The sequence below is a fragment of the Harpia harpyja genome, chromosome W (genome assembly GCF_026419915.1).
Source record: "Harpia harpyja isolate bHarHar1 chromosome W, bHarHar1 primary haplotype, whole genome shotgun sequence".
NCBI classification, from domain to species: Eukaryota; Metazoa; Chordata; class Aves; order Accipitriformes; family Accipitridae; genus Harpia; species Harpia harpyja.
The window spans coordinates 6,368,174-6,440,262 of record NC_068968.1 but is presented as its reverse complement, the minus strand read 5'-3'; the positions used below and the strand labels follow the sequence as shown (position 1 = coordinate 6,440,262).

At 42.7% G+C, this 72,089-nt stretch overlaps 2 protein-coding genes across 12 annotated transcripts; one reads left to right on the top strand and one right to left on the bottom strand.

Moving 5' to 3' along the window:
- Positions 1-36,797: 36,797 nt before the first annotated feature.
- Positions 36,798-38,016, bottom strand: LOC128136109 (recQ-mediated genome instability protein 1-like). Its single transcript, XM_052775252.1, is given in 4 exon segments — positions 36,798-37,339; positions 37,342-37,743; positions 37,745-37,810; positions 37,812-38,016. Coding segments are annotated over 4 exon segments (882 nt in total). The 5' UTR covers positions 37,923-38,016; the 3' UTR covers positions 36,798-37,036.
- Positions 38,017-40,987: 2,971 nt separating this feature from the next.
- Positions 40,988-60,580, top strand: LOC128136107 (heterogeneous nuclear ribonucleoprotein K). 11 transcript variants are annotated; one of them, XM_052775240.1, is made up of 16 exons: positions 40,988-41,355; positions 43,698-43,776; positions 43,894-43,973; positions 44,854-44,963; positions 46,358-46,414; positions 47,870-47,913; positions 48,846-48,918; positions 49,498-49,611; positions 50,815-50,943; positions 51,459-51,766; positions 52,111-52,165; positions 55,931-55,981; positions 57,876-57,897; positions 57,972-58,054; positions 59,084-59,253; positions 60,040-60,580. In XM_052775240.1, the coding sequence occupies exons 3-16, from the start codon at positions 43,925-43,927 to the stop codon at positions 60,071-60,073; spliced, it is 1,299 nt and encodes a 432-aa protein (XP_052631200.1). In that variant the 5' UTR covers positions 40,988-41,355; positions 43,698-43,776; positions 43,894-43,924; the 3' UTR covers positions 60,074-60,580. The 11 variants fall into 11 exon arrangements, with proteins under 11 accessions (XP_052631200.1, XP_052631209.1, XP_052631204.1 ...); XM_052775249.1 differs by having other exon boundaries at positions 40,988-41,372; positions 44,866-44,963; positions 60,101-60,580; XM_052775244.1 differs by having other exon boundaries at positions 40,988-41,372; positions 60,101-60,580.
- The last annotated feature ends 11,509 nt before the right edge of the window (positions 60,581-72,089 follow it).

The following is a 72,089-nucleotide window of genomic DNA, read 5'->3' as shown; positions in this document are numbered from 1 at the left end:
TTATGATAAGCAACAGACCCTGTAGGTAAGACATTTGCTTTTCTCCTGTTTTGGCTTTGCCTGTGCTACCAAATGTGACCACATTATAGTATTTAAAAACTTGATACCTATCTGTTGAACTTCATATCTGACCACATGTGTGTTCTTAGTAACTTGTGAAATAAAAGGTAAAATATCTTTCAGTGGTTTTGTGTATTTTAACATACATTTTAAAGAGATATAACATTTATTTTATTTAGGCACTTGCTGCACATATACTTTATGCAGTATGCCATTTTAGGTATGTCAGCTCAAAGGTATTTCTCATCAATTTTTGTACTCAAGAGGAAATCCTCAATCTGTAAGTAAAAGGATCCAGACAATAACACGTGTTTTCATGAAATGTATCTATTGAATGATTTTTTTTTTAATGTTTTAAATTACAAGTGGATCTTTAATTACACTTTCTATTTAATAGCACTGTATTTTCTAATTTGTAGAAACTGTATGAGGGCAACTACACTAATAGGTGATACCAGGGGGTAAATTATCTAAGCATGTGTTTAGGAAGCCAGCAGTCCTGGGGCTGCTAAGTATGTTTTTCTTTACAATAAATGCCAGATTTGTGGTTTAATAGTAACCTTTCTGGCCCCCCATTTCCCCAAGCCTACTAATAGAGTCTGTGGAAATATAGTACTACCTACTGTGGGGAAAGATACAGTTAGGGAGTATTTAACCCAACAGACATATACAGCTCCATGGGACCAGACAGGATCAGCTGTGGGTGCTGAAGGAAGCTGGCTTGATGTCATTGCAGGGCCACTCTATCATATTGGAAAAGTCATGGCAATCAGGGAGGTGTTCCTGATGACTGGAAAAAGGCAAATGTCACACCCATCTTCAAGGAGGACAAGGAGGAGGATCCAGGGAACTACAGATTGGGCAGCCTGACCTCAGTCCCTGTGAAGGTTAGAGCAAATCCTCTTTGAAGCCCTATCCAGGCACATGAAGGAGGTGGTGGTGATTGGGAAGAACAGCCAGTATGGGTTTACCAAGGGCAAGTCATGCCTGACCAATCTGATTACCTTCTGCGAAGAGATTACTGTCTGTGTGGATAAGAGGAAAGCAGGGGAGAAGCTACCAAACTAGGGTGAGGGGAAGAAAATAGTCAATATACTAGAGAGCCAGGACCTCAGCAGGCTGGAGAAATAGTCTGATAGAAACCTCATTAAGTTCAGCAAAGGCAAATGCAAAGTTCTTCATCTGGGCACAAATAACCCCATGCAACAATGTAGGCTGGGGACCGACTAGTTAGAAGGCAACTTTACAGAATAAAACCTGTGTGCCCTGGTGGACAAGTTAAACATGAGTCAGCAGTGTGCTCTTGCAATGAAGATGACCAACCACATACCAGGCTCTATTAGAGAGTATCAGGCAGGTCCAGGAAAGTGATCCTTCTTCTGCATTCAGCACTTGTGAGACTGCATGTGCAGTACTGTGTCCGATTTTGGGCTCCCTACTACAAGAAAGCCACTGACATAGTGGAGCAGGTCCAGCGGATGGCTGCCAAGGTGATCATGGGACTGGAGCATATGCCACTCCGTGGAGAGGATGAAAGAACTGGGTTTGTTCAGCCATAAGAGAAGGCTAAGCAGAAACAGGTCAGATTCTGACAGGAACACATTGCAATTTGCCCTGTTAGAAAACACGATGTGAACAGGGAAAAATTCCTCAAGGACAAGAGATTAAAAAGTGACACACTGGTACAAAAGTCTGCTACACATACATTTATATGAGAAGCAGAGTTGTAGGAAACTTCTACCTCTTATGTTGGATTAAAAGAGTTGCAATGTCAGGCTGCCCTTAATCTTCAGTTTGCTGTCATTATTCCTAGCAGTCTGTTCCTTCTAGGACGACAATGAATAGAATTGGATTAGAAATGAGAAGTAGTATTTACTTTTTAAAGTCTTTTTTGCCCTCTCCTCCCAGGTAAATACATTTAAGTTTGCTTGACACTAGATAACTCAAAAACACTGTACTGTAAATCACTCTACCTACAAAGAAAAGCTTAAAATTATTAAGATTTCATTCTAAACAGAAATGCTTGAGATTATTATAGCAAGTGAAGGGGAAATTCAAATGTAACTGCTCAGCAGTGGCAATTTGTGACCAAGGTATGATCTGGCATGGAGGGCAAGAAGGCCGAACTGCAGAAGGGGTTGAACTGGCTGGAAGCAGGAATGCCAGAGACAGAATGACTCCCTGTAAAGGAGTGAAGTTTCCCCTGGTGATGAGATAAGAAACAGCCACAGCATTGTCTTGTAGCCATCCTGGAATGCAAGCACTCAGGGGGCCACCTTTGGGCAGCAGAGCTGGGCCGGGGGATGGACCCAAGGCTGAGCTGAGACACCTCATGCAACCACTCATGGGATTGGTGCTGGTGCAAGTGTATATAAGGAATCAGCTCTTGATGCATCTTTGCAGACTCCTTGTAGAACCACTTATGGCAGTAGGACTCTGTCCAATGCAGTGTTCATTAATTTTGTTCTTTATATTTAAGCACAAATGTGTTTTTAATTCACCTCAAGGGGTACAATAAAAATTCCACCACAAAAGATATTAAAAAATAGGGTTTAATATTTCATTCCAAATGTTATATTTAATGTTCTATCTAATAGTGCTCCATACTCAACTTCTGTGAAAAGTCTCCTTCTGATATGACCTGAAATATTTTATTTTTTTTTAGTGTGAAATTACAGTAATGGTCCTAGACTGGACCAATACAGCACAACCTTTAGGAAATGCTTTATCCTTTAATATTCCTAACTGGTATTTTAAGATGATATTATTACAACTAGCTGTTGCTTCCTTAGGACGCTACCTTCATTCAACAAGAAAGAAGTTGCTGGGTTATAAACACATGTATCACTGGCCAAATTGGTATCTGGACAGATTAGGCTAATCCTCAAGCTGGTTTGGCCAGCCTAGTTTATTTGGAATCCTACCACATATTTGGTCTAGCCACTGCCTTATTCTACAATTTGAGAGTGACTACATTTAATAATAAGTCTTTAATAATACTCATAGACATTGGGCTGCCCAGTCCTTTGAGTTGGAGGACCACAACTGCGGTAACAGTGACTTTCCGTTTGAAATTGTAAAGGACCAGCTATATCAGCTGAATGTTCATAAGTCCGTGGGGCCTGATGGGATTCATCGCCGACTACTGAAGGAGCTAGCGGATGTTACAGCAGGACCCCTCTCGATCAGCAGGACCCCCACCAAAGGTCTTGGGAGTCTGGGGAAGTACCCGCTAACTGGAAGCTAGCCAACGTTACTCCAATTTACAAGAAGGCTGTGAGGGAAGACTCAGGAAACTACAGACCGGTTTGTCTAACCTCAGTGCCTGGGAAAATTATGGAGAAGATCATACTGGGTGCTATTGAAAGACATTTAAAGGACAATGCAATAATCGGGCACAGTCAACATGGGTTCACAAAGGGAAAGTCCTGTTTAACTAATTTAATATCCTTCTATGATAAGATCACCTGCCTAGTGAAAGAAGGGAAGGCAGTGGATGTAGTTTTTCCTGGATTTTAGGAAGGCTTTTGATACTGTTCCTCAGAGCATTTTTCTTAAGTTGTCCAACTGTGAGATGAGCAGGTACATGCTGCACTGGGTGAAAACCTGGCTGAAGGGCGGGGCTCAAAGGGTTGTAGTGAATGGGGCTACATCCAGCTGGCGACCAGTCACCAGCGGTGTTCCTCAGGGTTCAATTCTAGGGCCAGTTCTGTTCAATATTCTTATCAACGATCAGGATGCAGGAGTTGAATGCACCATTAGGAAGTTTGCTGATGATACTAAACTGGGAGGAGCTGTTGACTCTCCTGAGGGACAAGAGGCCTTGCAGAGGGATTGAGATAGATTGGAGCATTGGGCAACCATCAATGGCATGAAATTTAAAAAGAGCACATGCTGGGTTCTGCACCTGGGACGGAGTAATGCCAGGCACAAGTATAGATTGGGAGAGGAGTGGCTGGAGAGCAGCCCTGCAGAAAGGGATCTGGGGGTGCTGGTTGACAGCAGGCTCAGTAGGAGTCAGCAGTGTGCCCTGGCAGCCAAGAGGGCAAACTACATTCTGGGGTGCATTAAACACAGTATAACCAGCCGGTCAAAAGAGGTGATTATCCCCTCTGTATTTAGCATAGGTGCGGTGTGGGAGATTTCATGGAAAATGGGGGACATTTCTTTGAGCCTGATTATTTAGAGTTAGCATAAGTAGGCCGCAGTTAGCATGAGTGGGCCAGAGTACGTGACAGCTGCAGTATGAACGGACTTTGAACCACCAGAAAAACAATGGACATGAGGAACTTGGACAGTGGAGCAATTAATAAACAAGATAACAGAACTGCAGAGGCAAGAAGGAGCTGCAAGAGCTTTAACGCAATTAAGAAAGCTGTCATTTCGGCTTAGAGCATTTAGCTGCGGGATGGGGACTTAGGAGTTGGTTTGTATCTTTGTTAAAAATCGGGGTTTCTTTTATTCTTGTGTATTTTATTAGGTATAATGTTGCTTTTACCGTGTTTAATTAATTGTGTTCATAGATCTTTGCAAAGGGCAATAGAGCAGGTGTTAATTGACGAAAAACAAAAAAAGGGGGAATTGTGGACACATATTTAGCTAATGGTCTATGATGGGTTAACCCTGGCTGGACGCCAGGTGCCCACCAGAGCCGTTCTATCACTCCCCCTCCTTCTCAGCTGGACGGGGAGAGAAAATATAACAAAGAGCTTGTGGGTGGAGATAAGGATAGGAGAGATCACTCACCAATTACCGTCACGGGCAAAACAGACTCAGTTTGGGGAAAAATTAACTTGATTTATTACAAATCAACCGGAGTAGGGTAATGAGAAATAAAACCAAATCTCAGAACACCTTCCCTCCACCCCTCCCTTCTTCCCGGGCACAACTTCACTCCCGGATTCTCTACCTACCCCCCAGCGGCACAGGGGGACGGGGATGGGGTTTACGGTCAGTTCATCACATGTTATTTTCTGCCGCTTCATCCTCCTCAGGGGGAGGACTCATCACACTCTTCCCCTGCTCCAGCGTGGGGTCCCACCCACAGGAGACAGTCCTCCACGAACTTCTCCAACGTGGGTCCTTCCCACGGGCTGCAGTTCTTCACGAACTGCTCCAGCATGGGTCCTTTCCACGGTGTGCAGTCCTTCAGGCACAGACTGCTCCAGCGTGGGTCCCCCACAGGGTCACAAGTCCTGCCAGAAAACCTGCTCCGTGGGCTCCTCTCTCCACAGATCCGCAGGTCCTGCCAGGAGCCTGCTCCAGCGCGGGGTTCCCACGGGGTCACAGCCTCCTTCGGGAACCCACCTGCTCCGGCGTGGGGTCCTCCACGGGCTGCAGGTGGATATCTGCTCCACCGTGGACCTCCATGGACTGCAGGGGGACAGCCTGCCTCACCATGGTCTTCCCCACGGGCTGCAGGGGAATCTCTGCTCCAGCGCCTGGAGCATCTCCTCCCCTTCCTTCTTCACTGACCTTGGTGTCCGCAGGGTTGTTTCTCTCACATGTTCTCACTCCTCTCTCCGGCTGCCGTTTTTCGTCTGTCCCAACTTTTTTTTCTTCTTAAAAATGTTATCACAGAGGCGTTACCACTATCGCTGATTGGCTCGGCCTTGGCCGGCGGCGGGTCCGTCTTAGAGCCGGCTGGTATGGGCTCTCTCGAACACAGGGGAAGCTTCCAGCAGCTTCTTACAGAAGCCACCCCTGTAACCCCCCCCGCTTCCAAAACCTTGCCACACAAAGCCAATACACAGTTGCAAGAGCATTCCAGATGCCTTTAGAAGACCTTGAACAGAATAAACAAGACGACAAAAAAAGAAAGATGCCAATTAGAAGAACACAGGTGCGCATTCCATGATAAAGGGAACTTGGCACAAATAACCTCAATTCGGCAGTTTATCTTGACCGATTAGACTGAGACAAGTTTCGCATGTTTTAGTTGGTATAACCAATTATGTCTTATGTTTATGAGCGTGTACAGAGTTGATATAACCAATCATATTTTATGCTTGTGCACGTGTACAGTGACTTTGCAGAATATGTGATTATAAGTATGTGTGTGTTTTAGCAATAAACGTCGTCTGCTTTCAACTTTACAAGCATCCGTTTATTTCTACCTCCTGCAGTGCGGCCTCACCTTGAGTACTGTGTGCAGTTCTGGGCCCCACAATTTAAGAAGGATGTTAAGGTACTTGAATGTGTTCAGAGGAGGGCAACAAGGCTGATGAAAGGGCTGGAAGGCATGTCATAGGATCATAGAATCATTTAGGTTGGAAAAGACCTTTAAGATCATCGAGTCCAACCATCAACCATGCCCACTAAACCATGTCCTGAAGTGCCTTGTCTACATGCTTTTTGAACACCTCCAGGGATGGTGACTCAACCACTTCCCTGGGCAGCCTGTTCCAATGTGTGACAACCCTTTCAGTAAAGAAATTCTTCCTAATATTCAATCTAAACCTCCCCTGGCGGAACTTGAGGTTATTTCCTCTCGTCCTATCTCCAGCCACCTGACAGAAGAGACCAGCACCCACCTCACTACAACCTCCTTTCAGGTAGTTGTAGAGAGCGATAAGGTCTCCCCTCGGCCTCCTTTTCTCCAGACTAAACAGCCCCAGCTCCCTCAGCCGCTCCTCATAAGACTTGTGCTCCAGGCCCCTCACCAACTTGGTTGCCCTTCTCTGGACACGCTCCAGCACCTCAATGTCTGTCTTGTAGTGAGGGGCCCAAAACTGAACACAGGACTCAAGGTGCGGCCTCACCAGTGCCGAGTAGAGGAACAATCACTTCCCTGCTCCTGCTGGCCACACTATTTCTGATACAGGCCAGGATGCCATTGGCCTTCTTGGCTGCCTGGGCACACTGCTGGCTCATATTCAGCCAGCTGTCAACCAGCACCCCCAGGTCTTTTTCTGCCAGGCAGCTTTCCAGCCACTCTTCCCCAAGCCTGTAGCATTGCATGGGGTTGTTGTGACCCAAGTGCAGGACCCGGCACTTTGCCTTGTTGAAACTCATACAATTGGCCTCGGCCCATCGATCCAGCCTGCCCAGATCCCTCTGTAGAGCCTTCCTACCCTTAAGCAGATCAACACTCCCTCCCAACTTGGTGTCATCTGCAAACTTGCTGAGGGTGCACTCGATCCCCTCGTCCAGATCATTGATAAAGATATTAAACAGAACTGGCCCCAGTACTGAGCCCTGGGGAACACCATTTGTGACCCGCCACCAACTGGATTTAACTCCATTCACCACAACCCTCTGGGCTTGTCCATCAAGCCAGTTTTTTTACCCAGTGAAGAGTACACTTGTCTAAGCCATGAGCCGCCAGCTTCTCAAGGAGTATGCCACGAGAGACAGTGTCACAGGCCTTACTGAAGTCCAGGTAGACAACATCCACAGCCTTTCCCTCATCCACCAGGTGGGTCACCTGGTCATAGAACGAGATCAGGTTGGTCAAGCAGGACCTGCCTTTCATGAACCCATGCTGACTGGGGCGTCGTGGTTTCAGCCCAGCCGGTAACAAAGGACCACGCAGCCGCTCGCTCACTCCTCCCGCCCCCCTCCGGTGGGATAGGGAGGAGACGAAGGAGAGAAAAGAAAAAAAAACAAACGGAACCTCGAGGGTTGAGATAAGGGCAGTTTACTGGGACAACACACAAAAAAAAGAGAAGTTACAATAACAACAACGGTACTAATGAAAGAATATACAAAAAGAGTGATGCACAGTGCAACTGCTCACCACCCGGAACCCGACGCTCCACCACTTCCCCCACCGAAAGTTGAGAGACCTCCCCCCAGCCCGCTCCCCATTTATATACTGAGCATGATGGCACATGGTATGGAATAGCTCCTTGGCTAGTTCAGGTCAGCTGCCCCGGCTATGCCCCCCCACCTCCCAGGTTCCTGTAAAAATTAACTCTATCCCAGCTGAACCCAGGATATTATCCACCCCTTATTCTATACCATCTACATCATGCCCAGATCTTACATTTTCCAATCAACCACTACCACTTTCCTTGTCTTATATATATGTATATGGACACCCCCCCCACACACACACACATATAAATAGTATTCCCTGCGTCAATGGGCTATCCCTCTAATGTGTCCATCAATTTTATTTAGTCCATGACTTTGGGGCTCCATCTGTTGTAACAGTCCTTCAGGATAAGAGAGATGGTGTGAGGTGTTGGGTTGTTGTATGCTGCCTCTGGAACTTGTGGCTGGTACATTTGGTGCAACGCACACCCTTGGTCTGCAGGTCGAAGATGTTGATCTTGAGGAAATTGCTGGGCGCCAGTTCAAGGTCCATCACTGTTGTGCTTGGCTCAGTTTCAAAAGTCCATCCTTCAGTCATTTGGGTAATTCTTACAGTAATACCCTTGATATGGCATATAGACACTATAGATACAATGACATACATTGGCAGGTTATTTAGCAGATAACATCATACAGCCTAATTCACTGGCTATTCTCTCCCAAAACCAAATCTCCCTGAGGTACACATCGAACTTCCCCATCCTTCTGCATCACCCACCAGGTGTACCCAGGTCCTTGAGCAAAAACAATTCCTTGGATGGGTTTGTCTCTGCTTGAGGCAGGACTAACCCAGACTGTCTTCCCTAACATACTCCTCATGCACACTACAGGGACTCTATCTCCTTCTACAGTATGTGGAAGTCTTGGTTGGGCGGGGCCAGCCCGATTGGCGGATCCTCTAGTATTAACTAACCAGGTGGCTTTTGTTAAATGTGTATCCCAATGTTTGAAAGTTCCACCCCCCCCATTGCTCTCAATGTAGTTTTCAGCAGTCCATTGTATTGTTTGATTTTTCCAGAGGCCGGTGCGTGATAGGGGATGTGATATACCCACTCAATGCCATGTTCTTTGGCCCAGGTGTCTATGAGGTTGTTTCGGAAGTGAGTCCCGTTGTCCGACTCGATTCTTTCTGGGGTGCTGTGTCGCCATAAAACTTTCTCTTCAAGGCCCAGGATAGTGTTCTGGGCAGTGGTGTGGGACACAGGATATGTTTCCAGCCATCCAGTGGTTGCTTCCAGCATTGTAAGCACATGGCACTTGCCTTGGCGGGTTCGTGGGACTGTGATATAGTCAATCTGCCAGGCCTCCCACTGTTTATATTTCAGCCATTGCCCTCCATACCACAGGGGGTTTAGCCGCTTGGCTTGCTTAATTGCAGCACATGTTTCACATTCATGGATAACCTGTGCGATAGTGTCCATGGTCAAGTCCACCCCTCGATCACGAGCCCATCTATATGTTGCATCTCTTCCCTGATGGCCTGAGGTGTCATGGGCCCACAGAGCCATAAATAGCTCACCCCTATGTTGCCAGTCCAGGTCCACCTGAGACACTTCAATCTTGGCAGCCTGATCTGCCTGCTGGTTATTTTGATGTTCTTCAGTGGCCCGACTCTGGGGTACATGAGCATCTACGTGACGTACTTTTACCACTAGCTTCTCCATCCGAACAGCAATATCTTGCCACAGTGCGGCAGCCCAGATGGGTTTACCTCTGCGCTGCCAGTTGCTCTGCTTCCATTGCTGTAACCACCCCCATAGGGCATTTGCCACCATCTATGAGTCAGTATAGAGATAGAGCACTGTAGACACATATTTAGCTAACGGTCGCAAGAGCATTCCAGACGCCTTTAGAAGGCCTTGAACAGAATAAACAAGAAGACAAAAAAAGAAAGATGCCAATTAGAAGAACACAGGTGCGCATTCCACGATAAAGGGAACTTGGCGCAAAGAACCTCAATTTGGCAGTTTATCTTGACCAATTAGACTGAGACAAGTTTCGCATGTTTTAGTTAGTATAACCAATTGTGTCCTATGTTTATGCGCGTGTACAGCGTTAGTATAACCAATTATATCTTATGTTTATGCGCGTGTACAGAGTTGATATAACCAATCATATTTTATGCTTGTGCGCGTGTACAGTGACTTTGCAGAATATGTGACTATAAGTATGTGTGTGTTTTGGCAATAAAGGGTCGTCTGTTGTCTGCTCTCAAGATTACAGGAGTCCGTCTACTTCAATCTCCTCAGAGCACTGGCCACTTCTCTCTTTCAGCAATGTCTAACACTACCTGGATGGCTTTCACCTCTGCAAACTAGCTCGATTCACCTTCTCCTTCAGCACTTTCTGCGACTTGTCGTGTAGGACTCCATACAGCAGCCTTCCACCTCCGATGTTTTCCCACAATGCGACAGGACCCATCAGTGAACAGGGCATATTGCCTCTCATTTTCTGGCAGTTTATTATACAGTGGGGCCTCTTCAGCACGCGTCACCTCCTCCGGCGACATTCCAAAATCTTTGCCTTCTGGCCAGTCCGTGATCACTTCCACAATTCCTGGGTGACTGGGGTTTCCTATGCAAGCTCATTGTGTGATCAGTGCGGCCCACTTACTCCACGTGGCATCAGTTGCATGATGTGTAGAGGAGACTTTTCCTTTGAACATCCAGCCCAGCACTGGCAGTCGGGGTGCTAAGAGGAGCTGTGTTTCAGTACCAACCACTTCTGAGGCAGCTCGAACTCCTTCATATGCTGCCAATATCTCTTTTTCAGTTGGAGTATAGCGAGCCTCGGATCCTCTGTATCCCCAACTCCAAAACCCCAGGGGTCGGCCTCAGGTCTCCCCAGGTGCTTTCTGCCAGAGGCTCCAGGTAGGGCCATTCTCCCCAGCTGCAGTATAGAGCACATTTTTAACATCTTGTCCTGCCCAGACTGGCCCAACGGTTACTGCATGAACAATCTCCTGCTTAATTTGTTCAAAGGCTTGTCGTTGCTCAGGCCCCCATTTCAAATCATTCTTCTTCCGGGTCACTTGATAGAGAGGACTTACAATCAGACTGTAATTTGGAATATGCATTCTCCAAAAGCCCACAACACCTAAGAAGGCCTGTGTTTCCTTTTTATTAGTCGGTGGGGACATAGCTGCTATTTTGTTGGTCACATCCATAGGGATCTGACGACGCCCATCTTGCCATTTTACTCCTAATATCTGGATCTCCTGTGCAGGTCCCCTGACCTTACTTTCTTTTATGGCAAAACCAGCCTTCAAAAGGATTTGGATTATTTTCTTCCCTTTCTCAAAAACTTCTTCTGCTGTGTTGCCCCATACAATGATGTCATCAATGTACTGCAGGTGCTCTGGAGCTTCACCTTTTTCCAGTGCAGCCTGGATCAGTCCATGGCAAGTGGTGGGGCTGTGTTTCCACCCCTGGGGCAATCGATTCCAGGTGTACTGGATGCCCCTCCAAGTGAAAGCAAACTGTGGCCTGCACTCCGCTGCCAAAGGAATGGAGAAAAATGCATTAGCAATGTCAATTGTGGCATACCACTTAGCTGCCTTTGATTCCAGTTCATATTGAAGCTCTAACATATCTGGCACAGCAGCGCTCAGCGGTGGCATGACTTCATTCAGCCCACGATAATCTACTGTTAGTCTCCATTCCCCATTAGATTTCCGCACGGGCCATATGGGACTATTAATTGGTGAGTGAGTCTTGCTGATCACTCCTCAGCTCTCCAATTGGCAAATCAGCTTATGGATGCGGATCAGGGAGTCTCGGCTGGTGCGATATTGCTGCCGGTGCACTGTCGTGGTAGCAATTGGCACCTGTTGTTCTTCAACCTTCAGCAACCCCACAACCAAAGGGTCTTGAGAGAGACCAGGCAGGGTAGACAGCTGTTCAATCTCCTCCGTCTCCAATGCAGCTATACCAAAGGCCCAACGGTACCCTTTTGGGTCCTTGAAATACCCCCCTCCTGAGATAATCTATACCAAGGATGCACGGGGCCTCTGGGCCAGTCACAATGGGGTGTTTATGCCACTCATTCCCGGTTAGACTCATTTCAGCTTCCAATACGGTTAGCTCTTGGGATCCCCCTGTCACACCAGAGATACAGATGGGTTCTGCCCCTTTAGAACTTGATGGCATTAGGGTGCATTGTGCACCAGTGTCTACTAGAGCCTTATATTCCTGTGGGTCTGATGTGCCAGGCCATCGAATCCACACTGTCCAGTAGACTCGGTTGTCCCTTTCCTCCACCTGGCTGGAGGCAGGGCCCCTCTAATCCTGGTTAGATTATCCATTACTCACTTTTCTCACACGTGAATCAGAAGTCCCTTCAAGAGGATCAAAAATGAGATCAGCCCTTCTACTGCGTCTGGGGGACTGCTCACAGGAAACTGGAGCAGCAGTTTTCCAAGAAGAATCCTCTTTTCTGGTTGCTTTTTCTCGCAACTCCCGTACCCGTGCATCCAGGACTGAGGTAGGTTCTCCATCCCACTTCCTCATGTCCTCTCCGTGGTCACGCAGGTAAAACCACAGGTTAGCCCGTCGTGTGTACTTTCTCTCTCCTCTCTCTTGGGCAGAGGAGTGCTTACTCCCAATAGCTGCGATGCGGGCCTGTACAGGTGGGGAGGAGGACATATCCACTTTGAATTGCTGGAACTCTCAGGACAATTCCTCTACAGCCGAGACACAGGCCCGTAGGGAGGAAGAGAGACTTCCTTTGTATTGCTGGAGTTGGACAGCCAATTCATCCACTGTTTGTCCATAGCCTTCTTTCCAGGACATTACTGCCAATGAGTTGGCATAGGTTGGTGGTGCACTTCGTAGAAACTTCCGCCACATCGGTTGTGTGCATTGGACTTCATCTGGATCTGTGGGTGACTGCGCATTTTCTGGATCATTATAAATCACCTCCAGCACGGCTAATTCCCTCAGGTACTGGATACCTCTCTCCATGGTGGTCCACTTGCCTTGGTGACATGTAACTTCATCCTTGAAGGGGTATCTTTCCTTTATACCTAACAGAAGTCGCCTCCAGAGGCTGAGGACTTGTGTTTTTCTCACAATCGCCTTGTCAATGCCCCCTTCCTTAGAGATCCCAACTGCTTGGCTTCCTTACCCTCTAATTCCAAACTACTGGCCCCATTATCCCAGCATCGGAGCAGCCAGGTAACAATGTGCTCGCCTGGGTGGCAGCTAAAATCTTTTCGCATGTCACACAACTCACTCAGGGATAGAGATCGGGTAATTATTTCAGGTTCTGCCTCTTCCTCCTGTTCTCGCGATGACCCTGGTTCATCTTCATCTCTCACTAAGCGAACTGATTTCTTTGTGTGTTTCTTTTTCTGTACAGGGGTGACTGATACTGGCACAGGTTGGTTCTCTGGTTTAGCTGCAGTACCTGTCACCAGGGTTGGGGTAGCCACACTGCCTGTTGTCGGGGTTGGGGTAGCCACGGTGCCTGTTGCCCTGTTTTCCCTCTTTTCCCCCTGAGGGTGCTGCCTAGTATCAAGCAGTGTTTGGTAGATACTGGCCAGGGCCCAGCACAGTGCAGTGAGTTGTGTGTCTCTGGAATAGCCACAGCATTTTCCTTTCAAATATTCTACCACTTCATGAGGGTTCTGTAGTTGTTCGGGAGTGAACTTCCAAGCCACTGGAGGTGAGAAGTTCTCTAGATACCTGCCCATATCCTCCCACATGCCGTGCCACCCATGAATATCCAGCTTTGGGGCAGATCTCTGGGTGGTACTCTTAAAGAGCCTTTTTGTAGCCCTAAACAAGACCTGAAACATATTCAGGAGGCATAGCACTAACAGCACACTGGCTTGCGCATCCCAAGGATATTCAAAATTCTCAAAAGCTGTTGTAATTAGTCGGAAGGAGAGAAGGGAGGCAAATGGACGGGGGGAAGTATCCCCCCCTGACTTGCCCATGTGCCGCACTTTCTCTGCTGCGACAATCTAGGGAAAACGACGCATCGCCAGGGACTCGCCCCGGGGAGAAAACAGACCAACACAGATACTGTGGATCAAACGGTTTCTCCATTTATCAACTGCGCAACACTCGGTTATATATGTTTCTAATATCTACTCACGCATAAGCCATTTGTTGATTGGTTAACATGTGCCGTTCACGCGCTTAAACAATAGTCTAATTGGATAAAGTCTTCTGATCACGCGAATAGTTCCTCCACCTGCATGCTGTCTTGCACCCTGTCTTCGTTCACGTTGCCCTCTTGTTATCAGTCACGTAGGCCCGACCTTGTTCTACTTTTGTGCTTACTTCAACAAACTTATAACAAAGAACAGTAGTGTCTTGTTCTAGCAAACAGAGAATAACAGTTGTGCCTTACGCAGTTTCCCTCATTCTCCCACAAGTTCTCCCACAAATTCTCCCACAATTCCCCCTCCCTAAGCTCATCTAAACAGTTTTGCTTGCAATAGGTGAGTACAATACATAAGCGTGCATAGTTTGTTTAACTATTCTATCTAACATACTTTTCAAAAGCGCCAAAGCACAGGGAATGATCATACAGACAATGGCCAAAACACACAGACCTCCAATGATGGAGAAACCCCATTTTTTTCAACCAGCCAAACCAATCCTCAGGAATACCTGAAATCCCTACCACTTTTACGGCATCTTGGAGTTGTCAAATGATCTCGGCTTGTTGCCTGATGGTTTTCAGCGTCTCGGTGTTGTTTGTAAAGTCTAATCAACAAAATTCTGGAAAAAGGGTGTTGTTTCTTTTGCATCCTACCTCAAATTGAGCCAGTAGAAAATCTATGGGTGGAAGTAGTGCTTGTAATTGATTTGTTGTCGTTTCCTGAAGCGCTGTTAATGCGTCGATGGCTCGAGCAGTGGCATTTCCTTGTTTTAAAACCAAAACAGGCTAAAGCTTGAATATTCATTCTGTTTATCCAAGGTCCTACTAGAGTAACCAATGAGAGTGTCAAGTATAAAAAATCAGTGGGTAAACGGACGTTGGGGTCACAAGAGCTGTCCAATTTCGTTACCTGTACAGTTGTTTTTTCTCGACGTGTCACGTTGATTAATTGTGCTTCTGTAGGTGCCCAGGCTCTCAATCGTCCTATGGAACAGAGTCCTCCTCGCAGTTTTGGGGGTATCACTTTGTAGGCTGTTAATCCTTATTGGTTCCTTGTACATCTGGTCAGATCCATTTGGCTGGTACCCATCTGGGTCCTGAGTCTGTTTGGACACAGGTGTATCCTCGCCCCCATTGTAAAATGGGTACCAGCCCTTGCCATTCCATCGTGATTGGATCTCGATACCGAACTGGTGCTCCCAGCGTACGGTCAGATAGCAATGCGGTAGAAAATGTCGCTGTGCCACGGTGTGATGCTGAGATGGATCTGAGTTGCCTCGTGGCATATGATTTATTACCACACAGGCCTTGGCTAACAGTTCATTTTGATAGCTTACAGGTACCTTCTCCCCCTCCCTAAGACGGTCTAACTGCGTCTTTAGGGTTTGATGGGCCCGCTCAATGATTGCTTGTCCTGTAGAATTGTAGGGTATTCCAGTTATATGTGAGATGCCCCGCTTATTTAAAAATTCGCGAACTCGAGAACTAATATAATTGGGGCCATTATCGGTTTTTATTTCTTGTGGAACCCCTAATATACTGATGGCGTGACAAAAATGTCGTATGGTGGCGGTGGCGTTACTTTTAGTTTTGGCAGTAGGGCAGATATAGCCGCTGCAAGTATCTATAGTAACATGTAAATACTTCCGGGGTTTGAAAGGTTCATAGACTGTGATGTCTGTTTGCCAAATTTGATTCGGTCGTAGACCGCGGGGGTTAATTCCCCATGTCCAAGAGTTAGTTTGATGACAGTGTGGGCAAGAAGCGACCACTGCTCGAGCATCAGACAGGGGTAGTCGGAATTGTCTTGCTAGTGCTTTAGCTCCCTGATGAAAAAATTCATGAGAAAGTTTGGCTTGTTGTAAAATGGGAACACCTACTGTCTGAATGAGGGTTCCTGCTGCTTTGTCTGCATGAGCATTTCCCCCTGTTAAAGCACCCGGTATTTGTGTATGACTGTTAATATGTGCAAAAAATACAAGTTCTTGTCTTTTCTCTAATATGGATAACAGCTCTCAAGCAGGTTCAGTCCCTCCCGGTAAACTTTGTTTACATCGTTGTGTTAAGTTATACACATATTCGCTATCTGTTACAATATTTAGAGGGATGGTAGGCCAAGTCGTTAAAGCAGTTAACACAGCATGTAATTCTAAAATTTGAACAGATCCTTGGCTTTTCCAAGCTCTGGTATGCCATTGATTGTCCAAAAACCAGGCTATAGCTGCCTGTTGAGTCGTTCCAGAGGCATCTGTAAACACAGTGAGGCCTTGGAGGGGTTTCTCTGAAATGGGTGTTTGTGGTTTGAAGGTTGATGATAATAGACTCTTAATGAGAGGGTCACCCCTAGCCGGGATAATTTGCCCCATAAAATCTGCTAAGGCCGCTTGTAAACACATATCAAACATTAGTAATTGTTCAAAATTACGGGGACTAACAGATGTTGAAATAAATTTAGGATCTCTTCCTGATAACTGCTGCGTTCATCGTCGTCCTCGAGAGATTGCATCTGCCAATGCTACTAAAAATTGTGGTGCGGCTTGTTTGGGATAACTGGTATACAGCCATAACAAAGGACATACCCGTGAATCAATGAATTGATATATTAGACCATTTGCTCCTTCTCGTTGCATAGTTATATGCAATTCTAATGGGATTTCTGGGGTATAACGGTTGAGACTCTTGTGAGCTAGTTTAGTAGTTATCTGTTGTAACACAGCCTTTTGTGTGTCTGTCAATGTGCGAGGAGCTGCGACATCTGGGGTTCCTGCTAAATCTGCTAACAAGGGTTGTAACTCCTTGTGTGTTATGGGAATAAATTGTCTTAACCACTGTAGGTTAGCAACCAACACCTGTAGGTCGTGTAAGGTCGACACTTGGTGTTCAATTTGTAGTTTTTGAGGCTGGACTGCCCGTTTCTGAATGAGCGTTCCCAAATATTTCACTGGAACAGTTGTTTGTACTTTTTCAGGTGCTATTTCCAGACCATGTTCTTTAAGAGTTGGAACTAAGTGTTTTAAAGTTGTGTTAATGTCTCCCTCCCCGCATAGCAAAATATCATCCATATAATGATAGAGAACCCAATTTTGATGTGTATCCCGAAACCGCCGCAACGCGCGAGAAACAAACCACTGACACAGAGTTGGGGAATTTTTCATCCCCTGTGGTAACACCGTCCAATGGTAACGTTGCACTGGTTCTTGATTGTTGATCGTCGGGATCGTCATCGCGAACTTGGGTTGATCATCCGGATGGAGTGGAATAGAAAAGAAACAGTCTTTTATATCAATCACTACAACAGGCCAGTTTTGGGGTAACATGGATGGCCAAGGTAAACCTGGTTGTAAAGGTCCCATGTCTTCAAGAATGGCATTGACCGCTCTGAGATCATGTAGAAGACGCCAGGCACCTGACTTCTTTTGGATGACAAACACAGGGCAATTCCACGGACTGGTGGTTGGGACTAAATGTCCCTTTTCTACTTCACGCTGTACTAATAGCTGTAGCTGAGACAATTTTTCTTGGGGAAGAGGCCACTGGTCAACCCACACCGGTTGTTGAGTTTTCCACTTCATGGCTAGGGCCGGTGGGCATTGGCCAGTGGCCCCTATAAAAAATGCGGATCTGTGTGCAACTGTGAGTCGGAAACTATGCGCAGCGACAAGCCTTGCATAGCGTCTCTCCCTAACAGGGGTAAAGGAAGTCCTTTTAAGATAAAAGGTTTGATAACAGTCGATTGGTTCTCTCCTTTTATTTGAATTTGAATTGGCAAAAGGCTTTTTTGGGTACCTCGACTTCCTCCAACCCCTGTTACTGAGATGCTGGTCTCTTCCAGAGGCCATGACACTGGCCAAACTTCTTGTGGGATTACTGTAACATTGGCCCCAGAGTCTAAAAGGGCTCTAATTTGACATATGGTCTGTCCCCATCGCTCACACACTGGTTGCATTGTACATTCAATAGTAGGTCGCCTTGACATATCTAACACCAAATGGGCCATAGGGGTATCTTCAGGAATATACATTGGTATTTCAGTGAGGGGAACTATAGTGGCTTGTATAGCATCATTTGTTTCAGTGCACATTCCCGGAATAATATCGACTCCCCATTTGTGAGCCCCATCACCCACTAAAATTCCACCCGTACTCTTTCCCGATCCTCCTCTCTTCAATGTTACCGTTGTTGGTTGCTCTACCCACACTCCTGTGGTAGTCTTTAAAGCCCATCGGTGGTCATCTTCCAGGGCAGGGGCTCGTCCTTTTGCTGTCCAATCGTCGGTGATTCTCGGCATTCTACGGGATATACTTGACAGGACGGATTGTTCTCTGGCAGCCCCGCCCGCCCTGTGCTGGGACCGCCCCTGTAGTTTCCCTGATGATCCCCGGCCCGTGTCATGCGACATAGCTTTGCAAGATGCCCTAACTTCCCACAGCAGAAACAACTCCCTTTTTGGTCTGAATTTGGCGTCCTGCCCAGATTGGCTCTAGACACTGAAGGACACTGGCTTCTAATGTGACCGCTTCCCCCACAACCAAAGCAAGAAATGTTTCCCCTCGGGTTGTTATTTGTGCGATTGCAAAGTACAGCTGTAACTGCTGCAACCACAGGTGCTGCTGCGGTTTGAGCTTCTGCTTCTAACACTCGTTTAATCATATCTGCTACTGAAGCTTTTGCTGGCAATTGTGATAAAATTTGCCTTGTCTGGTCATTTGCTTGTGTACGAGCTAATTCTTTCGCAAGAACTGGCTTAACCTCGTCTGGTATGTCTGCTACCTCCACCGCCTTTTGCAAACGCTCTAAGAAATCCTGATATGGTTCATTAAGTCTCTGAATAACCTTTGTATATGGGACTCTCTTCTTTTCAAACTTACTGACCTTCATAAATGCATTTCTAGCACACTTTGAAGAAGCCGCTATCACCCGACCTCGCAAACCGGCCTGATTTTGAGGGGATGCATGATCTCCGGTCCCCGTTAACTGCGCCATAGAGACCCCTACTAAATCGTGTCCTGGAGTAAGAGCGTCCAAAACAACCGCTTCTGCTTCCTCTTTAAATGCCTGCTCCCAGAGGCACATCAAAGGTGCCGTAAGTGCTGCACGCGCCAGCTGTCTCGAATCAAAGGGCAGTAACGGCTGAGCATAAATCACATCTAACAGAGCTTGCGTCCTTGGGCCTTGCAGTCCATCATCTCTACAGCTCGTTTGCCATTCCTTCACTAATTTGTAATCTAGTGGTTGCCATCTAGGTCCATCTTGAGTGATTAACAACGGACACGCTAATACTCCCCCTTCATCTGAAGGTTTGAAATTCACACCCTCTAGAACACAATTTTTTGCTATTAACTTCCAATCCGTAAACACCGGAGGCTGTGCCGCACGACCTACAACACTTTGAGCATGCTGTACTGTCTGTTCAATAGTCGCCGCTAAGTTTTTAAATTTCGTCAAAACCTCCGTTACCTCAGTGATCTGATTCTGTTTTGCATTTGGTGGACTCTCCTCATCTGAGTCCGGCAATGGAACTGCTTCTGCTTGCAATTTCTTTCTAATGCAACGGTCTTTTTCATCCGAATGTACCTCTATCATAGACACCGGGGGTGCACTAGGACCCGTGGTCGTACTACTCGCTGGCGGGACATACTTAGAGGGCTCCTCTGACTCATGTGAAAACAATCCTGGCGGGGGGAGAGGTGGATACCCAAAAAAAGAATCCTCTAATTGCCCGCGAGAGACTGGAAACACCAAGGCGTCCGGAGCATCCCCCGCTCCTTCCACTCTCTCTACTTGTTTTCCTAACATCTCCTCACCTCTGACTCCTGTAGCGTCTTTACTCTCTTTGTCAGCCTGTACCTCTAACAAATCAACCACCTCTCTACTCGCCTCTCCACGCAACACCGCTGTAGCCACCATCCAAACCGCCTTTGCCTCTCTCCCCTTCCTCAATACGGTCAACACTGAACCAAGAGCTGCGAGCTTATCCGCAGCTGCTTTCTTCCCACTCAAACACTCCTCCATCAACTCCTCGCGCGCAGCCTGCAGCCGCAACGCATCAAATATCTCTCCCGGCTTTACTATGAAGCCCCGTTGTATCATCCACTGGATGAGACTCGTGACTGGAGCCGTATGCACTCCACAGTCCACCTCCCTGCCTACCGCCTTTAGTACCTTAATAATTATTCTGATGGATGCCATCGTCACCGGCAGGATCGCCCTGAGGGCCATCTTCCAATCGCCTGGCCAGGCAAAACACTCGCACACTCCGCGTCCGTGTCTGCGTCGGGGTCACCACTTGCCGCACTTTCTCCGCTGCAACAATCTAGGGAAAACGACGCATCGCCAGGGACTCGCCCTGGGGAGAAAACGGACCAACACAGATACTGTGGATCAAACGGTTTCTCCATTTATCAACTGCGCAACACTCGGTTATATATGTTTCTAATATCTACTCACACATAAGCCATTTGTTGATTGGTTAACATGTGCCGTTCACGCGCTTAAACAATAGTCTAATTGGATAAAGTCTTCTGATCACGCGAATAGTTCCTCCACCTGCATGCTGTCTTGCACCCTGTCTTCGTTCACGTTGCCCTCCTGTTATCAGTCACGTACGCCCGACCTTGTTCTACTTTTGTGCTTACTTCAACAAACTTATAACAAAGAACAGTAGTGTCTTGTTCTAGCAAACAGAGAATAACAGTTGTGCCTTACGCAGTTTCCCTCGTTCTCCCACAAGTTCTCCCACAAATTCTCCCACACCCATGGATTGGGTGCAATTACCAATAAAATCCGATAGAAGGTGCCTGAAGTATGGAAATGATATCACTGCCTCATACAGATACCAGCTTAACCTCATGACCAGCGATGTAATCATTTCACAAGTCGACATTGCCCAGTACAGCAAAATGATAATCCCAATCACTCTCCCAGAGGTGAGAAACGTAACTACAGGCAATACATAGAGCATATAAGAACTTACACAACGCCACCATGTGAACAAATGAACCAACATTGTGACTAACATCTATTTATCTAATATAAGAAATGCGTATGACAAATTTGTTTCAACACGCTCTGGCCAGCTCTGTCATTATCTCAACCCTTCGTTGCCCCACGTTGGGCGCCAAAAAGGACTGTCGTGGTTTCAGCCCAGCCGGTAACAAAGGACCACGCAGCCGCTCGCTCACTCCTCCCGCCCCCGAGACGGAGGAGAGAAAAGAAAAAAAAACAAACGGAACCTCGAGGGTTGAGATAAGGGCAGTTTACTGGGACAACACACAAAAAAAAGAGAAGTTACAATAACAACAACGGTACTAATGAAAGAATATACAAAAAGAGTGATGCACAGTGCAACTGCTCACCACCCGGAACCCGACGCTCCGCCACTTCCCCCACCGAAAGTTGAGAGAACTCCCCCCAGCCCGCTCCCCATTTATATACTGAGCATGATGGCACATGGTATGGAATAGCTCCTTGGCTAGTTCAGGTCAGCTGCCCCGGCTATGCCCCCCCACCTCCCAGGTTCCTGTAAAAATTAACTCTATCCCAGCTGAACCCAGGACACTGGGCCTGATCCCCTGGTTGTCCTGCACATGCCATGTGAGCACACTCAAGATGAACCGTTCCATAATCTTCCCCGGTACTGAGGTCAAGCTGACCTCATGTCCTATGAGGAGCGGCTAAGGACTCTGGGTTTGTCTAGTTTGGAGAAAAGGAGAGTAAGGGGTGACCTCATTGCTCTCTACAGCTTCCTGAGGAGGGGAAGTGGAGAGGGAGGTGCTGATCTCCCTGGTATCCAGTGACAGGACACGTGGGAATGGGTCAAAGCTACCCCAGGGGAGGTTCAGACTTGACATTAGTGTGAAACGTATATTGGCTTTTGCAAAACGAGAACACTGAAATTTGCCTAACTACTGCATAAGCTACGTCCCGAAAGGATGTTTGCCTCACTGCCACTAAATTAGGCCTTAACGCGGGAAATATGTAGTTGATATATTCCAGACATCAATTGTATTTTATAGTTTGTAGGCAACAAATGGGCACAAGCAGAATATATAGTTTCTTCTGATGAGATAAGACATCCTGTAACTCAAGTAATTAAAGGATGTGTAGATAGATTTGTGAAAACACAGAAAAACAGACATGGACTCAAGGACGAGTAAAATTGAGAACACAAGTAAGAAGATAAGGAGTGATTTGTTAGCATGAGAACAGCATTTTGGGGGTCAAAGATTATTTGACATGAAAGATACGAGAAGAACAAAGGAAAAACAGAAGTTTAATGTGAAAATATTGAAAAGCGCGACTGGAGGAAAACGACAGGGTGAAAAGTGCAGCCAGAGGAAGACTACTGACTTCATCCCTTGCAGATCCCCGAAGGCCCCTCTGAACCACAAGAGACGCGCGCAAGTGGGGGTGGTCTGGGGTGGAGTTATGTTAATAGATACCTGAAATATTAAAATAACCCCTTGGAAACGCCACGAACACAGTGTATAAAAAGGTGAGTTCGGGTATAACCGGCGCGCCTCTGGTTTTGACCATGCGCCCAGCGCTGTTTGCCTCTGTTCTATAATAAACTTGTAAAATTCATGAAATTCAGCGTGAGTGCATTTCTCACAAATTGGTGACCCCGACGTGATCACCTTGTCTGCAGGGGCTCCGGAGGACCACGAACTAGAGGCGCCCCATTGATTTCAGCGGCTTGGGAGAGGACCCTCGGAAGCCCCTCAGAATACAGGTGAAATTTTTCAGCCATATTATAGGGTAAAGGCAAGGACGGAGCTCCCTATCACCGCGGTTGCCCATAATTCTTGTGCACGAAGACCCGAGTAAGAAAAGGACTGTAAGTATTATTCGGTCGGGCGGGATTGAGGTCAGTGAGTGTGTGACTGAGACGTGGGCCGGATGGTCTCCGGACCTACGAAGTGAGAGCGGAGCCCTTATAACCGTGTTTCCAATCTCCCGTGAGGGACTTGGCCGGTGAAGGGGTGAAGCGAGTGGACTGGAGAGAGTGGACCTTGGGAACATGGGACAGGGGTCAAGTAAACAGACAGGTCCCGGGAAGGAAGGGAGCAAAAAGGTACCTACGGATATACCCCCAGACAGTCCTCTGGGGATTAAATTATCTAACTGGGATAATAGTCCCTGTACTAAGGGGAAAGACAAAATAAAAATGATACGTTATTGTATGATCAAGTGGACTAAAGAGAAGATTAGACCCGATAATTTGTTTTGGCCCCTATACGGGTCCTTTGAGGGGTGGATATGCCAGGCTTTAAACGTTTATGTAAACAGTAAGGAGCCCCTCGATCCAGAAGAAAGTGAATATGCCTCATGCTGGAAAGGGGAAATATGGCCAACTGGGGTTAATATACTAAAACTTAAAGAACAACAGGAGGCAGACCACTCTAAACGATGGGACCCATTAGACCATTTACCTCCTCCATATAATCCAGTCCCAGGGGCATCTTCACAGGAGGGAGAAGAGGCAGATGATGCCTCCCCAGAGAATATGGGGGCAAGTGACAAGGGAAGATCCCGGGGTGGGAGGGGAAGAAGGGTCCCCCACACTACACCTACGCAAGCCAGGAGACGAACTGCCAACATAATGGTAATAGGTGAGGTTAGTGATTCAGAAGAGGGACCCCCTAAAAAGGATGTGACCCTATTTCCATTACAGGAAGTTCCTTTGGGGGGGGCGCAAGGGGGTATTGGATTCGTCAATGCCCCACTAACCTCCATGGAAGTGTGAAATTTTAAGAAAGAAATGAAAGGTCTCTTAGATGACCCCCTGGGTTTGGCGGAACAATTTGACCAATTTTTAGGTCCAAATATATACACCTGGGAGGAAATGCAGTCTATTATGGGAATTTTATTTTCTTTAGAAGAAAGACAGATGATCCGAGTAGCAGGGATAAAAATATGGGAAAGGGAAAACCAGCAGGGACCCTCAGGGGAACAAAAGATGCTGATAGCCGCCCCTAATTGGAACCATAACGAGGGGGTTGGAAGACAGCACCTGAATGATTATCGAAACCTAATAATTAAGGGTATTAAAGAAGTGGCGCCTAAGGGACAGAATGTAAATAAAGCTTTTGATAGTCAGCAGGGAAAAGATGAAATGCCCACTGATTGGCTGGAAAGGCTCTGGAGGAATATGCAACAGTACTCAGGCATAGATCCGATGAGCCCTGCAGGACAAACCCTGCTAAGGGTAAATTTTGTGACACATGCCTGGCCAGATATCAGAAAGAAGCTAGAAAAGTTAGAGGATTGGCAGGATCGAGGGCTGCAGGAGTTGCTGCAAGAGGCACAAAAGGTATACGTACGGAGGGATGCTGAAAAGGCAAAGGCAAAGGCTAAGATTATGGTAGCGACTATGCAAGAGTCTAATTCTGTGGGATGTCCTGAGGGTGCTAAGAAAAACAAGAACCAGGGACCGAGTGCCCTGAGACCAGGCCGAGTTGGGCCACCCGGCTCACAACCCCGACGAGCAAGCGGACAGAAGGGGCCAAATAGGGAGCTTGAGTGCTTTTATTGCGGAAAATCAGGACATTTTAAACGAGAATGTCCTAAAAGGGCAAGAGATCTGAGGACCTTTGCGGAGGAACAACAGGACTAGGGGTGTCAGGGGCTCTTCTTCCTGGGGAATGAACATCGGTTTGAGCCCTTGATAAAATTAAAGGTAGGACCCCAGGAGGAAATGTTAGAATTTCTAGTGGACACAGGGGCAGAGCGCACCTGTGTTACCCGAATCCCAAAAGGGTGCAAAGAAAGTAGCGAAACTATAAAAGTATTGGGGGCAAAAGGGGAGGGATTTAAGGCACCAGTAATTAAAAATGTAACGGTGGAAAGTAAGACCCGTATAGGGGTAGGGGATTTATTAATAGTTCCGGGGGCTGGATGTAATTTGCTAGGACGAGACTTACAACTTCAACTGGGGATAGGGGTAGTGCCGGAGGAAGGACGAATGAAAGTAAGAATATTGCAGTTAACCCCAGAAGATGAGGCACAAATTAAACCCAAAGTCTGGGCCACCGAAGACAACAGAGGGGGATTAAATATTGACCCCATAACAGTTAACATAGAACACCCAGAATACCCCATTAGGGTTCATCAATACCCTATTTCCAAGGAAGGGAGAGAAGGATTAAAACCAGTCATAGATGGACTAATTCGGAGTGGGACTTTAGAACCATGCATGTCTCCTCATAATACTCCTATCTTACCGGTAAGGAAAGGGGACGGAAGTTACCGACTGGTCCAGGACCTAAGAGAAGTCAATAAAAGGACCCTGACCCGATTCCCTGTGGTATCCAATCCCTACACCCTCCTTAGCCATATCCCACCAACTCACCAATGGTATAGTGTAATTGATTTAAAGGACGCCTTTTGGGCTTGCCCGTTAGCCGAGGAAAGCAGAGATATATTTGCCTTTGAATGGGAAGACCCTGAGACCCGCCGTAAACAGCAACTGAGGTGGACAAAACTACCACAGGGGTTTACGGAGTCCCCCAACCTGTTTGGGCAAGCCTTAGAGAAATTATTGCAATTTTTTTCTAATAATGAAGGAACGTCAATTATCCAATATGTGGATGATTTGTTAATTTCTGGAGAAACCCAAGAGGAAGTAAGGACAACTACTGTTGCCCTCCTGAATTTTTTGGGTGAACAAGGGTTAAGGGTTTCAAAAAAGAAACTGCAATTTGTAAAGCAAGAGGTTAAATACCTGGGACATTGGCTAAGTCAAGGGACCAGAAAATTGGATCCTGACAGAATAAAAGGCATTCTCTCTATCCCTCCCCCGACTTCAAAAAGAGAAGTGAGAAAGTTGTTAGGCTTATTGGGATATTGTAGGTTATGGATTGATGGGTATAGCAAAATGGTAAAATTTTTGTATGAAAAATTAACAGCAGGGGACCAGGTAATATGGACTGAAAAAGATGACCAAAGACTGGAACAGATTAAAGAAAAACTAAGTAAGGCCCCTGTCTTAAATGTACCATCATTGACGCAACCCTTTCAACTATTTGTGAATGTGGAAAAGGGGGTGGCTTATGGAGTCCTAACCCAAGAGTGGAGGGGTTCTAAAAAACCCGTGGCCTACTTATCCAAATTACTAGATCCAGTAAGCAAAGGATGGCCAATATGTATTCAAGCCATAGCAGCCACAGCAATGTTGGTTGAAGAGAGTCGAAAGCTAACCTTCAGGGGTAAACTGATAGTTTATACTCCTCATGTTGTTAGGAATATATTGAACCAGAAGGCAGAGAAATGGCTGACTGACTCCCGAATTTTGAAGTATGAAGCTATATTAATTAATAGTCCTGAACTAGTTATTACTACCAGTACTAGTTTAAATCCAGCCCAATTCTTGTATGGGGACCCTATGGAGCCTCTTGCACATGACTGTTTAGAAGTCATACATTATCAGACCAAAGTACGGGAGGATCTGATGGAATAAGAATTAGAGGAAGGAGAAAAGTATTTTATAGACGGATCCTCTAGATGCATACAGGGCAAACGCATATCTGGATATGCAGTGGTCGATGGCTCAAAAATGCAGACAATAGAGAAAGGGAAAATACCCTCACATTGGTCAGCCCAATCCTGTGAATTATATGCATTGAATCGAGCCTTACGACTTTTAGAAGGGAAAAAGGGAACCATATTTACAGATTCCAAGTATGCATTTGGTGTAGTACATACGTTCAGGAAAATATGGGAAGAACAAGGGTTATTAAACTCAAAAGGGAAGAATTTGGTACATGAAGAATTAATTAAAGAGGTATTGGAGGCCTTAAAGTGTCCTGAGGAAATAGCGGTAGTACACGTGAGAGGACATCAAAAAGGAGTGTCATTTGTAATAAGGGGAAACAATCTAGCAGACAGTGAAGCCAAAGAAGCTGCAGAGGCGGGAGACGAAAAGGTATTACTTATCCTTACCCCTCCATATGAGGATGGGGTACCTCAGTTTACTGAAAAGGAAGAACAAGACCTACTAAAGATTGGGGGAGAAAAAGATGAAAAAGGGATATGGAAATTGAAAGATGGAAGGCAGATGTTGTCAAAACCCTTAGCTAGATGTATCCTTGAGAAGATACATCAGAATACTCACTGGGGAACCCAAGCCTTGTGTGATCAATTCTTGAGAAAATATGGGTGTGTAGGAATTTTTGAAATAGCAAGGCAGGTGACAAATAGATGTATTACCTGTCAAAAAGTAAATAAGAAAATAATGAGACAGGTTCCAGGGGGAGGACGCAGTTTATCACTGCGACCGTTCCAGGCGATACAAATAGATTTTACGGAGCTACCTCCAGTACATCAATGGAGGTACCTTTTAGTATTAGTGGACCACTTGACCCATTGGGTAGAAGCTATGCCTACTGCCCAAGCAACCGCCAGTGTGGTATCGAAAATGTTATTGGAAGAAATAATACCCCGATATGGATTAATAAATCGAATTGATTCAGATCGGGGAACCCACTTCACTTCCCGAATTGTCCAACAGCTCATGGCAAGTCTAGGGATACGGTGGGAGTTACATACCCCATGGCACCCGCAAAGTTCGGGACGAGTAGAAAGAATGAACCAAACCCTCAAAAGAACTCTAACCAAACTAATGATTGAAACCCAAATGTCATGGGTCAAGTGCTTACCACTAGCACTATTAAGGATTAGAACCCAGCCAAGGTCTGATATAGGAGTCTCTCCTTATGAAATGATGTTTGGACTACCTTACATGACGGGAACGGGGGGAAACAATCAGTTACGAGGGAGGGGAGCAACAAGTTAGAAAATATGTACAGATGATTGGAAAAGCCTTACAACATTTAAAAGCTCAAGGAATGTTATCCCAAACAGTGCCCTTGGATTTTCAGATCCATACTTGTAAGCCTGGGGACTGGGTGCTGATAAAGACATGGAAAGAACAGACTCTGACCCCTCAATGGGAGGGTCCGTTTCAGGTCCTGCTGACTACAGAGACAGCCGTTCGTACTGCTGAACGTGGATGGACGCATGCCACCAGGATAAAAGGACCAGTGGAGCCTCCGATTGAATGGACCTTAACATCAACCCCAGGAGATCTGAAGCTGAAGCTGAGTAAACAACCTTTATGAATAGACCTCCTTCTGACAACCTTGTCCCCAGCCCAAGAGGAGTCCTTTCCCCAGATCCCAAGGGGGGGGGGGGCACCTCAAAACCCAGAGAAACCAAGGTCTGCCCCCGGGAGAGAAGAAAAGCAATCCCCCCACAAACTGGTGGTTCGGGGGTGTATCGAGTAACACCTGGGAACAGGACCCTAGCATTAGCATGTGATTTGGATAAAGCAAGCGACCTTTTGTTACCTTCCTTAAGCTACAGAATTCCCTATATTAAGCACCCTGGATCCGGGCATGTGGGATGGGTTTTATGTGAATGTTTGAATGTTTAAGGGGTAATCAAAAATGGTCTTGCATGTCATATAATAGACAACCCCACTGTAGGAGATGTCACAGCGATGACAAATATTTAGGCCCTACTCGATTGGACAGTGCGCAAATTGTGCGACTGTTTTGTGGGTGGAAATTATTGATTCCAGAAAATTGGGAAGTCTTTGATAGCGAATGGTATAAAACCTTGGCATGTTGTGCAAAGAGATTTGCATGGAAATTGTCAAACCAAGGGCACCTAATGTAGGGGGCAAGACCAGATTAACCTCTATACTTGCCACAGTGATCCGGCCACGGGCTGCACTCCCGTCGGGCATAGGAAGTGGAAGTATATGTTATACTGGACCCCTGCTACTACTACTACTCCTAACCGTTAAGGGTAATGCTGTGAACTCTTGCCACAAATGCACTCAATCAATCAAATTGGGGGGAAAAACATTAACCAATCTTGCGTACCATACACATATTAATAAGGTTTGCTATGAGATTCCAAAATTGGAAACTTGCAAAATTGGGAATCTTGAACTTTGGGTATCGGAAAACTTAGGAAAAGGGGGAATTAAAAATGGGGTGAGCTGCCCGAGAGGGGAGCAGTGGATTTGTTTCACCAAAGCAGGTCACTGGGACATCTCTGACGGAGGGGGTGTACAAGATATGAAAAAAGAAGAAATAGTAAAAAAATGTGTAAAGTCAATCACTCAACCTCAGATTAAACCCCAAAGCTACAGCGATTTGTATAAAAATATAAGGAACTTGTTGGAAGATGATTTACAGCTCCCTAGGTTAGGACAGAATTTGTTTATAGACCTTGTAGAAAGAATAAGTAAGGAATTAAATGTAACTAACTGCTGGATATGTGGCGGAGCCCTAATGACAGAAGAATGGCCATGGAAAGGGAGTAGTCTAAGGGTTCAAGACATCCTGAGATGGAACCGTACAAAGGTTTCCTGGGATCACAGACCTGAAGGGTGGATATTAAGTTCCACCGTGACTGGAGATGAGTGTATTTGGAGAATGGGGAAAGGAAAATTTAGGACTCGAGTAGGCACATCACCTTGTAAAAGAATGAAGGCAACCAATGGATCTAGTGAATGGTGGTGGCCCGAGGCTCCAGACGGCTATTGGTCCGGACCAAACAACTCCAATTGTACATTTGATAATATGACAGAACTTTTCTGGTGCAATAAAACCCAGGGGAAAGGTAATCCCTTTGAGGGGATAGACGAAATCAAAAGGTATTGGGATAACATCAACAATACCGATATGGAATGGAAAGCCCCAGATGGATTGTTCTGGATTTGTGGTAAACGGGCATATACGGAGTTATCGAAGGATTGGAAAGGGAGTTGTATGTTGGGAATTTTACAGCCAGGGTTCTTTCTACTCCCATTACAATGAGGGGGAGAATTAGGGGTTCCGATATATGATAATTTACGAAGGACCAAAAGAGATTTCATTGGAGGAACACAAAGGTGGGGAGAGGATGACTGGCCACCAGAGAGAATCATAGAAACTTACGGACCAGCCACATGGGCTCAGGATGGTAGTTGGGGTTATAGGACCCCAATCTATATGTTAAATCATATAATTAGGTTGCAGGCGGTGGTAGAGGTGATTACCAATAAAACGACTACGGCACTGGAATTGATAACTAAACAACAGTCACAAACTAGAGCCGCAGTATATCAAAATCGGCTAGCCCTAGATTATTTATTGGCCGAAGAAGGGGGAGTGTGTGGAAAATTCAATTCATCAGATTGTTGCCTGCAAATAGACGATAATGGGGAAGCGGTAATGGACCTAGCTAAAGACATCAGGAAAATAGCTCATGTGCAAGTACAAAAATGGAAATCTATGCTTGATAGTAGCTGGTGGGATGGATTACTGGGTGTTGCGTGGTGGAAGAAGGTGGGGCTCTTCCTTCTGTGTGCTGTAGCAGGTCTTTTCTTCCTACCATGTCTTATACCTTGCTTAATACGACTAATTACTAGTATAGTGCAAGGAATGCAAATTGTTAGCATACCCATAGATCCTAAAAGGGCAAGTCAAAATAATGCTGAAAGAATAATGGTCCTAAAAAGGGCGTATAAAGGAGAAGACCCAATGGAGGAGGCGAAGTTGATTTTCGAAAGGAATGGAAGAATAAAAAGGATTAAGAGAGAGTATAGCTCAAGCCAAACGATGAGGGAAACAGAGAGGGAATTGTGAAATGTATATTGGCTTTTGCAAAACGAGAACACTGAAATTTGCCTAACTACTGCATAAGCTACGTCCCGAAAGGATGTTTGCCTCACTGCCACTAAATTAGGCCTTAACGCGGGAAATATGTAGTTGATATATTCCAGACATCAATTGTATTTTATAGTTTGTAGGCAACAAATGGGCACAAGCAGAATATATAGTTTCTTCTGATGAGATAAGACATCCTGTAACTCAAGTAATTAAAGGATGTGTAGATAGATTTGTGAAAACACAGAAAAACAGACATGGACTCAAGGACGAGTAAAATTGAGAACACAAGTAAGAAGATAAGGAGTGATTTGTTAGCATGAGAACAGCATTTTGGGGGTCAAAGATTATTTGACATGAAAGATACGAGAAGAACAAAGGAAAAACAGAAGTTTAATGTGAAAATATTGAAAAGCGCGACTGGAGGAAAACGACAGGGTGAAAAGTGCAGCCAGAGGAAGACTACTGACTTCATCCCTTGCAGATCCCCGAAGGCCCCTCTGAACCACAAGAGACGCGCGCAAGTGGGGGTGGTCTGGGGTGGAGTTATGTTAATAGATACCTGAAATATTAAAATAACCCCTTGGAAACGCCACGAACACAGTGTATAAAAAGGTGAGTTCGGGTATAACCGGCACGCCTCTGGTTTTGACCATGCGCCCAGCGCTGTTTGCCTCTGTTCTATAATAAACTTGTAAAATTCATGAAATTCAGCGTGAGTGCATTTCTCACATTAGGAAGCATGTCTTTACCGAGAGGGTGGTCAAACACCTGGAACAGGCTTCCTAGAGAGGCGGTCGATGCCCCATGCCTGTCAGTGTTTAAGAGGCACTTGGACTATGCCCTTAATAACATGCTTTAACTTCTGGTTAGCTCTTAAATGGTCAGGCGGTTGGACTAGATGATCGTTGTAGGTCCCTTCCAATTGAACTATTCTATTCTAAATAAGGAAAGTTAGATTATCCTTAAAGCCCTAGCCTAGTCATGAATGGTCCTATCTCATAGTCAGAAGTCTAGCTTCACTTGAAGGAAGAGACTTGCAACTTTTTTAAAACGCACATTTTATTAATAATATCTTGCTTAACCTTGTTACTTCTTTGGACACAGACTCAAGACTTTCAAGACTTCTGGAGGATTTGGAGGAGATCTATACACTTAGTTCTTCTAAAGTGGATCTAACTTTTGTCTCTATTAAGGCCTATCTACTATTATTTTCAAGCGTATTTTGTGTCAATTTTGCCACCAAGCAGAAGAGAGAAAAAAATAGAGGTCACAGTCAAATCAGAATAACTAAACATTCCTCAAGGAAGGAAAGAAGGTTGATGTGATAGAAGAAGCTGAAGGACTCCTTATAAGGGTCTTATGATATGCACAAAGTCTGAAGTAGAACTATGCAATGATTTCTGAAGCAAAAACTTCATGCAAATGTTGTATGATACAGAAACACATGGGTTAACATTCAAACCAAAGAAACAAAGTTTCAATCAAAGGATTTTTGCTTACTTGGAGAAATCTGTAGCCACAAAAATAAAAGAGGAGCAAAATGAGGCCATTTCAAGATCAGGCATGCTGGAAACTAGCCACTGATTCTATAGCAGTCATATAAGAACAAGGTCATCTTTTTTTTTCTGAAAACAAAAGAAATTTTTTTTTGTTCTAAAACAAAGAAATTCAGAGATACCAATTCTTTAGATTTATACATAAATGCCAAGTGTGGCACTGTACATATTCAAATCCTTTTCATGTCACCAACCTGAGAGACAATATGCTTGGCAGGTAATAATAGCCCTCTGTGTTTGGGTCAATCATCTAATGCCTCAGTGCGAGCCTGAAGAACAAGTTTACAAATTGAATTTGTACCTAGCTAATATCCCTGTTGAGTCAGAAGTATGAAGTCGCACAAGGCTACCTTTCTTACAGACATTTATTCACAGATAAGTCAAGTTAACATATAATAGTCGTATTTTGCTGGTGCTTTCTAAGTGTGCTTACATTTGGGAAAAAAAGTATTGGAAATATGATTAATTTTACCTTTAGGTGTTGGAATTGGTCTCCCAAGTCCATCTACTTGACCTGGTGAATTTCCATTTCACCTAGGAAGAAAAAAAGCTTTTGTTCAACTGAGGTTCTGAGTTAATCTTTTTCTTCTGCAACAAAATTAAGACAGTGAGTTCAGCAACTCATTCAGTCCAAATCCTGGTCCCACAGTAGCACACAGGAAGCACCTACTAACAAGATCAGGATTTCTCCATTGCATATTAGAAATCTTTTCAATAATTCAGTTCTGTGGAACACCTTGTGCTTGAAAAACATGGACAGCATTAAAATGTACATTCCAGTTCTCACCAAAATAAAATTCACAAAGTTCTATAAAGAAACCAAACATTTCCTGAAAGTACTGCTGGCCCAGCAAACTAAGCAGTGCCTGAACGTTATTGACAATATGTTATGGGTTTGTGTGGCGCGGTTTTTTTTGGTAGCAGGGGAGGGGCCGCAGGGGTGGCTCCTGTGAGAAGCTGCTAGAAGCTCCCCCGGCTCCAAGTCGGACCCGCCTCTGGCCCAGGCCGACCCAATCAGTGACGGTGGTAGCGCCTCTGGGAGAACAGATTTCAGAAGGGGAACCAGCCGTGAGTAGGGGGATTGGAATGTAAGAGGAACGCCTATGCAGACACCGAGGTCAGTGAAGAAGGCGGGGCGCCAGAGGAGGTGGATGCCCCTGCAGCCCGTGGTGAGGCGGCAGGCTGTCCCCCTGCAGCCCATGGAGGTGAACGGTGGAGTGGAGGCCCCCGAAGATGGCTGTGACTCCATGGGAAAGCCCGTGCTGGAGCAGTTTGTGACTGAAGATCAGCCCGCAGAAAGGACCCACGCCAGGGAAGATCGGGAGGAACTGCAGCCCGCGGAAAGGACTCACGTTGGAGAAGTCTGTGAAGGACTGTCTCCTGTGGGAGGGACCCCACGGTGGAGCAGGGGACGAGTGAGGAGTCTTCCCCCTGAGGAGGAAGGAGCGGCAGAGACAAGGTGTGACGAGCTGACCCCAACCCCCATCCCCTGTTCCCCTGCGCCGCCAGGGGGAGGAGGTAGAGAGAACCGGGAGTGGAGTTGAGCCGGGAAGAGTGGGGGGGAACGTGTTCTAAGGTTTGGTTTTACTTCCTAATATCCTTGTTTTGTTTTGTAGTAAATTAAACTGATTTTGTTTCTTCTGCAAATTGAGCTTGTCTTTTGCCCGTGACCATAAGTGGGGAGTGATCCCTCCCAGTCCTTATCTCGACCCACGAGCCTGCCTTTATATTTTCTCCTCATCCCACCGTGGTCGGGGGGAGTGAGCAGCGAGCGAGCGGCTGCGTGGTCTTTGTTACCGGCTGGGCTTAAACCACGACAAGTTCTAAATCATACGCAGTCTCCAACGGCCTCTGTGGTGGGTTGTCATTGGCTGGCAGCTAGGTGCCCACCAAGCCACTCTATCACTCCCCTTCCTCTGCTGAACAGGGGGAGAAAGTAAGACAAAAAACTCATGGGTCGAGATAAATGCAGTTTAATAAAGAAAAGCAAAGGGTGCATGCAGAAGTAAAGGAAACAAAAAAATTTATTATCTACTTCCCATGAGCAGGCGATGTCCAGCCACTTCCTGGGAAGTAGGGCCTCAGTACATGTAACAGTTGCTTCAGAAGACAAATGCCTTAATAACGAATGCCCCCCCCCCTTTAGCTTTTATTGCTGATCACAACATCGTATGGTATAGAATATCCCTTTGGTCAGTTTGGGTCAGCTGTCCTGGCTCTGTCCCCTTCCAGTCTCTTGCCCACCTGCAGCTTACAGGCCTTTGGTGGCAGGGGTGTTGGAGAGACAGCCTTGATGCTGTGGGAGTACTGCTCAGCAGTAGCCAAAACATTGGTGTGTTAGCAATACCGTTGTAGCTACAAATACAAAGCACAGCACTATGAGGAACGTTAACTCCATCCCAGCCATACCCAATACAGCCTCTCAGAAAATAAGAACCCAAAGATGGCTTGCAGGGTCATGGTTTGTTCAGGTTTTCTTTTGAAAGAGAAAAGGGAGGAGAGGAAGGGAAGGGACCCAGGAATTCATACATTTATTACCCATATGAAATAAAGCCTAAAAAGGCTCATGCTTTACAAAGCTTTCCCCTCTTCTACCTCCCTCCATTTTTACCTTACTTAACAAATTATCTCTAGTTTTCTTTAGGTCTCTTGGAGTCTCAAATTATTGGGGGGGGAGGCAATAATGACAGTCTCTTAGAGCAGTTTCCCATGGTCTAACAGCTATTATTTGGAGGAAGAAAAGGCTACCAAAGAAGATACTGACAGTCCAATCAAAGAAAACCTCCTCTTCTAACTACCAATTTTACATTCTTTGGAAAAAAAAAAAAAAAAAAAAAAGAAATCAAGGAAAGAAAGAACAAAAAGCAAGCAAACCATTTATGATAGTCTATACACACAGTAAGTTGTAGATTATCCTTTGAAAGTGACTAAAGAACTTCCACCAAAAAGTTTTCATTTATACTTTGTTAGGCTTGTTTCTTTTAAAATACATTCTTAAAGCAGAAATTAAAAAAAAATCAAAATTAAGACCAACGTAAGTATACATGTACAACATTTGGAACACAAGTATTTGACTACATTGTGAAAAGGTTAGACTAGTAAACATTAAGAGCTAATGAATAAGGTTGGCTGTGGGTTCAAAACAATTTGTAATGATTAACATGCCAAAAAATAGATTCCCTGTATGTTACAATCATTCTTTTCTGTTAGTAAGTGATGTTAGAAACATTTGGAGGGGTTCATTTTGTTTTTTTAAGTAAGTACATAGCTTTTAATCCCATTTATGTATACACTTTTTTCCTCACCTGAATATTTAGAAGATAATCTTTCATTTCTCTACACTTTAGGTTCTTGCACACTGAATACATATTTGAGTTTTCAAGTTGGCATTATTGGAAGTGACTGCAGCTAAACAATGATTCTTTGTTTAAATGTACTCAACCGCTTTACTCCAAGACAAGGCTGGTAGTGTCCTATAGCTACCTTTTAAAAATCAGGTAAATAATCATCCTTGAAAAAAGTGTAAGAATGAGCTGATTTGTTCTTTATTATCCATTTCCTGACGGTCTGCTACCCCAGATCACCAGTCAAGAAGATGGAGGATTTTGCAGAAGGAAAGTGATACATGAATATTTTAAATCAAGCCAAAAAAGTTCAAAAGTTTATTTCAATATTATCACCATAAGAAACAACCTGGTGAATTCCTACCTGCTAAGACATCTCCTCCTCTCACTTTTCCACTATTGTTCCTGAGAGAGAAAAGGCATACCACTTAACTTTAAAATTTAATTTTCAACAGCCCTTCAGGGGAAATCTTGACTTAAACATTTCCTAATATATAATCTACAAGTTTGTGCAGATTATTTATTCAAACAATTCTTCAATTTTTCTAGATGCCTTGCATCTGCATCCTGTAGAATTAATACAGTGGCTTTAGACTGAAAAAAAGATTAAACTCTATAGTCATCAAACAGAGATCTATCAGTCATCTTTGACATTTCTCTAAATGGATGTGAAATGGGATCTTTTTCAACATATTTCAGGCACTGAAAATCCAATCAAACTTGTTAGAATATCATCAGCAAAATCTACTTCAAGATAAGCTGAACCATCAGAAATTTTTGTCTTTATACCCCTGGACCCATTGCTGCTTGTGAGATTTCCATTAAGAGTTACAATAAAACATCTAACTTTCAGAATTGGCTTTTTTGCAAGGAGAACAGAAATATAGGTGAAAGGTGGAAAAACTAAATCAAGATCATGTGCCTCTACTGCTCTACAAGGAAAGGACTGCATATCATTCTCTGTCTGATCTGCTTTTGGATCAGTTTTTGAAAAACACATTGGTTCATTGTTAGCAGCTTGCTGTCAGAAGTGCGCTGGAATTTATGTCTGCTCTCAACTAGGCCTATATCATTCCACCTTTCTTTGGTAGTATTTTCCAAAGAGAAATCTGCAGAACTGTAAGTCTGATGTACAGCATTATGCTGAGAAAAGTTACTTGTACTATTTTTATCTCCAGCAGATACTGTTCTGAAAAGTCTTTTGCTTGCTGGTAGCTTTTACAGGCTTCTCTCATCTATATAATCTTTTTCATAAGTGCCATTTAAAGATGAATCACATGAACTTCTAGACATATGTAGAAGCCTCTCAGTAATTAAATCTATGTTTCTCTTCATGACCACTGACAGCACTTGTTCCAGCTCTCTTTGGATCTCTTCTTCCAGAAGAAAGTAATCTTCCAAAGCAAAGTAATTTAAAAAGCCATCAACACTCCACAGGAGATGAAATTTGTTCATCTGAATGAGGCAAAGGATTTCCAAATTCTTGTTACAAAACATTTTCATCATGTGCAGTGAGCAAACCTGAGGCTGTGCTAAAATTGTCACTTCTACTGCAGTACCCGCTTTCTGAAGGTGTTACATTATTTAAAGCAAATTCATGATTTTCATCAAGACTAGCTAAAAGATCTTCATTTGAAGGGCCTAGAGTTTGTCCTAATTCATCTACAGGCCTTAGAACAATTTGTTCATGATCAGTTTGTCCAACAGGATTAAGGTTCTCAGCTTCCCCAATTAATCTAGCAAGGACTTTTTCCTGAGTATACTGCACTATAAGAACCTCCACTTCATCCAATTCACCAAGAATTTCACATTTTCTGGTTTAAGAAGAAGGACTCCTCCAAGACAACATGCAATATTCCCCTGTACAGTGTTTTTTCTTCCAGGAGGAAGATTACTATGGAGAACAGGGACTGGTTGATATTCTATGCCCTGAATTTGATCTATCCCATCAGTTAGTTGCAGCATCAGCGTTTGAGTACACTTTGCTTCCCAGGATTCTTGGGATGCTCAAGTGTTGGCTGTTACTTCTTCATTTACAGTATTTTCTCCTCTGAGCTTCTGCAACTGTGAACATGCTGGTTGGCTAACATCAACCAGTGAATCAATCTGTATGGAGTAGAAGCCAGACAACTCTCTTTTGGGAGCATCTAAAATGCAATCAGGCAAAATGGGATATTCCAAATCTCTTAGATCTGGCAAGAAGCCATTGCTCAAGTATCTGTCTGTTAATCTTAGCTTGACTTAAGTTACTACTGCTATTTTTTTTCACAGATACAATTAATACAGGCTTCTAGCCATATCAAAGGAACTTCAACATGCCACATAGATGAAAGACAAGTTTCCACTCTTGCTGCAATGTTAGATGCAGACATTTTCTTTTAAGATAAAAGAAAAAAAATGAATTCTCTAGAACAAAATCCAGAAAGATGTTTTTATTCTTCTGACAACAGCTAAAGTTATGACGTTACTCACATTGTATAGAAATTTGCTCTCAATTCAAAGTTCAGCTATTCTAAGTATGACAATGTAGAAGCAATTACAATTAAAAACACTTCCACTGATGCTAAAAATAAACATGCAGTTCCAATAATTAAACAAGTAAGCTTCAACCAGCATAAACAGCCTATACAGTTTACTCATCACAAAGTATCAGGAAAGTACTGAGACTTCTACAAGCAACCCTTCTTTGGTGGCTTCATCTTTCCCTGTTGATTTAATTGGAAGTATACACCTGAAATCCTTTTGCTGTGGATGGAAAGAGAACATATAATAACTAGAAGAAGAAAGGTTCTCTTCCAACTGTTTTTTGTTTGTTTTATTCCTATCAGTGCTGCTGTTCATACCCAGTCTACTTTAAAAATTGACCCAAGAAGTTATTCTCCCATCTCATTAGCACTGTTAAGAACACAAGTAAGAAGCCCCATTTACAATACAAACAAGTTGGGATCTGTAAGTATTTGTACCACAGGGGTGATTTTTACACTTTAACACAATGAAAGCTTTGGAACTGACAACAGAAGGCTAGCCTGAAATATCAATGTTATCTAGAGACCCAGTCCAGGGTTTGGCTGCAATAGTACCAAGTTTTGGTGGTCATTGACTCAAGAACATCACTGGTTAATAAGCTTTAGCTTATCATAGGTAATGAGATTGAGTGCACCCTCAGCAAGTTTGCCAATAACACCAAGCTGTGTGGTGTGGTTGACATGCCGGAGGGAAGAGATGTGATCCAGAGGGACCTTAACAGGCTTGAGAGGTGGGCCTGTGTGAACCTCATGAAGTTCAACAAGGCCAAGTGCAAGGTCCTGCACCTGGGTCGGGGCAATGCCAAGCACAAATACAGGCTGGGCGATGAGTGGACTGAGAGCAGCCCTGTGGAGAAGGACTTGGAGGTGTTGGTTGATGAGAAGCTCAACATGACCCAGCAATGTGCACTTGCAGCCCAGAAAGCCAACCGTATCCTGGGCTGCATCAAAAGAAGTGTGACCAGCAGGTTGAGGGAGGTAATTCTCCCCCTCTACTCCGCTCTTGTGAGACCCCACCTGGAATACCGTGTTCAGCTCTGGGGTGCCCAACATAAGAAAGACCTGGACCTGTTGGAGCGAGTCCAGAGGAGGGCCATGAAGATGCTCAGAGGGCTTGAGCACCTCTCCTATGAAGACAGGCTGAGAGTTGGGGTTGTTCAGCCTGGAGAAGAGAAAGCTCTGGGGAGACCTTATAGCAGCCTTCCAGTACCTAAAGGGGGCCTACAAGAAAGCTGGAGAGGGACTTTTTACAAGGGTATGTAGTGATAGGACAAGGGTGTCCTGGTTTCAGCTGGGATAGAGTTAATTGTCTTCCTAGTAGCTGGTACAGTGCTATGTTTTGAGTTCAGTATGAGAAGAATGTTGATAACACTGATGTTTTCAGTTGTTGCTAAGTAATGTTTAGTCTCAAGTCAAGGATTTTTCAGCTTCTCATGCCCAGCCAACAAGAAGGCTGGAGGGGCACAAGAAGTTGGGAGGGGACACAGCCAGGGCACCTGACCCAAAGTGGCCAAGGGGGTATTCCATACCATGTGATGTCACATCTAGTATAGAAACTGAGGGGAGTGGGGGGGATCACTGCTTGGGGACTAACTGGGCGTTGATCAGTGGGTGGTGAGCAATTGCATTGTGCATCACTTGTATATTCCAATCCTTTTATTATTACTATTGTCATTTTATTAGTATTATCATTATTAGTTTCTTCTTTTCTGTTCTATTAAACTGTTCTTATCTCAACCCACGAGTTTTACTTCTTTTCCCGATTTTCTCCCCCATCCCACTGGGTTAAACCACGACAAAGGGGTAATGGCTTTAAACTGAAAGAGGGTAGATTTAGATTAGATGCAAGGAAAAAATTCTTCACTGGTGAGGCACTGGAACAGGTTGCCCAGAGAAGTTGTGGATGCCCCATCCCTGGAAGTGTTCAAGGCCAGGTTGGATGGGGCTTTGAGCAACCTGGTCTAGTAGAAGGTGTCCCTGCCCATGGCAGGGGGGTTGGAACTAGATGATCTTTAAGGTCCCTTCCAACCCAAACCATTCTATGATTCTTGTTAGTTTTGGAAGTAGATATGCATGCTTAAGTTGTATAACTGCATTTGGAACCTGTTTATCCCCTTAAGGGGGATGACCAAGGAGCTCAACCTCCCTACAGAATTACACCAAAGAAAAATTGCTGTGAGAATAGTTAAGAAACACAAGGCTTGTCTTCTGACATTATAACCTGCAGCTAGGAAAAAAAATACCCTGCCTTAAAGTTCTCCCCAAAACTCCACCACTTAAAAGAAACTCTACAGTTACTTAAGGGAAATAACCCATCTGTTTACTCATCAACAGGTCTAATCCCATGTGCCTCTTGTAAGGTAAGGACCAGTGTGTCACACCATTTTCGATAAGTTTCTCATCTCAGCCATGCAGTCCTTAGGCAGCCTATCACCTGCTTGGCTCTGCTACCCTGTGCCAAGACCCCCAGGAGTGGCAAGGCCAGCTGCCACCCCGCATCCCTGTGGGCACTGATGAGCTGCAGTGGACAGTGATGGACGCTGAGTTGAGATGACCTGCCCCACCACAGTCATATTAGGGACAGGACACATACCTCCCTACTCCTCAAACAGGTTGACTAGAGCCTGAGCCCCTTTCTCTGCACCCTACCCTCAGCCGAGTCACCCCACACTTATCCGAGGCAAGGGTGGTGCCGAACGAACGGGCAGAACCAGCAGGGCAGCCCACCTCCCATCATCCAAGTTGCAGGTGGGAAGGAAGAGAATACACCTGCTCTCTGTGCACAGCTCCCAAAAACCCCGCGCAACCCAACAGCCAATAGAAGGTATGGAACCACGCACGCCTTTAAGCATCGCAAGAATCTTGCCCCGCCTCCTCCGGTGCTAGGGGCAAGCACAAGGCGGAGTTTTTGCAGACGCCATTTTTTCCCCAAAACAATCTGAGGTCGCTCTCGCTCTCCTTTACCGCTTTCCATTGTCTCCACTGTTGCTGCCGCTCTTCTCGTGGCTCCTGTCAGGCAGGTCAAACAAACAAACAGCCTAGGCACACTGCGGCGGTACAGGGTGGATCGCGCTCCGTGACACCCAGGCCTGTCTCGCTGTGGTCCACACGGAGGGCGGGGCGAACTAGAGGCCATCCCTGCCCTGACGGGCAGCTGCCTTACCCAACGGGGCCACAGTGGGTCCCCACTGGAGGGAGGAGAGGAGGCGGCCGGGCCAGTTGCCTGGCGGTGCTGGTGGATGTGTATGGTGGTGGTGGGAGCTGCTTACCTTTCTCTCTCGTACGTGGTGGGTGCAGGTAAGCGGGACTCGCAGCGCGTAGCTTATGGGGGGGGGGGGGGGGGCTAAGCCGGGCTTAGGGAAGTGGAGCTGTTGATCGCGCCCCTCTTGACGCTGCTGTGTGACACAGTAACGCGGGAGGCCTGAGTCGCCGCTGGGCCCCGGGATTTTCGTGGGCTTCCGCAGGGACAGCGCTCTTCCCCGCTGGCGGGGCGGCGGAATTGGGTAGGTCCGGGGACTGCTGCGTGGAGGAGGGGGGCGGGAGCGACTCCTCCTTAGCTAGCGTGGAGTGGCTTGGCGCAACCTGCGGGCCCAAGGGGCCCCATCTGTCCTGAGGGAAGGGCGAAAAGAGCGATCTGTGTCTCTGCCGGCAACCGTCGCGCCTCGGCGACCTTAGTGCGGGCACGGCGGCCCAACCGGTGTGGCTCCCGGAGTGGCGATGTGATGGAGGCCGGCTGCACTAGCGGATGCGCGCTAAGGCCGGGGGAGCGGCCGCCGCCGCCTTCCTGCGCCTACCCTGGGTAACTGTATGGGGCGAGTTTTTGGGAATTATGGCGGGCAGAGAGGAAGAGGAGGGAGGGTGTTCTCAGCTGCGGCCTGTACGGAAGCGGCCGTGCCAAACCGATTGGGGAGCGCTCTGCAGCAGGGTCTGCTTTTAGGGCGACTGCGGCGATGGCGGACGTCTTGTGGCGGGGCCGTTGCGCTCTGTCGGCCCCGCTTGAGCTCGGGTGAGGGCCGCCGAGTGCCTCCTTTGTGTCTCCCTGGGCAGAGTGGGGGAAATCTTGTGACCGCGTGGTGGTGGTTTTTCGGCTTCTGGCTCCGCCTAGCAGTGGGTAGGCGCCATTACAGCGGCCGCCATTTCTGCTGGTCCACGCCACCGCGGAGGTGGGTCTTGGGGGTTATGTAACGCCGCCGCCTCCCCCCCCCCCCCGCCCAGGGAGTGAAGCTGGGCTTCTGAGCGCTCTGTGGCGGCGGCGGGCGGGCTGCCTGTGGAAGCCGTGCGAGGGGTAAAGGTAAACGTCAGCCCGAGCAGACCGTGGCGCGGCTTGCACATGGGCTGCAGAAGGGGAAGGTGTCTGGGCGGGAAGGGCCGTTCGTCCCGGAGGGAGCGGGGTAGAGATGCGCCGGCATCTCCTAGCCCTCTACTCGTGTCTGTGGCCGCTTTATCCTTTCGATGTTTTTAAAAACATTGCGTTAGTCAATTTAATCCCGCGAACTCGATTTACACAACAGAGCACAGTAACTAATTGAGAGCATCTTGTCCCAAACGCTATGTTACATTTCGTCCCCCCGCAGCTCTAAAATTTTTGGGAGGATCGTAATAGAGTCTGGAACAGAATAGAAGAGGGTCTAGAAGGGCTAGCCATTTGAACCTGGTGACATTTCTCTTCCCCACCCCCGCGCTCTGGCAACGTCTGTTTGATACTTGGCTATTCTTTAAGCGGCGCTTTTCCATTAGCTCAAATTAGGGGCCTGGAAATACTAGCATGTGCTGGGAAGGCGGTCTCTTAGCTGCGGCTGTAAAAGAATGCATGCCTGCTTGCTGTTAGCCTGCATAAACAGATGATTAAAAGGATGTTTTAAAAGGTTAAACGTACCTCACTTTTTCTTCATGGATACGTGTCAACCGTTTGTTAAGACTATGGAAGTTGTTATCTGTACAAATGCGTTTTTTAAGAGAATAAGGTGCAAAATTGTTCTGCCTGGACTTCTAATGTGTTTTACAAGTATTCTCACATGGACTTAGCAAAAATAGATCTTGAAAGAGGTACCTGTTTCACAAAGTCAAAAAAGTTCAGCTGCTTTTGAGATTCTTCATGCATGTATGCAGAGGTTATACATAACTACAGTGTGGTATTTTTAACAGAATTTTTCTAGTGTGGCTTGTGTATAATTTATTTTGTTCATCTGTTATATTGAATGAAAGGCATGACAGAATGCCTGCTAGTAACTTGATAGAGAACTTATAGTCACCAGCATTAATTTTATAACTTTTTAGTCTAAATCGTTTAGAACTAAACAATAAGCAGATTGATACATAGTGTCTCTTAAAAAGGAAATTCAAGATATGTAATATGCTAAAAATAGGAACCGGATAATTGTTCACTTTAAATATCAGTAAATGTGATTGCTTAAAAACTAGCAAATGCTTGAAAACTTGTTTATCTGTGAGTTTACAGACTTTATTATTATTTCTCCTCTTAGTGATGTGTTTGGCCTTGTTATGTTTTCTCGTTTATAAAGAAAAGCTTTGCAGCAAAACCTCGGGTCAAACCCCCGGTTTTAGTTGTAGCGAGAATCAGACCTGTAAGCTAATAGAGCCTGATCTATGCTGTTTTCGTAGGCTTCTGAAGCAGTAGGCTGTTGGGTTTTGATCCTGCCCAGAACACTTGAGTTTTGCTCTGCAAGCGTATATAAAACTGGTAAGTTCTAAAAGCGGGTGTCTCTGTTTTTCCCTTTTTCCCTTTAGTACGATGTACAGTTTGCTTTTTTTTTCTCCCTGCAAAATAGATGTACTAGCTTTTTTTATTCTGCAGTAGGTTTTATCTGCACACCTAAGAATAAAAGGTAATGGAGACTGAACAACAGGAGGAGACCTTTACCAACACAGAGACAAATGGTAAATTTTTTAAAGGGCTATTTTATTTTAGGGGGGGGGGGGGGAGAACCTTTTTAAATCTCAGTGTTTCTAACTATTTTGGAATGCTTTAACTGTATCAAATGTTTGTATTGGCAGTATTTTTGCATTTAATCTTTTAATTTTTAGGTGTCCTGTATGGTTTTACATGGTTTTTGTATCATGAATATGTAATTTTTCTTTGGGAGTATTTTAGACATGGCATAAGTAACTAAAAGTTATAACTAAGGATTTGAAAATATTTGATAGCTAAATACTCAGTACTTGTCTGGACAGTGATCATGTAAAAATACTGTCAGGCATATATATTACTGTGTTTTATTTATTGCAGTTGTTCCTTTGAAGGAATGTATATACATGTGAAATATCTCTAAATATTAGCTAAACAAAAAACTTTTTCAACATAATTAGTGAAGAAGAGTTAGGGCATTAGCATTGAGTTGATTCATGCCAGTTTTTTAAAGCTATTTGGAATACTGCTTTCCTATTGTTCCACCAGTATTTCAGTATTGGGCAAACTACTTTTGATCTTTTGGGCTTTAAGGTTTTCCCAATTGTAAAAGCAATACTAGGTAGGTGATGCAGCACTGCTTTAAACAACATGTTGTAAATTTTTCACTAAGTTTGCAAAATTCTCATTTCAGCTGTAGTTCATAGAGTTGGAATGAATCTTCAATAATTAATTGATATGTAGGCTGATGAAGTAAAAACCTGTTTCTGTGCTATAGATACTCAGGGTAGATGTCAGAAGTTAGCGTTGGTCAAATAGGAGGGAATGCTTCATTAGATATACAGTGTATAAGCTTGATATACAATTTTATTGTGACTTAGTTAAATATGTGTTTGTGTTTTCCCCCTATGGACCTGTCTACAGGCAAACGTCCTGCAGAAGATATGGAAGAAGAACAGGCCTTCAAAAGATCTCGGAATACAGATGAGATGGTTGAATTACGCATCTTGCTTCAAAGCAAAGTATGCTTTTTCAGTATTGCTATGTTCCTGCTTATACCATTGCTTAAGACAGTGGTGACAAAGTGTATGTTGTGGTATATGTTTAGAAAGAACGTGTGCTTTATTTAAAATAAAATAACTTATTAGGAATATTTGTAAGTGTGCATGAACGATAGTAGAAGTGTATTGCAATGGTATTATCTTCAATAAGTTTTTTCAAGGATGAGTCTTTAATTATCTATGGGACTTCTCTGATTTTAAAAAAAGTACTCATTGAAAAAATAAAGCAATAGAAATTATAAGCCACTTTTCTTATGTTTGAGTGGAATGTAATTGTTTCCGGGGAATGACTGTGTATTAGTCTTTAGAAAGCAAGCAGTTTAGAGAATGATCAGCTTATGATTGTAAATTAAATATGAGAGGCAAGATGAGGACTTCCTCAGGATTTTAGTAATTTTCCCAGATTTAGTAAATCTATATGGATCAACAGGAGGAAATATGGGAGTAATGTTTCAGGGACTGCAATTGCTTCATTAACTAGTATAAATTGTCACAGTAAAATTGCTATTTATGAATCTCCTTTAGTGTTTCCAGTCGTTACAGATGTTTGCACTGTCTGAAGTAACTCAGTCTTTTGTGTCGGGGTAGGGGAATGTTACCTTAACTCTGTATGGCATTTCTGATGAATAGTCAAGTTAATTGGAGTGCTGGAAAATGTGGTGCTGTTAGCATCATGTATGAACTGCATAATAAAAGCAATAATTTTGCATGTAGTTCTTGAAATAGCCTGGTAAAAATGTAGTTTTACAATTGCTCCTCTTGAATATCTGAGTTTATTCCTGTTGATTTTAGCAACTAGAGATTAGCAATTGTTTATATTGGCTTTACATTCTTCAGACTGTACCTACCTCAGTGGTCAGTTGAGTTACATAGGTTTAAACCAAAAGTAGCATTTGAAATTATCAAATGTTTGGAGTGCGAAAGTGAAATTTGCAAACATATTTAAAAAAAAAAGTTATCAAATAAATTAGGAAAATCCTTGACCTATATAACATGCATGGAATTCCATAAGGTATTTTTTCAGTCATACTCTAACTATGAGATGGTTTTAACACAGGCAGAATTACCTAGAAACTCAAATTCAAAACTGAAATAATATTATTGAGTATTTTTATCTCTTTCTAAAGTTCAGTGGTAAGAGCTGTTTTGACCTTTTTTTTTTCCCCCATGGTAAAACCATGTCAGTTTATGTTTCGATTTAATTTGAACCTTTCAAAAGCAAAACAAGCCCCACCCCACCCCTAAATGCATCCCACAAGGTAGTGCAGAAATAGATACATTGTTCTTAGTCTTCAGTTCAAAAATGTAGTCTGTGCTGTATTAGCATAACATAACTTCTGAAAACTATTTTCCAGAATGCTGGAGCAGTGATTGGAAAAGGTGGCAAAAATATTAAGGCACTTCGTACAGATGTGAGTATATATGAGTTTGAATTAATTTAACACCGATTCTTTCAGAGCACTACATTGAAAATTTGATTGCATACATTTCTAGAAATTGAGAAATTACAACAGTAATCTAATTATAAGCCATTTATAATGATTGTTAGAAGAGATAACTTTAGTTTTTCAGTTTGTGTTGTAATTAAAACCCATCTTAAGTTATGTGGGAGGAGAAGTTTATATTAAACCTCTTTGCTTTCAAACAGGGTTCCTCTAAATTACACACTTCAAATGAGTTAACGTCTTTAATGAGAAATATTGGCAAAGCTTAAAACCCTTAACTGTACCATTTCCCATATGTGCAAATCAATTATAGTACTATTGAAAACTATTGCAGGTGGCTGGCTTAACCCAGTGATAGAGGAATTCTTTAACTTCCTTTAAAAAAAAAAACATAACGGTCCATCTGTTCTTACTTTAACAGCTTGGACATAAAGCACAAAACCATTCATGTTAAGGTTGCATGATTTAAATACAGGTATAGAACAGTAAAGAAACATTTTATTCTATTACTTGGAAGCATTTTTAAATGGTCATGACTTGTTTACCTATTCATATTTTATAGTGGGTTGACTCTTGTGATAAGACACATGATCAGCATAAATGTTATGTATTTAAAAAACTTGGCAATGCTTCTTAAATTCCATTTGTTTACACTCCTGTACTTAGCATCAGCTACAATTTCAGCATTTTTTTCAAGCAAGACTGTTCAACACAATATTTGCTAATATATTATTACAGAATCAGTTCCATCTAAGTTCACAAACTATAGCAACTAGAATTGAGGATTAAGCTGAAATGGTCAGGAATCATACATACACTCACTAACTTTGGCAGCTAGTGGTTTTGTTTGTTTGTTTGTTTTAAGTAAATAAATACATCACCTAAGTCCAGATAATTTAATTGATCTGGAATACTAACTTTCCCAACTTGCCCAAGGTTTCAGTAATATGGATCTCAACAGTTTTTGTGTCTACATTCATGAGCCAGCCTGCTACTGAAACATCATTATGTTAAAAGTAAAAAGTAGTTTAGTCAGATAAAGTAACTCATTAAGATCCATACTGTTAAGCCACAGTCAATGTAGCAATCCATTATTGTGTTAGTCTTCAGAACAACTTAAGCTTGCTTCGTTAACTAAGAGTAATGAGTATAGTTTGTATTAAATTAAAATTTATTGCTTTTCCCCCTTTTCCCTCTCCTTGTTTTTTTGGCCATATATCTCCGTTACCCATGTACTGGATCGACTTGCCCCTGCGTTGCCCACCATGACGTTGGCCTATCCACCCCTGAACGCCCATGTGAAAACCCTGGTTGGCTATGCCCAAAAATGTGCTCGTTGCCAAACGGGTACCATACTTGACAACTTCTGATTGAATACCCATGCCCAATGCCAACATCCACGAACGCCAATGACCAATGCAGTACAATGCAAGTGTTTCAGTCCCAGACAGCAGTGGCCCCGAGCGGTATGTCCCAACAGTTTATGCCTCACTGCCTGATTAGAAAGAGAAATGTATTTTATTACCTGCCTTTATATAATTAAATAGTATCCCCTTATAGACCATGTATTGTTTTTTTTAAAGTTTTCTGTCTTATTTTCCCCATTAAGTCTTTCTGTCACTGAACTTTTACGTGAGTTGGCCACCCAAACAATCCACTAATTTTATTTCAATGGAAGGAGCACCGCTTCAAGTGTTGCATATTCACTGCATTATAAATCAAATTGTTTCAAGTCTCTTGCTTTGTCTTTGTGGCCCACCTTGCTCCCCCCAACGTTTTCTGTTCATAATTATTTCTGATGAAATACTAACTCTAGTTCACTTTCCTTCACTTGTCATTTGTGTTATGCTTTTGTTTGTTTGTGGGGGTTTTGGGGGTGGGTTTTTTGTTTGTTTTGTTTTGTTTTTTCCTTGTATTTATATTCCTTTTTTGCAGAGCCCATTAGTAATCCAATTTCTAACTGGTCTCTCAACCTTACTCCAGATATAATGTTAACCACTTGCATATCCCCACTTTTTCTACAAGAAGGTGTGCCAGTTTTACCAATGTAATGGCGAGGGTATACCAAATTAGTGGTGGTGGGGAATGTGAATATTCACTTATACTTTCAGTTCTGCGTCGATTTCTTGCCCACTTAATCTGAGCCCTTTGAAAAGCTCTTGCTTGCTCTTGCTCTCTCTGCAAGACCTACCTAGTCTTAAATTCATCATGCATATATATTGGGCATAAACAAAGATGCATGTGTTGTAAATCCAGTGAACAGGTTTACTTTACATGGGGAATATTAATTTTAAGTTCTTCTGTGTAGTCAGTCTTGTTAGAATTTTGTGTATGGTTATGAATACTAAACTTCTACTTTTCCACCTTCTCAATATTTTCTGACACTGGCCTCTAACAGCATCTTGAGTATAAGTGCAGATACAGAGACAATTGGAGAAATCTTGAAGAAGATTATCCCTACCTTAGAAGAGGTATGTCTCTTAGGTTTGTTACTTCTTCAGAGGTATAAATTTAGATTTTAAGATAATTCTAAATGATTGTGTGCTATTTTTAATATGTTAAATTAGAAAATAAAACCTAGCCTTTTTTGAAAGGAGGCCTATAGCTCTCAAACTACATGTTGGCATTTTTTTTGGTAGAGGACAGAGACAATCTCTTCTTAGAAAATTAATATTTGGAACAGCCTCCTCCCCTTCAAAACACCTGTCTCCTGACTTGTTTAGTCCCCAGTTTGAAGTAGCTGTATTGTAATTTCCATCCTGCCTTGGCTTTGTAAGCAAGTGTGTTGCGCTGTTTGATATCTTAAAATTTTATACAATAATAATAAAAGAAATAAGGAAAAGTAATTTGACATCACCTCATGTTGAGGCAAAGTACTTAAATAGGTGTGATTCTATTGTAGCAAATACAGCATTACAGTTCAGCAAATTAATTCATACCATGGTGTTTGGAGAAAAACCTTAACAAAAAAAAAATTAGTATTTTGCTTTTTCAATTATTTTTTCCCCGACTAATGTTTTATTCTTTCCTTGTATGCATCTTACTTACAGTATCAACACTACAAAGGTAGCGACTTTGACTGTGAATTAAGACTTCTAATTCACCAAAGTCTAGCAGGAGGAATTATTGGTGTCAAGGGTGCTAAAATCAAAGAACTCAGAGAGGTACTGTTTCCTATTTTCAGATTCTGCTTTTATTCTATAAACAAATTAGGATTTTTGTGTTTATAAACAGTGAGTGTAAGCATCATCTGTGCAATAATTCCTTCAGAACATTTCATACATGATTTCTGTGTTCTGAGATCAATCTGAGTTACTTATTACAACTTTCTTGCAAAAAGTCAGAAATAAAGTGGCTGTTGGTGATAGAGCCTAGGACTTCTTATAAAGCTTTTAAGCATATTAGCAGTAGAGTAATCTTTATAAAAAAGGATACTTTTTAAAATTAAAATGCCATTCATCACTCCTTCTGGAATGAACTGCTGAATAGACTATATTGGTGGTGTTGGAGATGGAAAATGGTTTAGCCTGGATGCGTCTCCATAAACTCTAACAATAATTTAATAGATGTTTGAATATTGCTATAAAAAGGTAGTATGGGGTGGGGGTTTGGGTGGGTTTTGGGGTCTTTGTTGTGGGTTTTGTTTTTTGTTGGGGGGGTGGTGGTTGGGGTTTTCTGTTTGGTTTGGGGGGGGTTGGGGGGGTTGTTTGGTGGGGTGGTTTGGTTTAGTTTTTTTTAAGTTCTGCTTCCTTGAAGACCACTGTTTCCTTTGTGAAGGACTGTTCCTTGTGAAGGAATGAGGTTTTGTTCTAAAAAGCCAGTGGTCTCTATGAATCTAGAGTGTTGTTTTCTCTCCTTTCCTGGCATTGTGTCAAAGGCAATTCCAGGTCAGTTTAGGCATAAGCTACTATTTGCATGGACTGAAGAAGGCAAAATGACTAGACATAATCCTGGCAACATTGCTGTCTTGCATCCAAAGCATGTTTTTATGACATATGAAGGTTTATATAACCTGTAAGCTTATAATGGATATGTGGTCCTTTTGCTAATATTTGATTAAATGACCGTGTAGGTGAGCCATAATTGAAAGATTTTAAAAATTGAACTTTTTTCCTCTTCACTAGCATTTCATACAAACTGATGTCATTGCAGGTCTTAAAAATATATCCTAAGATTAAATTTGTTGCAAGAACTCGGAAGCAAGCATTCACTTAAAATGACTGGAAGTTTAATGGTCTGGTTTGATTGTTTCTTTAAAAATGTTTTAGTGTGTGTCTTACCCATGTTGTTTTCAATAAGTTTATAAAATTGTTTAAAATACTTCTATTTGAAGATTTTGGGGTTGGTTTTGTTTTTTTCTTCAACAGAACACTCAGACCACCATTAAGCTCTTCCAAGAGTGTTGTCCTCATTCCACTGATAGAGTGGTGCTTATTGGTGGAAAACCTGATAGAGTTGTGGAATGTATCAAGATTATCTTGGATCTTATCTCTGAGGTAATGTCTTAAACTTATTATTCTTTCATTGGTATTCATGAAAGTCAGGATGATTTGGATGGAAAATTATATATTTCTATTTTGAATTCAGTGCTTCTTACTTCTCCAGTAACAAAATAAGTGTTGGACTGTTAGCACCCTTTGAAATTATTCCTGTTTTCTAGAATTGGGGTGTACCTTATTGGAGAGGGAAGCCATTTTTGGTGCCAATGGACTGTTAGTCATGCTTTACGCATCATTAAAATAAGAAATTTTAAATTGGGGAGGAAGTGAGACAAATGTACGTGCCACCTATCAGTAACAGCAGTTTCTCTATCATAGTTAAGTTCTCAGGAAGCATATCACCATCCCTGCCTTTATCAGCATTGTGAAATCAATAATGTATTCAGAATGTATAAATTCATATTTATACATTTAATATAGTAATTTAATGAAATATAATAATTGTAACAGTCAGTGCTAACCAGGGGGGAGGGGTGGTGGTGTGTTTGTTTTTTTGTGTGTGTGTGTCTTAGTCTCCAATTAAAGGACGGGCCCAGCCTTATGATCCCAATTTCTATGATGAAACATATGACTATGGTGGCTTCACAATGATGTTTGATGATAGAAGGGGACGTCCAGTAGGCTTTCCAATGCGTGGAAGAGGAGGCTTTGATCGAATGCCTCCTGGTCGTGGTGGACGACCTATGCCTCCATCAAGAAGAGATTATGATGATATGAGCCCTCGCAGAGGACCTCCACCACCTCCGCCAGGTCGTGGTGGCAGAGGTGGCAGCAGAGCTCGTAATCTTCCTCTTCCTCCTCCACCACCTCCTCGTGGCGGGTAAGCTGTTGCATTAAATGCATTGTACAAAACTCGAGTAAAAATTGCTGAATTGTGCTCATGTTTCCAGGACTTGTTTCACATTCCATGTTGGTAGTGATTATGCAGGATTGAGTGTGCATTGCACCAAAGAATTTTGAAAAGTGTTTGAATTTAATTATTTCTGCAATGTAGCAGTCTATCAGGACTATTGTCAGTAGTTCTGTAACTTTATTTTATGTTATTCAGAACTTGGCTAAAGCATTCAGAAATTCATTGTTGTGTGCAAATCATGAAAACTTTAATTAGAATATATAAACTAGTTTATAACATGAGTCATGTGCTGCTGCTTTTTCTCATTTTAGAGATCTTATGTCTTATGACCGAAGGGGTAGACCTGGAGACCGTTATGATGGAATGGTAGGAGTTAACATTCATATTGTTTTGTTTAGTAAATACAGTTAGCACTTTGAATATCTGAGGAAACTGTTCTTGAATACATACATTTAAGTGTGGGGCATGTGTGCTTCTGATAAACTTTGATATCACTAAAATGTTTTGGCCATACAAATGGTTCCCCCAAGAAGACAACTGTTTGGGGTGCAAAGGGTATTTGGGATGTGATCTGCTGTGTGGTTTTGGTTTGTGGGGGTTTTTTTTGGTTGGTTGGTTGTTTTCCCTACCTGCCATCAACAATGGAATAGAAAGTTGGTAGAGCACAGTCCCTGCAGGTTTTATTACACGGACCTTCTTTTAGACTTTTTAATCAGGATGACAGAAATAGGAATTGGGAGGCTTTTCAGATCAAGAAAGCATGTCAGAACAATATTTTCCAACAGATGTTAGCAGAATTTAAGAGAACGTGAATAATATCTATAAAGAGCTCTAGTTGGTCTGGCAGATGATTGCTTTTTCAAATCAGTTCTTGTCTTTATGCCGATTTCTACGTCTGCAAACAAAATCTACTGTAATTCCAAATGTTTTGGAGCCAGGGCCACTGATAAGTTGAATTTTAAATGAAATTAGGTACATTCAACCATGTTGGGGGGTGGGGAGAATTAAAAAAGGCTTAAAGATGCTCTTTCATGTTGTACTCTGAAATGTGACTTCCTGATAGTCATTTACTGTTGTATCCTCTTTCCTGGGAAGAGAAATCATAGGCATCTGGGAGGTAAATCTCTGGTTAACCATCTTTTTTTCTCCTCTGGTTCTGTTTGGCACATTCCTTAAGATGACAGGTTAGATGAGGTTTTTTTATTATTATTATTTTTATTTTAAGTGAATGGAAGAGAAAGAAGTGGAGAGGAGCTATGAAATGGGCTACCTAAATGAGATTTATGCATTGCCTCCTTCTGGGAGGAAGAGGCAATTACTTCCAGTAATACATACTGGAAGCACATATTACAAGAATATCAAAATTGGGGCACCAGAAGCCTAGCAGAAATATTGAAAGGAAAGACTTCCACTTAAAATTACCAAAAACAAACAAACAAAACCCCACCCCCAAAAAAAACCCAACACCAAAACCACCAAGTTGTCTATGCTACTCTGGATCTTAAGAAACTAGAAGAATCATGAACTATACCTCTAAGATCCCTTATTCATATTCTTATGTTTTCAAAGCTCAGTTTTTGTGTTTTCATATTTGCAACTGGTAAAACCAGTGTTAGGGCATATAAACAGAGTAGCCTGCCCTTCCTTGGGTATCTGGTTGAGTGCAGTCTTCAGCTTGGGCAATAGTGTGTTCTAGTTCTGTTCCATTTAGAATAGAAAATCTATTTGAACTCTAGTCTGATCAGGTTGACCTTGGCTTTCTTGACATGAGTTTCTACAAATAACTGGGAGTCATCTCTGCTCATTTTCCATGTTCTGAAAAGCAATTTTACTTCCTCTTCACAGTGGAGCTACTCATGGCTTTGGCTGCTTTACGCACAAGTTTCATAGCCTGCCTACAATGAGGACTGCTTTCTGACACAGATTGTATTTAATTTCTAGTTTTAGCTAGCCATAATCCCAGTATCCTTAATTGTATAAGTGGATGAGAAGTCTTTCCATGGATTGCGAGGCTGAAGCTGGAAGTTTCGTGCCAGAAATATGTCTTCTCGAGCTACTATGCATTTCATATAGAAACCATTCTCTAGCTAGCAAAACATTTAAACTTAGAGTAAAGCAACATTGTTGTGGTTTATGAAGTAATGCATGGGAAAGGCTACTTTCAGAGAGCAGGAATAAATACATTAAAAGGCAAGAATAGATTCTCTTTTCCAACCAACATCTTGGAGATGTTGAATCTTCAGAAATCCTCATTTTCTGCCAGTTCTCTTCTCTGCTAAAGGCAGAAAAATTCAGTAGTTCAAGACTTGTAAGATGGTGAACCAAGACTGGATGGTGAAACTTGAATTTTCTGAGATGCGACAGTGCTGACAGCCTTGTAAATTCTAAGATGGGAGGAAAACATTTGGATTTTTATATATATATATAATCTCTATTCTGAGGCATTTTACTGAAAGACATACATGCATTGTTTCTCTTAATACAGAGGTATATATTTTAGGCTGTAACTACTCCAAATCAAATGCCTATGGACCGTAACGGCTATTTTGATAGCTGAGAAAACATAAATGCATTTCCACTATTTCTTTTTTAACACCCCCATCTCCATGGGTGCTTTAGATATATAAATGCACAAAAACATACCGGGGGAAAAAAAAAATAAGGTGGAGAAGTACATATAAAGCCATTTAATTCCCCCCCCCTTTTTTTAATGATCAATTCCTAATGCTTTCAAAGTATTTTTAAATTGGAGTTAATTGAGAACTAAATCAGAATGTCTGTTTAAAAGTAGAGTGTATATTCAGACATCTAATCTGGTTTTGCTCATTCAAATGATTCCTACTTCTTGATATTTCTTAACATGTGTATGTGTGTATATACACATGTCTGTATAAGCACTTCAATAAAGGTGCATACACTAAAAAATATTAAAAGTACTTCATGTTTAAGAGATTTGACATTAAGGAGCATGTAAAAAAAAAAAAAATCAGTGAAGGAAAGATGTGTCAAACATTTATCTATAATTCCTAAAAGAAATTAACAAAACTTCACTCTTCTGGGCCAATCCCTTAAAAATAAGGGAAAGTTACAATAAGGAATTTGCCACCAGTTAGGATCGCATGCATATTCTTTCATTAGATGTAAAAGTCAATGAATTCTTATTAACACTATGTGCTTTGTCTTATCCAGTCAGTGTTTCATTTGGTTTTGATTTCATTTCCATTGGTTACCAGTAGTAGCTAGCACAAATGAGTCTGTAGAGAAGAAAATTCTGTTATGTATCTTAAGTTATCCTGCACCTAGTATTTTGGGAACTGTTTTTAAATGAGCATTTATATTTTAATGTGCTATTCATGTTGTGTTGCATGTTTTAACCCAGCAAAGGCCTTTGCCTTAAATAGTAATTTAAAGTGGATTCTACAAGTTATATTTTTATAATTGTTTATTGATTATTTTTTTCCCCTACTTTTGTTGTAGAATTCTGAAGGAAAGAAATGCTATATATCACATCTAAAAAAAAAAGTAATTGGATTTCCAATATAATTAGGCAGTAGTAGATTGTTAGTTTAGCTATTGGCTATATGAGGTATATGGAAATGAATTAATAAGATATGAGAAGCCATGTCCTTCCTGCTTGACCTGCTGTTGACATAGATATATCAATGACAGTTACTTTTTTTTATTAAATGCCTTTTCTGTGTTTTTTTTAATGCATGAGAGAAATAGAAGGTTTTGGTATCAGAGAGTAACATCTTTTAGTATGTAGTACAGCTTCAGTACTCAAAGGTGTTTAAAAAAATAAACCAAACAAACAAACTGTTCAAGCTTTGCTCTCCCCTTAGCTGTCTGACATTCTTTGTAAGAGGAAAATATGTTTACACCACAGAAACAAGGAAGAAAGAAGTGTGACCAGTTACAGTTCCCTTGCAGTGAAAGTAAAAGGGAGTAAATCTTGTAACTGGCCTATATCATGTACTTTTGAGTCTTTTGTAGTAGTTTAAGTAGTGCAGAAAAATGTTTCTCTATATTGGTATGTATGCATTTGCTTGCCAAGTTACCTGTAAGCCTCCATTACATGGACTTAATCTGGATTTGTTTCCTCTTTTCCTCCTATTATGTTGTACTTGGAAGATGATGCAGTGTCACGTGGATGCCTGTGATGACATGCAGCCACCAGAGTTGGTGAGTGTGCTCGTGCTTTTATTTGACTGGTTTAATAGTTGATTTTTGAGAAAAATAATTTGAATTGGCTAAGTGATAACTGGAATTTCTTGAGCTTAAATGTAGTCAGTGGCAGCTTGCACCTATTGAAAAATCCCTAAAGCTGTCCTAACTCAGGTTATTGGCAGTTTGTCCTGAACAGTGAACCCTATACAGGCAGTTAATGTTCCACAATGGAAGTATGCAGCAGCGCAGCTGAGAGAGAAGCTTTTCTGTTGTATTGCCTCTTTTGTACCCTGTTTTAGTGTTGTAACTTTCACTGTAACTCTTGCTTTTTAACACCCTGTAGGTGCATCTATTTAGGAATATGTTTTATGTTAACTTCATCATGTTGTGTTTTCTCCTGTTTCAAACAAGGAATGTTAAAAATAATTCTTTACTTATAGTTGTGGATAAGCTATTATGCATTACCTATCCATATATTTTAAAGTATTCCATTTGATTTATGTTTATCAAACTTCTTATTCTTAGGGGGGTTCAGGAAGGAAAGTTCAAAGGGTGTCAGCAAGTGTTTATGCTGTCTAGAAGATGACAAAGTACTGCCAAATATTAAATTTTAGTTCCTAACTTACATAAACACTGCAGTTATAATTACTCATCTGCTGTCAAATTCATTTGCTGTCTTGTAGTCTGGGGAGGAGAAGCAGCAGAAAGGGTCAAGAAAAGGGATTGTTCATTAAAACAAGTTAGCCCAAAAAAGGGATTCCCTGTGCAAAATATCAGCAGAAATAGGTGGAAGAGCATGTGTGTGGAATATGCAGCTCTGATCAGCCTCTGAATTAAGTTCTAAGCAGTGTCCTTCATTCTTTTGTATTTTGCACTCCACTACAAGCTCTATTATGTTGTATTATGGTCTGTATTGCTAAGCAATGTGATTACACAATGCAGGTTGCTTAGAAACAGATGATCAGCTGAACAATTTTTTTCTGAATAGCTTCCATTTTGATGTGGCTCCAAAAAGCTAGCAGGTAAATAGTTTTTTGGAAAAAGTTGTTGCATTACAACTTCTGCAAACAAGTAATTCACACAAATTCCTGTATTTCTGTATTTCAGTGATGTAAGTTGAATTCTAGAGAAGCATGCACATCTATTCTCTGTTTCTACAGGAAGATATTAAAATGGGTGTTTGTGCATTTAGAAAGCATTAGATCAAATTAAGCACTTGATATCAAGTACCAGTCTACAAATCCTGAAAATAAAAGCAGTCAGGAGCGCTGCATTGCAATGATTTGGATTTGGTATATGGTAGTTTTAGCAGAACAGCAGTAATTAGTGTCATGATTGTCCCTTCTAAGATACAAAGGATTGTAGCATAGTCTGAATGGAGAGACCAATTATAAAGTTGTTACTAGAGTTGACTTGTTTTTTCCTCAAGATATAGATGGAGTAGGAGGGTTGACAGTTACCAGGTAAACGTCTTGTCCCAAACTGAGACTTTAATTTCTCCTGAGCTGTATAGGTAGTAGTAATAAGGCTGAACTCTGTTCTTTTGATTTGAATGTTAGTTTAGTCCAAGGGTCAGGAGTAGATCACCATCAAGAGCTGTTTACCAGCTGAATTGATAAGTTTGCTTGGTAAACTGATGTGGCTGGATCTTGATGACTTATTCTTAGAGGTTTTAATAGAGCAAGCTAAGAGGTTCTCATGAGATATTCCACACCCCCCTTCCCCCCCCTTTGTTCCTGGTCTGCCCTCTTCCCCAGTTTGCCTTTAATGACACTTAGATTAAAGTTGTGGATTAGGATTTTTGCATAAAATAACATCAAAGTTAACAGTATGATACTTGAGATGAAAACATGTTAATGAATCATGGCTATTTGCTATTTAAGGGTTTTCTTTCTCTTTTTCTTTATAGTTTGAGGGTGGCTCTGGATATGGTAAGTTTTTATAGAGAACTTTGACATGCACTTCATCTAGTCAGTAAGAGGCTTGATGCATACGTTTAAATCAGACTATTCTTACACAGGGGGCCGTGGTTCATATGGAGATCTTGGTGGACCCATCATCACAACACAAGTAACGATTCCCAAAGATGTAAGTGAAGCTGACTTGCTTTCCACTTGTGTTTAAATAAATAGAAAGTCACAGCCTTTTCTCAGACTAAGTAAATCGAAAGTATTTGGGATGCTTGACAAGTACTTCTAATATAAAGCAAGTGTTTCTAAATCACTGAAAGTTTATTCTTAAGGATGTTTGTTTTGTCTTGTCGTGGTTTAACCCCAGCCAGCAACTAAGCACCATGCAGCCACTCACTTCCCCCCCACCCAGTGGGATGGGGGAGAAAATCGGGAAAAGAAGTAAAACTCGTGGGTTGAGATAAGAACGGTTTAATAGAATATAAAAAGAAGAAACTAATAATGATGATGATAACACTAATAAAATGACAACAGAAATAATGAAAGGATTGGAATGTACAAATGATGCACAGTGCAATTGCTCACCACCTGCCGATTGATGCCCAGTTAGTCCCCAAGCAGTGATCCCCCCCACCCCCACTCCCCCCAGTTTCTATACTAGATGTGACATCACATGGTATGGAATACCCCCTTGGCCACTTTGGGTCAGCTGCCCTGGCTGTGTCCTGTGCCAACTTCTTGTGCCCCTCCAGCTTTCTCGCTGGCTGGGCATGAGAAGCTGAAAAATCCTTGACTTTAGTCTAAACACTACTTAGCAACAACTGAAAACATCAGTGTTATCAACATTCTTCTCATACTGAACTCAAACATAGCACTGTACCAGCTACTAGGAAGACAATTAACTCTATCCCAGCTGAAACCAGGACATGTCTTCACTTCAGAGATGCACTGAACTATTTTTTTAATTGTTAATATTCAGTAATAGAGATGGTCTACATAACGTGTTTTTACAAACAAGCATCTGGTTCTTCCAACTTTATCCCACCTGAGTTTCTATAATAAACATTACAGAGGATGTTTTGAGGCTGTAAGAGAGTAAGCTTCCATTGTAACTCTTAAAACTAAATTGATGGAAGCTACTTGAACAGTACTGTGTTTTTGCAGAGAAAGTTACATCAAGAAATGAATGCTTTATTTTCTCCCCTAGTTGGCAGGATCTATTATTGGAAAGGGAGGCCAGAGAATCAAACAAATACGTCATGAGTCAGGAGCTTCAATCAAAATTGATGAACCTCTAGAAGGCTCAGAAGATCGAATAATAACTATTACGGGAACACAGGACCAGATACAAAATGCTCAGTATTTACTGCAGAACAGGCAAGTTGAAGCTTAATGCTGTCCTTACTGTCAATTTTTAAACTGACTTTCCTACTACTACATTCTAAAGCTCTTCTCTGCAATATAGTTTTTAGAAGGCAGGATTTAAGTAACTATTGAACCTAACTTCTCCAGTGGTAGTTCTGCCTCGATTCTCTTCTTTTCTCTGTTCTAACTAAAATGAAGATTCCCTCAAAACTAATCTTGATGGAAGACACCTTAACCAAGCAGTCCTCTCATTCCTCTGGTGAAAATTGCTGCAAAAAACCTACTTGTAATAAATTACATAGAACCTGTAGAAAATAGAGAAGATTTCAGTGGACGTTGGTCTAGTTCTGTGTGGAAGACTAGTGATTTTGTTGTTTTTAGATAACTTAACTGACAACAAATCACAGTCTGCCATATGGCACGGACCATGCCTCTACAGGACAAGCTGAAATCAATTGGTGCTGTTATGCAGCATTTCACACCTTGCTGGCATTACTTTCTCTTCTGCCAAATATTAATAGTTTTGGACTTAGTTTGCTTAGTTTTACTTTAATAATGTGTTGGCTATCATAGCATTTGTTAATGTTTAACTTGAATGTTTGGCTTTAGATTACTAATATTTAAATGTGCTTAAAATAATTATATGCCTATAATTATTAGCCATTAATCTTTTAAAATTATTTACTTTTAAATGTATTGGGAATTTGTAGTTTAATCTTTAAGAATGCCATTGTGAATATTGATGCAAGATGTATGGTCAATCATTCTAATACATGCTTTTTTCTTTTTCTTTTATAGTGTGAAGCAGTATGCAGATGTTGAAGGATTCTAATGCAAGATTATTTTTTCTTTTTTATAGTGTGAAGCAGTATTCTGGAAAGTTTTTCTAAGACTAGTGAAGAACTGAAGGAGTCCTGCACCTTTTTTTTTTTTTTTTTTTTTTTAATATCTGCTTTGGTTTAAAAAGCCAACATTCCTCTGCTTCATAGGTGTTCTGCATTTGAGGCTAGTAGAATCTGCTGTTCACCAGATGTAACGTTTTAGTTGATTACAAATATTTGGGGGAGGGAAAGGCCGCACAAGACTAACACTGAAATTTTGAAACAGCAGCAGAGAGTGGATTTTATTTTTGTTCATTGTTGGTAAATTGTAATGGTTTTTCTGTAACTATTGTGAACACCCTGCTTTATGTACACTGTAATTTTTTTTTTTTTTTTTTTGAAGGGGGGAGAAGACTGGTCATCCACATGTCCCTGGCATCCTTTGAGAGCAGTGTGCAGAATGTAATGCTCTTTTCTAAGATATATTTTATGATTTTTAAATAAATTCAGTGAATCTATTATTGGTGGTCATTTTTTTATATACATAAGGTAATATCTAAAATGGATACACCCTTTTTCCCCCACAAGAAAATGCGTAAATGAAAGTTGCTGTTAAGCTTGCTCTTTTGCTTCTTTGATATAGATGGAGTTACGTGTTTTTGGGAAATTAAAGAAACAGTGTGAAAATAGTGGCTCAGCTTTGCTATTTGGGGAAAAAAAACCCCAAAAATATTAATGCAAATATTGTGTGAAATTTGACCTTTTTTTGCAAGTTTTTGGCCCTCTTTGCAGTACGTATATATATAGGTGACTATATAAAAAAAAAATTTTAAAAGTTTGATGCCACTGAGTTAACAGTGGGTTAAATACACCTGTTTCTAGACAGCTTGCTTAATGCAAATAACAATGTTTAAAATAGCAGTTGGTGTATCATTAATGAATGAATTGTAGTTTTCAGAGCTTTCATTTGTGTCGGGTAGAAACTTTTATGAATTGACAAATTGGCAGTATCTAACTTGATTTTCATTGTATACAGAACTTAAACTTGTTTGGTTTCCCCATTGTTTGTTGAATTCCAGAAGAAATATTTGTGAGAAATTAAAAAAGATAAAGTCCCTCTGGATATTTCATGTAATACCTTGGCATTTGTATTTATAGTTTACAAGTTTTAATTTCACTTCCTAAATAAAAAATAATTTAAAAAATGCAGAAGAACTTTGTAAATCTGAATGTGATTGATCCAGATTAAGTGGATTCTTTCACTTTGGGGGGGGGTCTAGAACATTTTACTTTTCTTGTCTTTTTGAACCATATGGGGTAATTCCTGTCATAAGGAGCTACACTTACAATGTAATGGGAAAGGGCAAGGAGGTAAGAGGTGACCTCCTTAGAGCTATAATCAATCCTTAGAAAACACCCAAAACCTGCTTTTGTCTAGGGCAATGAGTATGGCAGTTTTCCCAGTGAATAAACATACATGTAGAATTGGTGCTTCCTTGGGAAAGGCTGAACTTAAGTTATATGGAGAAATCGACCTAGAAAAAGGTGTCAGACAAAACATGGGTGCAGGATTTTTTTTTCTATGCACTTCTACATTGTGTATGTGCAGGTGGTTTGTGGGGTTGTGTTTTTTAAAATATTTTAGGGGGGAGGAAAGCTGCACAAGTGTCAATACACTAGAGAATAATGCGGTTTGTTTTTTCTCTTTAATGATCTGCATCTTTTAAGAAGCTAACCTAGTCTTAGAAGTTGAGCACTGCTCTAGCTTTAGTAGGGTTTTCTTTAAGGTTTCCTTAAAACCAACCATGTATGATTTGAGATGAGCCTAAGGAATTCCTGCTGTAAAAGGAGCTGTTGGTTTGAGTCTTATGTCTTTGCCTCTGTCCTCACCCTCTTTCCCCTACTGGCCTAGTGCTGAAAAGCTGCCTGTCTCCTGAGGACTGTGCTGGGGTTTTCTGTTAGGGGAGGGATGTAGGAGAATATTGATAGCACAATAGTCCTTACACTTGTACTTCAAAAATAGTTTAGTAATACAGATTGTACAAACTGAAACCATTTATTCTTTATGGAGGCCTTTTTTTAAAGGCTGACTGCTACGTACAGAAACTGCTGCATTTGAAATGTAGCCCTTAAGGCATGGGTTCTGTAGCAGCATTCACTGATAGGTGCATGTTTCTATACATTATGTCTGAAATTAACTTAAAATGTCTAGAAATCATGATTTTTTTTGACTGCTTGGTGCATGAGTTACCAACCATTGCACAGCCAGAGAAGGCAAAGGTGTGTGTTTTTAAGTAGGTTTGTATGACTCCATTAAGTCAAAACCAATGTTACATTGTATTGTATAAGCAACCTACAGTTTATTTTAAGGGAATGATGTAACTATAAAGCTGTGAGCTGGTTCGTGGAGCTCGCAGGCAGGCACTACTAGCACGACAGCCTACCCCAGCTGCCCCCCGCGTGCCTGCCCAGTGGCGGGCGATGCGGTTTCCCCTGCACCGCGCTAGAAGGGCGGGGCGGTGGGGCGTCGTACAGGGGCTGGTAATTGTGGGTTGTGCGAGGGGTTGTCGCGTCCTTGGTAGCTGTTTTCCTGTGCTTGTAAGGGAGGAGTACTTTCGGTCGTACCGCTTCTTGCTGCCTCTGAAGGTCTGGCTACGGAAGCGAGGGCTGTGATGGAGCCGGCCTGCGCGAGGCGGTCAGGGGGCCGGGCGGCGGGGCAGGTGTGCTGTGGGGCTGCTTCCCGTCAGTGTCCTCGCGGGGTGGGGAGGAAACATGAAGGAAAAGGCAGCCTTGAAAATGTCTCCTGATGAAAATGCCTTCTTGAAAATGTTTTCTACCTTCAGATACGAGGCCGAGCATGGTGCTGTTCACGTTCCACACACACCCCACCCCCGGAGTCTGCCAACTTCATAGCAGACAGCAGCTAGATGTCTTTGTGGACGTCTTATTTGTGACTAATTTGATTATTTCTTTCTATTAAAAAGACTTTCAGAAATGTCTGTAGTCACCTGTTCATGGCTTCTATTATTTCACATATATTCTTAAAATAAATTTCATATTGTCATGATAAATGAGAAAACCATGCTTAAACCAAGAATCCTCTGGGTTGATCTAGTAGTACTAAAGCAGCTCCGCTAAATCTGAAAAAACATGCTTCTGAAAGCAGAATTCTAGTACTCACTGTTGTCATTTCATAAGAAAAAAAAATCTGTAGGTTTAGGTGGAAGTTTTAATTAAATTCCTCTATATTTGTGTGTAAACTAAAAGGAAGTTTGTATGAAGATACTTTTTGTAAATGCACAGCGATTAGGAGCTAAGGTAAAGCATAGGTCTATACTAATGACTACGTTTGCCTCGTATGCTATATAAACACCATGCTGAAATATGAGGACTAAGCAGATGAGAAAAAATTACATGCAATCATGGTACCTTTCTTCCTTTTTATATATTGGAAATTGTTATCTATAGAAGGGAACGCTATGTACAAACACAAATTTAGTTTTAAGCAACGATTTGAGTGTAATCATCACTTAACTCTTAAGAACAACCAAGTATTAATAGACTTTTAAATCTTAGTTGTAGTATGAATGCTCTCATCTGTAGTAGGTCATTCTATTAGATCTTTAGAATATGGTATGATAGCCTAAACATCTTATTTTTACTTTTCTGAAGGAATACCTATTACCAGAGCATTGTATTATGCCACTATGACACTTGACCAAGTTTCACTCTGACACAGAAGTCCCTATGCCTTTGATTGAAGAGAGCAATTGTGTGCTGAATTAAAATGGAACAGTTCTGTTGGAGAGGTTTGGAGGCTCTTTCCTCACCTGTGTTAAAGTGAGTAAGAAAAGTGCTTAGAAACTACTATATTTAGTAGTGGAAATTTTTCCTTCTTACAGAGATGAAGAAATATTTGAGGTAAGTTAGTTCTAACACTGAGTTTTTTATGATAAGAACTTACTCCTTACTGATTGTGGCTTTAAAGGATAGCTGTTGTCTATGAAAATTCTTCTGAAAGGATAGTTCAGAACTGATCTAAAATTTGTGAATTGTTGGGGGGTTTTAATCCAGAAAATGGTAGGTGAACAGCAACGTTTATGTGGACGTTAACGTATACAAAAGTGAAATAAGAAAAATTACCATTATTTTAACATTTTGCTTCAAATCAACAGAGATGGTCTAGATAACAAAAAGAAAATCAGACTTTGAAACTGTTGGTTTTAATATGTAAATTGGTATTAGTAGTAAAAATAGGGAAGAAGGGTTTTTTAAATAATACTTTTGGACCAAAGTATACTCTTTTTTTTGTTTGTTAAAATGGGGTAAATGGGGATTTAATTTCTCTCTGAAAACAAAATCTCACAGTTTACTAACGATAAAAGAATCTTGCTTGTCTTAAGTTCTTGAAATCTGGTTTTGTTAGTATTCATAAGTCAGTCCTGAACTAGCCAGGAATGTATTTCTTAAGACAAGATGCTTTTTTTCCAGAGGAAAGCCATTTTTTCATATGCTGTCTCTGTCTTCATCACTCTTGTAATTAATTATCAGGGTTATGCTTGTATCCCTTCAAAGGAGATGATGTTCTGTAAATATCATGTTTTCAGTAGCCATTGTTGTCAGCTAATAAAACTGGCTAGCAGGCAGAGCTCAGCCTCTTCCGGCTATTGCCTGTTAGAGCCTTCACATCCAATGTTTTTGTCTCATCTTGGGCCTGCTCTGACAAGCTTTTACCCCTGTATTATGATACTGTCTGAGGTCCCAATTGGATCAGGACTCCATTGTACCCCTTAGAAATATACATAATGTTTGAGATAAATTCTGCCTGAAAAGTCAGTCGGGTTTTTGGGGCTTTTTTATTTATTTAAGCTTTACCTTTCCTCCCTTACACCTCTTTTTCTTCCTTTATCTTTAGGTTTTCTGCAGCTAATGAAGGAAATGAGACTGGTAGAATTGTGACAATGTACAACTACTGTGAATCCACACTATAATTAATATTGATTCAATAGATTTTGCATGAATGACTACATGAATGACCAGAATTAATCCCAAATATCATACTTCTGTCAGGGCTGACAGTATACTGAAGCTTTTTGAAATAGTTTGCTTGAAAGGAAAAAGCTGCTGGGAAGTAAATAGTCTGTTTGGTATTTTCTGTGTCACTGTTTTTGCCTATACAGACAAACTATTAAGCATCGGTGACATATGTAGCTACTCCTGTGTTCAGTTCCATCTATGGTAGTATTCAGCTGTTATATCATTACGTCCAAAAGACTTTATTCTAATGATAATACAGCCTATACTAATAGTCTGTGCAGTCTTTTCAAGATAACTCCCTGGAAAACACCATTCACTGGAGCTTTGAGCCTATTGCATTTATCAGTTAAAACTACTCTTTAGTAGGTGGCATCATTTTATTTTCCTTTGTCTCCTACCGTGAAATAAGATATTATGTTTACATGAGAAGTCAGAGGTTCTCTCTAATATTTGAAGTTACTAGTTTAATTCTTTGGGATTTTTTTAATATATGAAATATTTTTATGACAGTTTTTGTTATCAAAAAGGATTTTTTCCAAGTAAAGTAATAAATAGAATATTTTTCTTATATTTATAGTGACTGTATTCATTGATGTAATGTCTTACATGAGATGGTGCTGAGTGCTTTATGAAGCAAGGCTCCCTAAAAGCAGCAGCAGACTACAGAATGAAAAGCTGTTCCAAAAATGATCCTAGACCATAAGCATTGACATAGTAGTAAAGCTTATTGCACAAATATGGAAGCTGTTTTTTCTGCTTTTACTAAGCAAGTTGTGTGTTTTGAAAGTGGCTGAAATAATGTAGACCAACTTTACACTCTACTTGTAAAAACAAACAAAAACACACTAATATCAGATGACTGGGATCATATTATCAACATTGTTTCTGTGGCAGCAGGTTGAGATCTCACAAGTAAGACTTTGACTTCAATACAGGATTAGGAGGGAACTGAACATAAGATGAAATATCCCAAAACAAACCAGTGTTTTTCAGTAACTCTCAGTAATAGAAATATGTATGATAATAAAATAAATCCTTCAGTAGAATCATACTGTCACAGACTACTACAACTCTCCTATGTTCTGACCTCCTAGGGGAAATTGTAAAATTGAGACAATTCTTTGGCTATATGTTTTACCAAATATATACACAAAACACTTTTCAAAATTACACATCACTGAATGTAATTATATAAGTTGCCTATGTTCTTTTGCTTCTGAAAAGTAAATTGCAAACAAAAAACAACCACCACCACCTCCCCCTCCAACCTTTTTATCCTTGTATGGATTTTTCGTATTTAAATGCTGTGCTGAATTTGGTAGAAGTTATTTGGACTGCCATAGTCACATATTCAGGATTTTCATGCCCTGACACATATGCAGTGGAGTCCTTTCAGAGCTTCCAGTCATTGACGTTGCATGTATGTACCTTTATTTCCCATCATCTAGGACTATGTAAAATTTTAGTGATCCCCCTATTCTCTGATTTTTGTACTAGCTGTACTATCACACTTTGATCTTCTACCAACGCAATACTCCTCCTTTCCCTTCATATCAGTAGGTCAGAATTGGTCATGTCTCTTGATACTGGCTCATTGCACTGGAGAGGAGATGCAAGTGTCCCCATGTTTGGTAGCTTTTCCTGGAAAGTGAGGGTGTTCTCAAAAAAGCAGTTTAGTTGTATTGCCATCAGGTAAAATGCTCCATTTTGGACAAATGATACTATCTTTGAAACATAGTATCATCCACCTGAGGCTTTCATTGCCTTCTGTTGAAAAGAATAGTGGAAAATTTTGCTAGAAATGCTAAGTAGTGTTTTTCATATATAGAATTTTATACAAACTTCAGAAGTTCTTTGCAGCATAAAAATTAACAATAATTGAAACAATGAAATTATAAATTCATGTGCTTGATGAGAAAGTCCAGACAGTATTTTTCTTCCAAGTTAAATTGCTGCATGAGGTGAAAAGTTCCATTTGAATTCTTACCTCCTCTGCTATTGCAAAATGTTGTAGTTCTGGAGTCTATCAATTCTTTACTTGTATAAAAAAAATCTTAATGCTATCAAAAGAGCAATGTCCTTGGTTTTCATTAGCTTCAGGGCAGTAGGAGCTATAATGGGATTTGGTCTATTAATTATTTATTTCCTGTTGTGATGTTTTAAATGGTATTTTATTATTTAACATACAACATTGTCTATAGTATTCTCTAGAAGTAATTTTGTGCATCTATGCCAAGTAGGGAATGAAGTACAGAGAAAGAAACAGTTTTCAAAATGTTTGCAGAAGTTGCTGTTCTGTGAAACAGGACATCTTGTTCTCAGTGGTTTTGGAGAATAGCACTTAATGACAAAAATATGCTTTGTTCTCAGGTATAGTCTTGTACTGTGTCTGGCTAGGATGGAGTTAATTTTCTTCATAGCAGCCTACATGGTGCTGTGTTTTGTATTTGTGACTAAAACAGTGTTGATAACACACCAATGTTTTAGCTATTGCTGAACAGTGTTTGCACATTGTCAAGGCCTTTTCTTTTTCTCACTCTGCTTCCCAGCGAAAAGGCTGGGGGTGCACAAGAAGTTGGGAGGGGACACAGCTGGGACAGCTAATACCAACTGACCAAAGGGATATTCCGTACCATATGACGTTGTGCTCAGCAATAAAAGCTCAGAGAAAGGAGGAGGAAGGGGCGACAGTCGGAGTTATGGTATTTGTCTTCCCAAGTAATTGTCACGAAAATTTTGCAACTGGCCCATACCGACTGAGGAGAGAGGCTAGGACACAAAGTATAGAATTACAAGAATCATTCTTTATTCATGCGCATGAGGTGTCCCATTCAAATTGGGGCACCCGGAATGTGGTTTTATACAGGGTTCTTATACCTTTCAAGCATTCAGGTACAACATGATTTGACCAATCACTACTTAACACACACACACTACTGTTTTGCAAAGCAACTCTAATTCTATGGCATCATCATCCATCTGCTGCTTTCTTGATCTAGACATCTCTGGAGTCGATCTTGCTATGGTTACTTATCTATGATGCCAGATAATGGGAGGGTTTCACAGAGGTGTTAGAGGGGCTAGGATGCTGGCGTTATCTCAGTAGTCCAGGGGTATCCTTTATTCTTCAGGGTGGGGCCTGTCCTTCTCCTTGCAATGAGCTGGGGTTCTTTAGTCATGCTTACTTAAGCATGACTATGCAGTACACAGTGTAAACTATATATATTTTTATTGTGGTGGGTTGACCTTGGCTGGATGCTAGGTGCCCACCAAGCCGCTCTATCACTCTCCCTCTTCAACTGGACAGGGGAGAGAAAATATGACAAAGGGCTTGTGGGTCGAGATATGGACAGGATCACTCACCAATTACCGTCACGGGCAAAACAGGCTTGACTTGGGCTAATTAATTTAATTTATTGCCAATTAATAACAGAGTAGGATAATGAGAAATAAGAACAAATCTTAAAACACCCTCCCCCCACCCTTCCCTTCTTCCCAGGATCAACTTCATTCCCAATTTTCTCTACCTCCTCCCCTCTGAGCAGTGCAGGGGGACAGGGAATGGGGGTTGCGGTCAGTTCATTATGCGTTTTCTCTGCCTCTCCTTCCTCCTCATGCTCTTCCCCTGCTCCAGCATGGAGTCCCTTCCACAGCATACAGTCCTTCACAAACTGCTCCAATGTGAGTCCTTCCCACAGGCTGCAGTTCTTCACGAGCTGTTCCAGCATGGGTCCTTTCCATGGGGTGCAGTCCTTCAGGAGCAGACTGCTCCAGCGTGGGTCCCCCCCAGGGCTGCATGTCCTGCCAGAAGATCTGCTCCAGCATGGGCTCTCCACAGTGTCACAGCCTCCTTCAGGCACATCCACCTGCTCTGGTGTGGAGTCCTCTATGGGTTGCAGGGTGGATATCTGCTCTACTGTTAACCTCCATGGGCTGCAGGGGGACAGCCTGATTCACCATGTGTTGGACCCCGGACTTGTCCAGACTTGGTGCCAAATGGAGAAATCACCGTGAGTCAGTAGGGAGTAGCAGGGTTTGACTTGAAATGCTTATCTTGCAAGATAAGACATACTGGCGCGGTCTAAAGCTGCTGAATGACACCTGGGGTGAGGTGAAGGTCTCGCAGCCTGATGTTGCTTTAGTAAAGCTAGAAAGACCCTGGTAAATCTGCACCGAATTCCCCGGCCCCCATACTGACTCATTGGGCCCCACTGACCTTGCAAGTTGCAAGCCTTGCTAAGAGCCAATCGGCACATGATAATTGACTTAGTCCCACCTTGCAAGAGTATAAGTTTGGCCTTTTGAATCCTCCATTTTGAGAATGAGAACTCCAACTACCGGACGGGTTGACGGGCCTGGACCTCTCTCCTCCCCAAGCAGGGATGCCTCTTTGGTAAGATTTGTGCCTCTGACTACATCGGATGTTATCCGGGAAAGTATCTCTAACAAAAGCACTGAACTGTTAACTCAAGCTCGATTTTTGCAGTAAGTGTATTTATCAATGGCAATTCCAAATTTGTTATATTTGTCGCCTTAATAAATTATCTATCTTTTCAACTTTGCAAAGCTGTTTCAGTGAAAGTCTTTGAGAAGGCTCTGACAAGAAAATGTTGACTCTGATAAGTGGCTATACACACAATCCTTTAGACATAAACCATTGACCAAGTCTGAGACTAAGACTGGACCTAGCCGCACCTAGACTCCTCTCTGAGAAGGAGTTTAGAAAGCAAGGGGGTCTTTTCTGAACTTCATGACTCAATGGGAGGGCCTCCCCAGCCATGTGTCAGACTCATACCCCTAACGCGACACCATGGTCTTCACCATGGGCTGCAGGGGAATTTCTGCTCTGGTGCCTGGAGCACCTCCTCCCCCTCCTTCTTCACTGACCTTGGTGTCTGCAGGGTTGTTTCTCTTACATGTTCTCACTCCTCTCTTCCAGCTGCTGTTGTTCAGCAGTTTTTTTCCCCCTTCTTAAATATGTTATCACAGAGGCGCTACCACCGTCGATGATTGGCTCAGTTTTGGCCAGCAGTGGGTCTGTCTTGGAGCTGGCTGGAACTGACTCTATCAATCAGACACATGGGAAGCTTCTAGCATCTTCTCACAGTAGCCACCCCTGCAGCCCCCCTGCTACCAAAACCTTGCCACACAAACCCAATACATACATACATATATCTCTCTTAAGAAAGTTCACACAATTTCATACTATAAAGACTAACTGGTACAAAAGGAATGAGATTTTACTAACATAACTATTATGCATGCTGAGCCCCTGCTTTCCAGGAAAGTGGCTAAACTTCTGCCTGACAATGGGAAGTAGTGAGTGAATGCCTTACTTTGCTTGACTTGCACGCACAGCTTTGCTTCACTTATTAAACTTTCTTATTTCAACCCACAAGTTTTTTCCCTTTTGCCCTTCCAATTCTCTCCCCCATTCCACTGTGGGGGAGGTGAGCCAGCAAGCAACTGGTTGGGGGCTTACCTGCCAGCTAGGGCCAACCCACCACAAGCCTGTATTGCATCTTGACAATAAAGTAAAATTAAATTAGCTTAAAAAATGTCATTTGTAAATTGTGACTATGAAGGAGGGTTGTGGAATAAAACTGGAAATAAATGGAATCCCAATCTTTTTGTATTTAAGATTAGTGCAAAGACCTGCACCTGGGGAGGAACAACCCCAGGCACCAAGATAGGATGGGGGCTGACAATCTGGAAAGCAGCTTAGCAGAAAAGGACCTGGGGGTCCTGGTGGACACCAGGTTGAACATGAGCCAGCAATGTGCCCTTGCAGCAAAGGCGGCTAATGGTATCTTGGGCTGCATTAGGAGTGTTGCCAGCAGGTCGAGGGAGGTGATCCTTCCCCTCTACTCAGCACTGGTGAGGCCACACCTGGAGTCCTGTGTCTAGTTCTGGGCTCCCCAGTACAAGCAAGACATGGACATACTGGAGGGAGTCCAACGAAGGGCTACAAAGATGATGAAAGGACTGCAGCATCTCTCCTATGAGGAAAGGCTGAGAGAGCTGGGACTGTTTAGCCTGGAGAAGAGAAGGCTCAGGGGAGATCCCATCAGTGTATATGAATACCTGAAGGGAGGGTGCAAAGAAGATGGAGCCAGGCTCTTGTCAGTGGTGCCCAGTGACAGAACCAAAGGCAACTGGCACAAATTGAAACACAGGAGGTTCCATCTGAACATAGGAAACACTTTTTTTACTGAGGGTGACCGAGCACTGGAACAGGTTGCCCAGCGAGGTTGTGGAGTCTCTCTCCTTAGAGATATTAAAAAACCATTGTATTGGCTTTGTGTGGCAAGGTTTTGGTAGCGGGGGGGGGGGGGGGGGGGGGGGGTGTTACAGGGGTGGCTTCTGTGAGAAGCTGCTGGACGCTTCCCCTGTGTCCGACAGAGCCCATACCAGCTGGCTCTAAGACGGACCCGCCGCCAGCCAAGGCTGAGCCAATCAGCGATAGTGGTAACGCCTCTGTGATAACATTTTTAAGAAGGAAAAAAAGTTGGGACAGACGAAAAACGGCAGCCGGAGAGAGGAGTGAGAACATGTAAGAGAAACACCCCTGCGGACACCAAGGTCAGTGAAGAAGGAGGGGGAGGGGATGCTCCAGGCGCCGGAGCAGAGATTCCCCTGCAGCCCATGGTGAAGACCATGGTGAGGCAGGCTGTCCCCCTGCAGTCCATGGAGGTCCACGGTGGAGCAGATATCCACCTGCAGCCCGTGGAGGACCCCACGCCGGAGCAGGTGGGTTCCCGAAGGGGGCTGTGACCCCGTGGGAACCCCGTGCTGGAGCAGGCTCCTGGCAGGACCTGCGGATCTGTGGAGAGAGGAGCCCACGCTGGAGCAGGTTTTCTGGCAGGACTTGTGACCCTGTGGGGGACCCACGCTGGAGCAGTCTGTGCCTGAAGGGCTGCACACCGTGGAAAGGACCCATGCTGGAGCAGTTCGTGAAGAACTGCAGCCCGTGGGAAGGACTCACATTGG

Excerpts from the sequence above, each read along its gene's own strand:
- LOC128136107 (XM_052775240.1), top strand. The coding sequence starts at position 43,925 with ATGGAGACTGAACAACAGGAGGAGACCTTTACCAACACAGAGACAAAT. Across the intron at positions 51,767-52,110 it reads CCACCACCTCCTCGTGGCGG|AGATCTTATGTCTTATGACC; the intron begins GTAAGCTGTTGC and ends TTCTCATTTTAG. Across the intron at positions 59,254-60,039 it reads CAGTATTTACTGCAGAACAG|TGTGAAGCAGTATGCAGATG; the intron begins GCAAGTTGAAGC and ends TTTCTTTTATAG.